A 72,089-nucleotide genomic window follows, 5' to 3' on the forward strand; every position below is an offset into this window, starting at 1 on the left:
CATTGTAAGCAAGACAAATGTATCCAATTTAGGCAGCATCATATTCTCACGACCATTAGAATCATTACCAAGAAACGGAAGTACCTCATAATTTAATTGGCGTGCGCGAGCTCTAGTAATTGGTCTTGTATATGTATCAGTAGGGGTTGTGGGTGTAACTTTTTTAGTGATGTCCTCATCAGGCGAGTCTAAAAAAATGGGCACGATCGTGTATTCCCACCCCTCTTCACAAATCTCGTTGCAAAGCTGCTATCGCCGCCCTCGATCATGTCGAAGAATCCAGGCCTCTCTCCCAGCCAGACCTCCTCACTCGCAAGATCATCGTCTCCCTCCTTAGATGCACATTCCAAGAAAAATGTTTTATTAGAAATGGCGTGCTAAAGTTTCACGAGCAATCCACGGCGGTGAGAACTCAAAGTTCTTGCACATGTCTGCCTCACAGTGGTTTAGAAAGAACAAAATCTTTCTCTCACACACGATGGCACGAAATTCACCTCCCACCACCACAAAGCAGAAATTCTAAGGGATTTATTCATCTCCCTCATTGGCTCTCCTGCCATGATGGCTTGGGCGTTTGACCTCAATACTATTAATCCACACCCCATAGCCGGCCTCCATGCCCTCGACGAGCAGTTTTCCGAAGAGGAAATCAAGCTGGCCTTCTTCCAAATGAACCCCAAGCTAGTCCTAGGCCAGATGGTTTCGGCACCTCATTCTATAGATCATTCTGGCCCACAATCAAGCATGCAATTCTACCCTTATTCTCACAATTTCACCAAGGTGTGGCAGACACAGAATGGCTAAATCGTGCTCACATCGTCCTCCTCCCCAAGAATGCCACGCCAACATCACCCAATGCCTTCAGACCAATATCCCTGCAAAACTTCCCAGTAAAAGCTATTGCTAAAGTCCTCACTTCGCGGCTAAAACCTCTCATTCCTAGTTTAGTTCATGGTAATCAGACTGGGTTCATCACTGGCAGAAATATTGCCAAAAACTATGTCTTTGCAGCCGACCTCATCATCTCTTGCCACACTCGCAAGCGACCAACCATGGTTTTTAAGCTTGACTTCAGGAAGGCCTTTGATTCTGTTGCGTGGCCCGCTCTAGACAAAATCATGGCTATTCACGACTTCTCCCAAACTTTCCGTAACTGGATCTAAAACATTCTCCACACGGGCAAAACTGCCATCCTCCTAAATGGCACCCCAGTTCATTGGATACAATACAAGAATGGCCTGCGGCAGGGCGACCCGGCCTCCCCCTACCTTTTCCTCATCATCGCCGATCTACTCCAACAACTCATCTTCCAAAACTCCGAGCCCGCTCTCCACCACCCCATCTTCTCCCACCTGCCCCCACCATTCTCCAATACGCCGATGACACGCTTATCATCGCAGCCGCCTCCCCCATCGCCGCCGCAGCCCTCAAAGCAATCTCGAATAACTTTGCACAAGATACCGGCCTCACCATCAACTTCTCCAAAATCACCCTGGCTACCCTACACACAGATGATACCTTGGCTGCTGCCACTACTCTTGCCATGGGCTACACACGCACCCCTTTCCCTCAAACTTACCTTGGACCCCCTTGCCCCAACTAAGCCCCCCCCACCAATGCCTTTGCTCCTTTGATAGAACGATCTCGCAAATTACTAACTGGCTGGCGTGCCAAACTAATGGATAGAGGTGATCGGCTCATTCTTGTCTCCGTAGTCTTAGACTCCCTCCTGACCTACTTTATGTCCGTTTTCCGCATCCCTAAGAAAACCCTCAAAATCATTGACTCATAAGAAGGTCCTTTTTCTAGGCAGGAGATGATGCTTGCTTGGGTGCTCAATGCCTGATTGCGTGGAAAAATGTTTGTCTACCAAAAAAATTTGGTGGTTTAGGGCTAAAAAACCTGCATGTGCAAAATAATTGCCTCCTAATGAAGTTTGCTACCAAAGCCATCTCCTCCGCACAATCACCTTGAATAGATTGTCTAGATCTCCAACACCCCAACGCCCTAGTCTCCTCGGCCCCTCAAACCTCTTTCTTATGCCGCACCATATCCCAACAAATCCCAACCCTCCAAACAATATCTTTTGTGCTAACAAACAGTGGAACACATACATACTTCTGGCTGGATACCTGGCTCACCCTAAAACCCCTAGCTACCACTTTCCCGCACCTCTTCTCGCACACCAACTTAGAGCTGGTAAAAGTGGCTAACATTTTGCGTTTCGGTATCGAAGCTAACCTCCATAATCGTCTCTCTCTTACAGCAAAGCAAGAGCATATCTCGCTTTCGGCTATTTTGCAGGACTTCACGCCTTCGTCAGAAGAAGATCAAAGGTTCCTACTCAGGGGTCATGACTTCTCCACCAAGCAAGCATACGACACCCTCATGACTAGGCCAGACATGGATCTCATTGCCCCCCTCATTTGGGGCACCAAGGCTCCTCGCAATTTTTTTTGCTTGGCTTCTCTTCAAAGACCGCCTCAACACTATAGTGAATCTTGCCCACAAGAATATAATCTCCTCTGATATATGCCCCTAATGTGCTACGTTACCTGAAGACTCCATTCATCTCTTCATCACATGTCCACTTGCCAACAGGATATGGTAACACATGGGGCTCTTGCCTTCGGCCGACGATATCACTAAGCTCTGGGACACTCCACTGCCTCAACACCTCCCCAAGAAAGCCTGGTCCTTCGTCCTCATGGAACTACTATGGAAAATTTGGGCATCACGTAATGATATGCTGTTTAGGAATATTGATCAATGGTCTGTAATAACCCTCAGGAACCTTATCTCTAAGCTAGACCTTTGGTCACACCGTCTTGTCGAGACGTGTGACAAGGAGGACGTCTTTTCGTGGTGCTTCTACCTCTCTGCATGCTGCGCCGTGCCTCTGTAATCCTGTACCCGCTGCTTTTGCGGCCGTTTGAGTAATATATTCAGGTGGGGGAGCTCCCCCCGGCGATTCTCAAAAAAAAACCTATGCCGTTCGAGGATGGTATACTTGACCCCTCTCTTGTATGCCTGCATAGATGTGACCGGAGCTACACATTCATCGAGGAGGCCAAGCTCAAGAGTAAGCCTACACCATCTGCGAGGGAAGCTTGGAAGAGAAGGAAGAAGAAGCAAGGACCATCAGCGCAGAACTTTTGGCCACACCCGAAACTTTCGACCGCGTTCGTTCGCCCTCGCGTGCAGAGTGCAAACTCTCTAAAAAGCCTGGACCTTGCCCGGAATGTCTGGCCCCCGAACATCCGGCTGCCCCCGGAACTTCCGGCCTGCCTGCGAGGAGTGAGTTGGACCGCAGCCCATGTATCCATTTCGCCCCTCACTCACCCCTTCGCAGCTAGCACTATATATACTCCACACCTCCTCCATTCTAGGGATAGCTAAGAATATATCTCATATCATAGAGCTTAGCTCATGTATCTCCCCTTGTGCGATTCCTCTTGAGAGAGAACACTCCATTGAAGTCCAAGACCTTCATTGGAGAAGGATCCCTAAAGATTATCAAGACCTGCACTTTGTCACGCCCAATATGCGACCCTATCTGAGAGGAACTCGAAGGTCCCACCAAGGATAGAAGCACATATTGAAAACGCTTTGCAAGGTAGATATCATTACATCGTACCATTACATAATAGATGGAGATACATACAAAGGCATACAATGCCACGTGAATACATCAAACATCATACAGAAGAGAGGCATCCAACTACGGATGAAATCAAACGGAAAACACAAACGACATCCACCCTGCTAGCCCAGGCTGCCGACCAGGAACCTATCCCCTGATCGAAGAAGAAGAAGTAGAAGCAGAAGAACTCCAAAACAACAAAATGTCGCTCTGACATCAGATCATCACATTACCTGTACCTGCAACTATTGTTGTAGTAATCTGTGAGCCACGAGGACTCAGGAATCCTTACCATGGGTATCAAGACTAGCAAAGCTTAATGGGTATGGAAAGGATAAGTGGTGAGGTTGCAGCAACACTAAGCATTGTATGGTGGCTAACTTATGAGTACAAGAGTAAGATGAGAAGCTACGCAAACGGCCGCAAACTAGTAATGATCAAGAAGTGATCCTGAACTATTTACTTTCAAATATAACCCCATCGTGTTCTCTTCTCGAACTCACTCGAAAAGAGATGGTCACGGTTACACACGTGGTTGGTGTATTTTAATTCGGATCTGGTGTCAAGTTCTCTACAGCCAGATATTAAAAATTCCCATCTGTCACATAACCGCGGGCACGACTTCCGGAAAAATTAAACCCTACAGGGGTTGAAGGAAATATGCCCTAGAGGCAATAACAAAGTTGTCATTTTATATTTCCTTATTCATGATAAATGTTTATTATTCTTGCTAGAATTATATTAAATGGAAACTTGATACATGTGTGTATACATAGACAAAACACCGTGTCCCTAGTAAGCCTCGACTAGACTAGCTCGTTAATCAAAGATGGTTAAGTTTCCTAACCATAGACATGTGTTGTCATTTGATGAACGGGATCACATCATTAGGAGAATGATGTGATGGACAAGACCCATCCATTAGCTTAGCATGTTGATCGTTCAGTTTTATTGCTATTGCTTTCTTCATGTCAAATACATATTCCTTCGACTATGAGATTATGCAACTCCCGGATACCGGAGGAATACCTTGTGTGGTATAAAACATCACAATGTAACTGGGTGATTATAAAGATTCTCTATAGGTATCTCCGAAGGTGTTTGTTGGGTTGGCATAGATCAAGAATAGGATTTGTCACTCCGAGTATCAGAGAGGTATCTCCGGGCCCTCTCGGTAATACACATCATAAGAAGCCTTGCAAGCAATGTGACTAATGAGTTAGTTGCGGGATGATGTATTACGGAACGAGTAAAGAGACTTGCCGATACGATATTGAGCTAGGTATGAAGATACCGACGATCGAATCTCGAGCAAGTAACATACCGATGACAAAGGGAATAACGTATGTTGTCATAACGGTTTGACCGATAAAGATCTTCGTAGAATATGTAGGAGCCAATATGAACATCCAGGTTCCACTATCGGTTATTGACCGGAGAGGTGTCTCAGTCATGTCTACATAGTTCCTGAACCCATAGGGTCTGCAGGCTTAACGTTCGATGACGATTTTGTATTATATGGGTTATGTGATTTGGTGACCGAATGTTGTTCTTAGTCCCGGATGAGATCACAAACAGGGTGAAGAGTCTCGAAATGGTCGAGAGGTAAAGATTGATATATGATGTCGCTTGAAGCTACGTCGGTATTTCCCCAAAGAGGAAGGGATGATGCAGCATAGTGGCGATAGGTATTTCCCTCAGATACGAAACCAAGGTTATCGAACCAGTAGGAGAACCAAGCAACACAACGTAAACAACCCCTACACACAGATAACAACCACTCGCAACCCGACGTGTTAAAGGGGTTATCAATCCCTTTCGTGTAACGGCGCCAGAAATTGGTGCGTGGACGGGAGAGAGGTGTAAATATTGATAGATCGAATGCCAAATAAACTAAGTAAGAATAAAACACAATGAGGTATTTTTGTATTTTGGTTTAATAGATCTGAAAATAAAAGGCAAATAAAAGTAGATCGCAAAGGCAAACATATGAGAAAGAGACCCGGGGGCCGTAGGTTTCACTAGTGGCTTCTCTCGAGAAAAATAGAAAACGGTGGGTGAACAAATTACTGTTGGTCAATTGATAGAACTTCAAATACTCATGATGATATCTGGGAAATGATCATTACATAGGCATCACGTCCAAGATTAGTAGACCGACTCCTGCCTGCATCTACTACTATTACTCCACACATCGACCGCTATCCAGCATGCATCTAGTGTATTAAGTTCATGGAGAAACGGAGTAATGCAATAAGAACGATGACATGATGTAGACAAGACCTATCTATGTAGAGATACACACCATCGTTTTATCCTTAGTAGCAAACATACATACGTGTCGGTTCCCCTTCGGTCATTGGGATCAAGCACCGTAAGATCGAGCCCACTACAAAGTACCTCTTCCCATTGCAAGATAAATAGATCAAGTTGGCCAAACAAAACCCAAATATCGGAGAAGAAGTACAAGGCTATACGCAATCATGCATAAAAGAGATCAAAGAAACTCAAGTACTTTCATGGATATAAAAAGATAGATCTGATCATAAACTCAAAGTTCATCGATCCCAACAAACACACCACAAAAAGAGTTACATCTTATGGATCTCCAAGAGACCATTGTATTGAGAATCAAGAGAGAAAGAGAGAGAGGAAGCCATCTAGCTACTAACTACGGGCCCGAAGGTCTACAAAGAACTACTCACGCATCATCGGAGAGGCACCAATGGAGGTGTTGAACCCCATCCGAGATGGTGTCTAGATTGGATTTGGTGGTTCTGGACTCTGCGGCGGTTGTATGAATATTTTGTCGACTCCCCTAGGGTTTTGGGAATATTGGGTTATTTATAGAGCAAAGAGGTGGTCCGGGGGCACCCGAGGTGGGCACAACCCACCAGGGCACGCCTGGGCCTCCTAGCGGACCCTGGTGGGTTGTGCTCTCCTCGGAGCATCCCCAGGCGTAGCCAGGGCCCATTATGTTCCTTCTGGTCCAAAAAAATCTCCGTAAAGTTTCTTTGCGTTTGGACTCCGTTTGATGTTGATTTTCTGCGATGCAAAAAACATGGAAAAAACAGCAACTGGCACTTGGCACTATGTCAATAGGTCAGTACCAAAAAATGATATAAAATGATTATAAAACATAAAAGATTGATAATATAACAACATGGAACAATAAAAAAATTATAGATACGTTGGAGACGTATCAATATATAGGACGATAGTATTTGGACGCCTGAAGTGTTCCGGAGAGTATCGGGTACATATCAGGTCACCGGAAGGGGTTCCGGGCACCCCCGGCAAAGATATGGGCTAATGGGCCAATAGGGGAAACGCAGCAGCCAGCAGGGGCTGGTGCGCCCCCATATGGGCCGCACCAGAGGAGAAAGGACATAGGGGAAGAGAGAAGGAAGGGGAGGGATTCGGCCTCCCCCTTCCTTCCCTCCTCCCTCCTCCTTCCTTTCCCCTCCGGAAAACATGGTAAGGGGGGGGGGGTTGTCGGTGTCAAAACCGGCCGATCTCGGGTAGGGGGTCCTGAACTATGAGTCTGAGGATCGACGGTAACAGGAGACAAGGGAGACACGATGTTTACCCAGGTTCATGCCCTCTTAATGGATGTAAAGCCCTACGTCCTGCTTGATTGTATTTGATGACTATAGGGGTTACAAGAGTTGATCTACCTCGAGATCGTAATGGCTAAACCCTAGATGTCTAGCCTATATGAATTCTGATAGCCTCTACGGACTAAACCCTCCAGTTTATATTGACACCGGAGGGGCCTAGGGTTGTACAAAGTCGGTTTATAGAGAAAGGAAACTACACATCCGGATGCTCAAGCTTGTCATCCATGCAAAGGAGAGTATCATCCAGACACGGGGGAAGGTCTTGTACCTTATGTCTTCACGGCCCATTAGTCCGGCTCACAGCACATGGGCCGGACTCTTGAGGACCCCTTAGTCAAGGACTCCCTCAGTAGCCCCTGAACCAGTCTTGAATGACGAGGTGTTCGACTTGTAGATTGTCTTCGGCATTGCAAGGCGGCTTCCACCTCTGTATACACAACAGTCTTTTGGACAAGAGAACTGTATCCGACTCTGTATAATAGTTACAACCCTCAACCACAAGGGTACAATACTTAATAAGGCATATCTACTGACAGCTTTTTCGGCGAAATGTGACGTCTGGCCTTTTTATTATTTTGAACCGTTTTTGTCCTCCCGCTTCGTGTTTCAAGGCGCAGTCTCCATTGACACGTCTTGTCAAAGCGGAGATCGTGTCCCCTTATTACGGGATTTTCATCAATACAGGTTTGGGTAATCCAATCGTGCCATTCGCACGATCCCTTGGTAACAGGCGAGATTTAAGGCTGGTGTGGGGCATTTGATATTCACTGCCTATATAAGCGGATAAAGATCCATCTTTTTACCCCATGCCTTCTTCCTTCCTCAGCCTTCCCATCCTCGAGCTCCAGTGCCGAAGCTTGAATCTTTCCCACTGCCCAACCTTTCCAGCCATGACCGGCTCCGGCTCGCAGGGCAAGTGGATGAGTTCCTCCGTCGCGGAGAAGAACGTCAAGGAACTCCGGGAAGCAGGGTACCTGGCCGCGAATATCGCACACCGGCTCCCTGCCAAAAAGCAGATCATCCCCACTCCGGAGCCCGGTGAGAGAGTGGTGTTTATCCCCCACTTCCTCCGCGGACAAGGGTTGTCTCTCCACCCTTTTGTCCGCGGCCCCATGTTCTATTACGGGCTAGATTTCCATGATCTAGCCCCCAATTCCTTCCTCCACATTTTGGCGTTCATCGTCGTGTGCGAGGCACTCCTCCGCACCCCCACTTAAGCCTATGGCTTAAGGTCTTCAACGTGAAGCCGAAAGTGGTCGACAGGCAACATGCAGACTGCGGCGGCGCCATGGTGAGCAGTCTCCCCAACGTCACCTGGCCCAAAGGGGCCTTCGTGGAGACCATGAAGGGATGGCAACAGGAGTGGTTCTACGTCACCGAACCTCGCGGCGCCACATGGGCAGCCACTCCTGAGTTTAAATCCGGACCCCCAATGTGGCTCATGTCATGGATTAACAAGGGCCTGGATTGGGTGTCGTCCGATGAGGTGATGATGCTGCAAAAGCGCATAAAAAATATGATGGAGAAGAACACCAGTCTCGCTGATGTGATTCTGGTGATGCTTTTCTGCCGGATTCTCCCCTGCCAGCACCGGCCTCTCCACATGTGGGAGTTCAATCCGGATGGTCCGCGGACCCTGAAGTGATTCTTCAGCACGACGCACGAAGAGATCTGGAAGCTTCTTTTCAAGGCCCAGAAGTCGTGGCCGGAGACGACCGAAGACATCGGCCTCGACTGCGCTCATCCGGCCACCCCAATAAGTTTTCTAATTTCCGAACACAACTTCAGTTCGTAAATCAAAGGGTATGCTGAGCCTTCCATCCTTCCATCAGGGCTGGACAAAGAAGGTGGAGCGGATCCTGTGTCCGGCTCCACTACCCGAAGACCCAGCCATTCCTCTGCTAACGAGGATGCTGGTCCCGGCGCCGGAGAAGAAGGCCAAGAAGAAGGGCAAGGAGGCCAAAAGTGGCCTTCGCTGAAAAGGTACTTCAGATGCTGCGTCCGGAGATAATGAAGCTCCCTCCTCCCATGAGGGAAATGAAGATGAGAAGGAGGAGGAGGAGAGCAATTCTCCCCTTAAGGGGGGGGAGAAGAAAAGGGCGGCCTTCGTGGACCTAGAGGCGAAGGCGTGCAAGAAGCGGAAGATTTCCCTTTCAGACGACTCAGACTCGGATGCCGAAGCCATTCCCGAGTGGCACCCCAGGTCGAAGCCCCTGGACGCATCGTAAGTGTCCAAGGATACTGTATGTATATCCGGTTTTTATGATTGCAGTTTTAACAGATTTAAATTGCGTGCTGCAGTCCGGCCCGCTATCTCCCCCAACTATCATCATCTTTTGGGAACTCACTGGGGCCGAAGATGGTGGAGAGAGAGAGACGCCTCTGCGAGCCTCCCCACCAACTGCCACAGACAACACCGAAGTGTTGTTCCGAAGAGCCTCTCCGAGCCATGGAGAGGTGCGGGAGGCCGTCCAGACGGTGCCAGAGGGTAACACCTCGGCTGCCGAGAACATGGGGGAACCGACCCCCATGGAGACCAGTAACGGGGGCCATGACCAATCTGGCCCCCAGCCGAATATTATTCCGGAGACCCGTATGGCTCCGGAATCAAGCGAGCAACCTCCTTTGATGGAGGGGGAGCGTCGACTCCACCAGCGACCTCTATCAATCCTGAGGCGCCAGACACTTTGGTGGAAGCACTACGATTGTGGAGGAGCACCGTACCCTCATGGGTACGGTGGTTGAGAAGGTTCAGTCCGCCAAAAGCGGGCTGAATGAAGCTTTTACCAGCCTATTAACAGGCTTTGAGGTACGTGATGCAATATTCTTATCTGCTTTGCATATGCAAAAAATATGCTTGTGTATACATAGTAGCCCCTGAGACTCTGTTCGGCTTTTGCAAAGCACGGCCGAACAGAGGATCAAGTAATATTCGCAGGAGATAACATACTTGTCTATTTTGATAAACATGCTTCACTGTTAGCGGCAACCGCCAGGCCGCCGAAGTGTCCGAACTCAAGCGGAAGCTGGAGCGGGCCGATGAGGACCTCGTCTTCATCGACAAGCGGTTTGATGAGGCGCAAGGTATGTTTTGAAAAAAAATGTTTACACACCTAAAGTAATATGCCAATGCGGGGTCAAATCTTCTGTGTTATCATGATCATATTTGCAGGTAGTGCGACCGATGTCAAGGCCCTAAAGAGCGCCCTTGCCCAAGCCAAGGAGCAGGCGCGGGTGAGCCAAGCGGCCGCTATTAAGGCGGTTGTGGATTTAGAGGCCAAGCCGGTCACCCACCGAAAGTATGAGGAGCGGGTGACCGAAGTGGAGCAAGAGTTCAAAGACGCCGCCAGCAAGTGCGAGACCTTGGAGGAGAAGAATAAGGCTCAAGTGGTCGATCCTACCAAGGCTCTTCAGGAGGCCAAGGAGGCGCGGACCTAGTCCGGGTGGCTTGCGAGGAGGTCAAGCAAGCCAGACAGATAGCGGCTGGTAATCCCTTTCTTTTACACAGTATATTTGGCGGTCGGAGATATGCCTTGCTTAATCGACTATGGAGTTCTCCAGACGCTTTTGCGGATCTCCCAAGGAGTGCGGCCGACGCCGCACAATTCTTCCTATCTCAGGAGGGAAACACCACAGAGAAGCTCTTCTGGTCCTAGTACCTGGCGCCATAAAGGCCAGCGCTGCTGAACAACCAGATGATGTAGTTGGCGGAGCTGCATAGGATGTCCGGTTTGGCCATGAAGGATATTATAGTCCGGCTATGGCCAACCAGACCCATTCCGAGCAGCTACTTCAGCTTGGTCAAGGGACTCGGCGACGCCCTGCCCCGAGTTGAAGCTGTGAAGCGCTCGTCGTGCATAGAGGGTGTGCGAATGGCCTTTGCCCGCGTCAAGATGCACTGGGCGAAGATGAAGGCCACCGCCGTGGCAGTTGAGGGTCCACCCGAGGGCGAGGACTACAACAAGATGGAGCGATACTTTGAGGACGTCCTGGAGGGTGCCCATTTGATAGAGGGCCAATGCTCCAAGGATATCATGTTTGAATGAATGTATCAGGCTGCTCAGACTTTATGTTATGAAACAAGGCTTTTGTAATATACTTGTGTTTTTTACTTGTGTTTTTATCTTAAATTATTCCCCTCCCGTGAGGCCGTTTTTATTTCTGAAAGTTTGCCAGTCGTCGGCTTCAGCCCCCACGTAGATACTACGAGGGTGTTCGGAGTAGCACATGAGCACACTTGACCCAACGTCTTGGTCCGTAAAGGAGGTGTTAGTGTAGCAAACCAGGCAATCAGACTATGCGGCTTTATCACTCTCACTTTGCCATAGGAGTTTGACAATGGGACTGTAGGCTAGCCCCTGGTGCTTGTTCGAATATCCGAACTTGGATGCCTTAGGCGCATGACTGGGTGGAGGCCAGTCCTTCGTATAATACAGAAGAAATAGCAAAAGATTTAGTAAGTCGCCGAATCGCTGACCAGCTCTCGCTATATCATAGTTTTTGGCTTTCTCTACTGAGGTGTTTGACCGAATGAACCAGAAACACAATCGCAGTAGTTCTCCCTTTACTACCTTAGCCGAACAAGCGGAACGTAAGGCGGTAAGCATAGGAGCCGGGCAACCCAACTATTGACCGAAGACATGATTCAGAGCCGATGCATATAATGTAGTATTCGGGACGCCGAAGTATACTATAAAGTGTTCGGACTTTTTGTTTTTGACAAATATATGTGGCTGAATAGAGCCCCTAGAAATTTATGCCGAGGTGTGTATGTCAATCTGTCTTGAAGACAGAATACAGATTATGTAATAAGCCAATACCGAATAAGGTTGGACAAAACAGTTTCCGCTATAGTCTGGTCAATACGTCAAATTGGTTCTTACAGAGAATGCCATAATCATCAAGGCTATTTTACATGCTAAGAATTTGAGAACAAGGGAAAGCTGTATATAGGTCCTAAAAAAGAAGGTGGTCTTGAAGATCCTTTGGACACCCTGCCGCACATCTGCGCCGCTTTTCACCTTGGTGAAGGATCCTTTGATAGGATCAACGATCGAGTATACAGAAGGGGTGATGAGGACATGACTACCTTGGCTACAACCAAAAATATTGCATACATGCATATTTTTCAGGTGATTTCTAATGCAAACTATTCAATAATCTATTTATGTTATCGAGAACAAAAATACTTCACACACTTTTGTGTTTTGTCTAATTGCAGGTGTATGGGACATTTGTACAATCCACATATGAAGATAAGGGAAAAGGAGAAGTTTAGGTTCTGTTCAAAAAGTCCTCTCACGTCACGTCACTTTTGGGCCAAGAGAAGATAGAGTCCAAGTCTCTCACGTTCTGGATTCAGATTCGGACTGCACAGACATACCTGACTCAAAACGGCAACAACTTTTTCATACGGACTCCGAATTAGGTGATTCTTTTTTGTTGGAAACTAGATTTCGTGCTCTTTCCAACCCAATTGGATTCACCTTCAAATTCTTCTAGAGCGTTGAGTTATGGGCGAAACAATCTGACGTTGCAGCAGAATCCGAGTCAAACTACAAGCCCAAAGGTGTTGCATCACCTCCACTTGGGCCCATGAGCCTTGTACGACCTAGGGTTAGTTTTAGGCTGCCTTGGGACATCCTCCACCTCCTTGGCCGCCACCCCTTGCTCCTATATAAGTAGATCCATCTAGTAGCTTTTTCCTTGGGATTTGTTTAGTTAAAAGTTAGCCATTGCAACTTCGTGTACTTCGTTTGTGTCCAACGACCAGACCAAGACCGCTTATGGATCCCCACCATTATCAATACTTCATATATATTTACAATATTCAGATTGCTTTATCATATTCTTGCTCGTTCTTCGATTGCTTGCAGGAATAGACCTTCGTGGTCAGGCTGACCGTGCTTCCGGCATCATCAGTAACCTCAGAAGATTGGTTTAGCGATTGCTAAGGCGCAACGTAGTGCACGTTTGTAGTCGGATCGTCAAAGTCGTCTCCACCAAATCGATAGTTATCATCTCATCGAAAGATCGGGACACCCTCACCTCTATCAAGTGGTATCAGTTTTCAGGTTGCTCGGTGAGAATTTCCAGTTTTTCCTAGATTAGAATTATTTTCTTACCTATTGTCCAAGAAAAAGCCACAAAAAAAAGTTAGATCTATTCATCCTTTGTCCAAGCCAGTCTGAGCCTTTGCAATTTTCTTTTCATTGCTTGCATAGTTGAATTATCGGTTGCATCGTCGTGTCAAGTTGCTGGTCTTAGTGTCTAGGTCGTTTAGAGTTTCGAGTTCTGTTCACATTAGTCATGTCGCCGCTGCATCGTTATCCCTTCCGCTGTCCACCACCCATCCATCAATTTCCTCCACATGCTACCCACCGTTCATTGTCATAATCATAGTTGAGATCGTTCCCATCTTCGCTTGATCCAATCTACATCTTATCTAGTTTGTTTTGGAAAGAGGGACAGAGAAAAAAAGACAGAGAAAAAAAACGAGAAAAAAGTAAAAAAAGTCAGAGAAAAAAAAGAAGAAAAAGGAAAAAAAGTGTGAGGAGAAAAAAAAATAAAATTCGGATCTATCTAGACTCAATCTCATAGTTGAATTCGGATTGGAATCTGTTTTGTGCACTGTTCAGTAAATATGCATAACTTCCTCATAGGAAGTCCGTTTTGGCACCGCGAGTACTCTAATGAAATCTAGTGACGAGCTGCATCTAAATAGTTGCAGAAGCTTGTTCAATATTTGGCACCTCAAAATCGGCTTCTAAATAGGTCTTTTTGCCCTCCGAAGTTCACGAACATAGCTTCCAGTTTTTCACGCTAGTTTTAGAATTTTTTGACTCCTCATATCATCCCGGAATTGAGTGATTCCTTTTGTGTTTGAAAGCATGAGTCAATACCATTCTTGAAAAAAAAGTAATCAGAAAATTGTCTCAAACTTTTCAAGAGGAAAGTTGGAGAGAGAGAGAGTTGTTGTATATCCTGCTTGGCAGTTGTTTTTCATTAATATCTTTACTACCGTTGTGATCTTCACTTATATCTTGCTGACCAAAGCTACTTAGTATCCTTCATTGATGCTAGTTGTGCTACGATGTGACCTCATTAGTGTTCTAGGCTCGCGTCTCTAGTTCGGTCTAGCCTAGGACCAGCACAGTAGTGTCGTTGAGCGTTTATTCAACATTGCATCTCTGAATTGATTATTGCTAATCTCTGGCTACCATATATAGCCAACCCAGCTCCACATATTTCTACACCGTGTATACCTACGTTCCCCTGGCAATCGCTTTACACAATCTTCGGAGTTATTTGACACCGTTGGTTGCCTGTCACCACCTGCCACATGGTAAGAACTTGTAAGATATTGATATTTGCTTTACTGTGAGCACTTCACAACCACATCCTAGTAGTTCATAGGAACATTATTCTCGAATTTTGGTTCTTGTTTCTACTAATCATGACAGGTTCCAGAGATAGAAGTTCTTGGAGGATGGACACATCTTCACCATCACGAGAGTTGGGACAACACACACAAGCATATGGTCAGGTTATCTCTTTACCATCATTTGAGGGTAGATTTAATCCTGCTATTTATCTAGCTTGGGAGCTTGAAGTAGAACAAGTTTTTAGTCACCATGATTTTTCTGAACTTGAGAGAGTACGAGCTACCACTAGAGCATTTACTGGTTTTGCTTCTGTTTGGTGGAGTGTACATTGTAAGAAAAACATTGATAACCAACCCACAACTTGGAAAGTTTTGAAAGCTGTAATGAGACAACAATTTTTTCCTCCTTACTATCATCGTGAATTGCGTCGCAAATTGGAGCAATTAAAACAAGGCAATAACACTGTTCATGCTTACTACCAAGAGTTCAAATCTTATATGCATCATTGTGACATAGAAGAATCTGAGGATGATACAATGAATAGATTTTTTTTGGTGCTTTGAACCATGATATTCAGGCAATATTTCAGTATATTCCTCATTGCATTACTGGTATGTATGTTCGTGCTTGTACCTTTGAGAGACAGATACAAGAGGATGCATTGGGTGACTACAACAACTACTATTCCAGTTCATGCTCACCACCGTCGGTTGGTTACTCCACCGTTGCACCTACTAGAGCAGCCCCACCTCGGATTGTGAGCGCGATATCATCTCAAGAGTATGGTACATTGTCAACGCCCGTACCTACATCAGCTACATCTCTGCGACAAGGTAACATTAAATGTATTGATGATATAACTTCACATGAGAATGATGCATGCCTAGTTAACTTGAATGCATCATGTGTTGAGTTACCTGTTGATTTGAGCACACCACCTATTTTAGATACTCTTGTTAGTGTCATGAATGCATCATGTGATCAAACAACTGAAATATCAACAATTTTGAGTGCACCCATTGAATTAACTGTTGATGCAAAAGAACCAATGTTTAATCATTTTGATATGACCTCCAATCTTGGTGATGATTCTGTGTTCAATGACATATTGCATGTTTGCTTATTTAAGCATGTTGTAGCATGTAAATTTGATGCAAGTAATGTTTATTCACCAAAGTTGGGATGGTTTAATGATGAACATTGCCAATCTTTTGAAATGAATAAGAGCTTCACTTATATGTGCAAACTGAGTTGCAATATTTTCATGCCTTCTACTTCTCGTGATAATTTTTTGGCTTTAGATTTTATGAACTACGAAAGTTACTCATGTATACATGTGTCATATGTGCAAAAATCAAGGGAAGTTAAAATGGATGACATATACATATACAACATGTACACCTTGTCTCTTTTGTTAGCCACATTTCAGATTAAGCAACGCCGAGGACGGCTTTGTTTTCAAAAAGTGGAGGATGATGGGGACATGACTACCTTGGATACGACCAAAAATATTGCATACATGCATATTTGTCAGGTGATTTCTAATGCAAACTATTCAATAATCTATTTATGTTATCCAGAACAAAAATACTTCACACACTTTTGTGTTTTGTCTAATTGCAGGTGTATGGGACATTTGTACAATCCACATATAAAGATAAGGGAAAATGAGAAGTTTAGGTTCTGTTCAAAAAGTCCTCTCACGTCACTTTTGGGCCAAGAGAAGATAGAGTCCAAGTCTCTCACGTTCTGGATTCAGATTCGGACTGCACAGACATACCTGACTCAAAACGGCAACAACTTTTTCATACGGACTCCGAATTGGGTGATTCTTTTTTTGTTGGAAACTAGATTTCATGCTATTTCCAACCCAATTAGATTCACCTTCAAATTCTTCCGGAGCGTTGAGTTCTGGACGAAACAATCTGACGTTGCAGCAGAATCTGAGTCAAACTACAACCCCAAAGATGTTGCATCACCTCCACTTGGGCCCATGAGCCTTGTACGACCTAGGGTTAGTTTTAGGCTGCCTTGGGACATCCTCCCACCTCCTTGGCCGCCACCCCTTGCTCCTATATAAGTAGATCCATTTAGTAGCTTTTTCCTTGGGATTTTTTTAGTTAAAAGTTAGCCATTGCAACTTCGTGTACTTCGTTTGTGTCCAACGACCAGACCAAGACCGCTTACGGATCCCCACCATTATCAATACTTCATATATATTTACAATATTCAGATTGCTTTATCATATTCTTGCTCGTTCTTCGATTGCTTGCAGGTATAGACCTTCGTGGTCAGGCTGACCGTGCTTCCGGCATCGTCAGTAACCTCAGAAGATTGGTTTAGCGATTGCTAAGGCGCAACATCGTGCACGTTTGTAGTCGGATCGTCAAAGTCGTCTCCACCAAACCGATAGTTATCATCTCATCGAAAGATCGGGACACCCTCGCCTCTATCAAGGGGCCTGGGAAAGGGCCCTTGGTACCACCGAAAAGTGATTTGGGTTTTAAAGAACCTGAAAAATAAAAAAGAGAAAAAAGAGAAAAAGGGAAGAATATTAAGGTCCGAATAGGGTCGAGCCGTATTGTGGACTTTGTCCTTAGTGTGCCTCCGTCCTTCCCCATGGTATTTTTAGTGATGTACGTGTGGTACGTATGTCACGATTAGGTGGGGGTTTTGACGGAGTCTGAATTGCTAATCAAGTTCTGGATGAACCGAATTGTCATTCTGCAGGGTAGACCTGACTCGTTTGACAGTGTCCGGGGGGCTTGATGGCCGATGAAGTATTCGGCTTGATAAGGCCACCCTGTACCTCAGCTACGAGAGCCGTGGTATGCTCCTCAGTATGGAGGGAGCGCTCCATGTTTCCATTGACTGTTATGACACCGCGTGGTCCGGACATCTTAAGCTTTAGATAGGCATAGTGCGGGGCTGCATTGAAATGGGTGAAAGCGGTTCGTCCGAGTAGTGCATGATAACCACTATGGAAGGGGACGATGTCGAAGATCAAATCTTTGCTTCAGAAGTTATCCGGTGAGCCGAAGACTACCTCCAGCGTTATTGACCCTGTGCAGCAGGCCCCTACGCCAGGTATTACTCCTTTAAAGGTGGTTTTGGTGGGCTTCATTCTTGAGGGATCAATACCCATTTTGCAGGCAGTGTCCTGATAAAGCAGGTTAAGACTGCTGCCGCCGTCCACGAGGACTCACTTGAGATGGAATCCGTTGATGATTGGATCGAGGACCAATGCTGCCGAACCTCCATGACGGATACTGGTCGGATGGTCTCTGCGGTCAAAAGTGATCGGACAGGCCGACCATGGGTTGAATTTTGGGGCGACTGGCTCTATGGCGTAAACGCCCCTTAGTGCGCGCGTGCGCTCCCGCTTAGGGATATGAGTGACGTGGATCATATTCATTGTTTTTACCTCGGGGGGGGGGGGGATTTCTTTTGCCCCCTGTGTTTGTTGGGCGAGGTTCATCATCATCCTCGCTAGGCGGCCCTTTCCCCTTATGTTCGGTGTTTAGCTTACCGGCCTGTTTAAAGACCCAACAATTTCTATTGGTATGATTGGGGCAGGCTTGTCCGGGGTGCCATGGATCTGGCAAGGCCGATCTAGTATTCTATCCAAACTGGACGGACCATGTTTGTTTCCTTTGAATGGCTTCTTTCGTTGACTGGGTTTAGAGCCACTGAATCCGGTGTTGACCGCCATGTCTTTGATATCTTCATTGTTGCTTCGACGCTTGTGTTTGTTGCGTCGTGGCCTACCATCGCCATCTCTGGCTTCGGAGGTGCCAGGGTCACTGGTGCTGTTGCTTCTACGAGCTAGCCAGCTATCTTCTCCCGCGCAAAAGCGGTCATGAGTGTGGTAAGAGTTGCCATGGACTTCGGATTTTCTTGGCCGAGGTGTCGGACGAGCCACTCGTCACGGACAATGTGTTTAAAGGTCACGAGGGCTTCGGCGTCCGGACAATCAACAATTTGGTTCTTTTTAATTAAGAACCTGGTCCAGAGCTTTCAGGCTGACTCTCCGGGTTGCTGGACTATATGATTGAGGTCATCGGCGCCTGGAGGCCAGTCATAGGTACCTTGGAAGTTGTCTCTAAAGGCATCTTCAAAATCTTCCCAGCTACCAATAGAGTTCTCTGGGAGGCTATTTAGCTAGTGTCGTGTTGGTCCTTTCAGCTTTAAGGGGAGGTATTTGATGGCGTGGAGATTGTCCCCGCGGGCCATGTGGATATGGAGAAGGAAATCTTCAATCCATACCATAGGATATGTCGTGCCGTCGTATGATTCAATGTTTACGGGTTTAAACCCTTCTGGGAACTGGTGCTGCATTACCTTGTCGGTAAAGCATAAGGGGTGTGCGACGCCTCTATACTGGGCAACATCACGGCAGAGTTCGGATGACATCCATATGCGGGTTTCGGCCCTGGTGAGGTTGTGCCTATCGCGCCAGGCTTGACCGTCGTCTTCTCGCGTTGGGGCGCCCCCCTTGATCCATAGATTGATCTGGCTTGGCCTGTTCTATTGCTCAGGTCCTACCGTAGGTCGTAGGTGTATCCTGGAGCTGTTGTGTCTCTGCCCCTACGGTGAGGTGGTGCGGGTTGGTGTTCAGCATAGGTGCCCGCTTTATCTCGCCCACGTGGTGGCCGGTCTGGTTCATCAGCGTGGTCATGTTTCGACGGTATTGGCTCGAAGGCCTCGTCGTCAAATTGTGGTAGTAGCCGACGCTTCAGATAACTCTTTGTTGGGTGTTGGGGGCCGTATTCTTCGGCAGCTAGGACCTGGGTCCATCTGTCATTGAGTGTATCCTATTCGGCTTGGAGCCGTTGCTGCTACTTTTTTAGGCTTCTTGCAGTGGCGATTAGTTGGCGCTTAAAGCGCTCCTGCTCGAGGGGTTCATCTGGCATGATGAAATCTTTGTTGTCGAGGCTAACATCATCCTTGGAGAGCGGTAGATAGTTGCTATCTTCCGAATCCTCGTTCCCGACTGGATCGTCGGGGTTAACTTGCCCCTCCTCCACATCATCCTGTTCGGATGTGGGCTCGACGGAGGCTTCGGGGTCTTCGGCATTCTGTGGAGTGTTATTGTCTCCGGTGCCAGTATTACTGCCTTTTTCACGACGCGATTTTGAGCGGCGGCGCTCACGTCGACGCTTCGGTGGTGCCTCAGCAGGTTTGTCCTCAACCGTATCCTTCCTGTCTTCGTCGTCATTCTGTTTGGTTGTATCCACCATATAAACGTCGTATGTGGAGGTGGCTATCCAATGTCCGATAAACGGCGGGTCTTAGCCTTGTTCATCTCCGACATCGCTGTCCATGCCATTGATGTCTTCAGAGGTGCAATCCAGCATGTCGGTTAAGTCCTCGATGGTGGCTATGAAGTGGGTGGTGGGTGGGACGTAAAATTCCCTGCTCTCAGTGATAGAGGCAAAGGTGTCCCGTCTTTCGATGAGATGGTGGCTATCGTTTTAGAGGAAGTCGACTTTGACGATCCGACTACGAACGTGTGAGGACGTCGTGCCATAGCAATCGCTAAACCAACTCCAAGGGGTTATTGACCACGCCGGAGCACGATCAACCTGACAAACGAGGGCCTGTTTCCTGCGAGCAAACGAAGAACAAGCAAGAAACTGAGATTGTAATCTGGATATTGCGAATATAAGATGAAAGCTTTATTGATCAAGGTGGGGTTCTGTGACGTCTTGGTCTGGTCGTTGGACACAAACGAAGTACGCGAAGTTGCAGCTATGGTGAACTTTTAATCTAAACAAAACCCAAAGTCTAAACGATGCCCTAAGGGCTGTATATATGGAGGAGAGAGGGGGAATTTCGTGGCCCTTGGTGGAGGGGTCCGAAACCAACCCTAACTCTTGTTTCCCCACACATACAGACTCTAAAAACAGCCTATACTTGAGTATTTCGAAAATACATGGGCCTGGCCCAATAATAAGGTGACGCAGCACCTAGAATAGCCTCTGGACGAAATTTATGAAGTGGCATCTTGTATATTTTGTCCCATGCTTCATACACTCATTATGGTGGCTTCAGAGTCCTGGAATCATCACTTGTAACTCCGTTCTTGTTCCCCTTGCGCATGCCATCATCTCCATGCTTGAACTTGGTCCAAGGTTCATCTTTCTTGTCCAAGCTAGGCCCTTCATTTGTAAGCAAAACAAATGTATCCAACTTAGGCAGCATCATATTCACATGAACATTAGAATCATTACCAAGAAACGAAAGTACCTGATAATTCAATTAGTGTGCGCGAGCGCTAGTAATTGGTCCAGTATGTACAACAGCAGGGGCTATGGGTGTAACAATGGTATTGACGTCCTCATCATCCTCCCCTTCTTGAAATGAAGTCGTCCTCGACGAAAGTTAATCGTCCTCACCCAAATAAGGCTTCAAATCTGCAATGTTAAAAGTGGGACTAACCCCAAAATCTGCAGGCAGCTCAAGTGTATATGCATTATCATTTATTTTCTCTAACACCTTAAAAGGACCATCAGCACGTGGCATTAGCTTTGGTTTGTGCAAATTAGGAAATCTATCCTTACGCAAATGTAACCAAACAAGATCTCCAGGTGCAAACACAACATGTTTTCTACCCTTATCTCCAGCAAGTTTATATTTAGCATTCATACACTCAATGTTTTCCTTAGTTAACTCATGCATTTTTAAAATCAATTTAGCACGTTCTTTAGCATCAAAAGTAACCTTCTCCGAAGATGGAAGAGGCAACAAATCAATAGGTGCATGAGGTAGGAAACCATACACAATTTCAAAAGGGCACATCTTAGTAGTAGAATGCAATGAACGATTATAAGTAAATTCAATATGAGGCAAGCATTCTTCCCACATTTTCTTGTTATTCTTCAAAACAGCCCTAAGCATAGTAGACAATGTTCTATTGACTACTTCAGTTTGTCCATCAGTTTGGGGGTGACAAGTAGTACTAAAAAGCAGTTTAGTCCCCAACTTAGCCCATAAACATCTCCAAAAGTGGCTAAGAAATTTAGTATCACGATCTGAAACAATAGTATTTGGCACACCATGCAAGCGAATAATTTCATGAAAGAACAAATCAACAACATTAACAGCATCATCACTTTTATGACATGGTATAAAGTGTGCCATTTTCGAGAACCTATCCACGACAACAAATATGCTATCCCTCCCCTTCTTTGTTCGAGGTAAGCCTAAAACAAAGTCCATAGATATATCCTCCCAAGGAACACTAGGTACAGGAAAAGGCATATATAAACCATGAGGATTGAGTCGTGACTTAGCTTTTTGACATGTAGTGCAGCGAGCAACAAAACGCTCAACATCCCGTCTCATCTTCGGCCAAAAGAAATGTGTAGCAAGTATATCCTCTGTCTTTTTGACGCCAAAGTGTCCCATTAATCCTCCTCCATGCGCCTCCTGCAATAACAAAAGACGAACGGAGCTAGCTGGAATGCATAGCTTGTTAGCACGAAACACAAATCCATCGTTAAGAACGAACTTGTTCCAAGTTCTCCGTTCCTTACAATTCTGCAATACATCTTTAAATTCAACATCATGCACATATTGATCTTTGATAGTCTCCAAACCAAATATTTTAAAGTCAAGTTGTGAAAGCATATATAACGACGAGACAATGCATCAGCAGTAACATTTTCTTTACCCTTCTTGTGTTTAATGACATAAGGAAAAGTCTCAATGAATTCAACCCATTTAGCATGTCTACGGTTCAGTTTTGCTTGACTTTTAATGTGTTTCAAAGATTCATGATCAGAATGTATAACAAATTCCTTGGGCCATAAATAATGTTGCCATGTTTCTAAGGTCCGAACAAAAGCATATAATTCTTTGTCATAAGTAGAATAGTTCAGACTAGGCCCACTCAATTTTTCAGAGAAGTATGCAACAGGTTTGCCATCTTGTAATAACACACCTCCTAATCCAATTCCACTAGCATCACATTCAAGCTCAAAAGTCTTATTAAAATCAGGAAGTTGGAGTAAAGGAGCATGTGTCAACTTATCTTTCAATACCGTGAAGGCTTCTTCCTGTGCGGTACCCCAAACAAAAGGCACATCCTTCTTTGTAAGCTCGTTCAGAGGTGCAGCAATGGTGCTGAAATCTCTCACAAAACGCCTATAGAAACCAGCGAGGCCAAGGAAACTCCTCACTTGTGTGACCGTTTTGGGCTGCGGCCAACTGTCAATAGCTTCAATCTTGGCTTTATCAACTTCAATTCCCTGTGGAGTAACAACATAGCCAAGAAAAGATACTCGGTCAGTGCAAAAGGTGCACTTTCCAAGGTTACCAAACAAACAAGCATCATGTAGAGCAGTAAAAACAGCACGTAAATGTTCCAAATGTTCCCCCAAAGATTTGTTATAAATCAATATGTCATCAAAGTAAACTACCACAAATCTTCCAACGAAAGCACATAAAACTTTGTTCATTAACCTCATGAAAGTACTAGGTGCATTAGTTAACCCAAAAGGCATGACTAACCACTCATATAATCCAAACTTAGTTTTAAATGTTGTTTTCCATTCATCTCCCAATTTCATACGAATTTGATGGTATCCACTACGCAAATCAACTTTGGAGAATATTGTAGAGCCACTCAATTCATCAAGCATATCATCTAGCCTAGGAATAGGATGACGATAATGAATAGTAATATTATTAATGCCTCTACAATCAACGCACATACGCGACGTACCATCCTTTTTCGGCACTAAAATGATAGGAACAACACAAGGACTAAGGGATTCGCGTATATAACCTTTGTCGAGCAGTTCTTGTACTTAACGCATAATCTCCTTCGTCTCCGCTGGATTGGGACGGTATGGTGCACGGTTGGGTAATGATGCACCGGGAATTAAGTCAATTTGATGCTCAATCCCTCAAATAGGTGGTAATCCCAGTGGCACGTCTTTTGGAAACACGTCAGCGAACTCCTGAAAAATGTTAGTGACAGCAGGAGGCAAAGAGGAAGGCACGTCCTTGAATGAAAATAATGCCTCTTTGCACACAAAAGCATAGCAAACAGATTTGCTGAAATCTAGATCATCAATATCAGATTTTGTGGCAAGTAAACATGCACTTTTCAATTTAATTTCAGAAGCAACACTAGATGGTTTATTATTAGGTTCCATTTGTTGCTCAAATTCTTTTGCCACAATCTGATTTTCACTCTTATTTTTCTCCTGTTTTGCTTTATTAGCTCTATTAATATCATCTTTCAAAATGGATTCAGGAGTCATAGGAAGCAAAGTAATATTTTTATCCTTATGAACAAGAGTATACTGATTGTTTCTACCATGGTGTACAGAATTTTTATCAAATTGCCATGGTCTACCAAGTAATAAGGAACATGCTTGCATAGGTACCACATCACAATCAACATAATCAGCATATGTAGAGATACTATAATGCACACGAACAGTACGTGTTACCTTAACCTTGCCGCTGTTGTTGAACCATTGGATGTAGTAAGGATGTGGATGTGGTCTTGTGGTGAGAGATAGCTTCTCCACCATCTCCATGCAAGCCAAATTATTGCAGCTCCCTCCATCTATGATGACGCGAACAGAACGTTCCTTCACAACTCCCTTTGTACGGAACAAATTATGCCTCTGATTTTGCTCAGCTTGTGTGACCTGCACACTCAAAATACGTTGAGCAACTAAACATTCATACCTGTCAACATCTTCAGGAGCCATGTATTGCGTCTCATGATCAGAATCATCTCCATCGTGTTCTTCACGTGTAATAAGAGCCAAAGTCTCCTCATCATAGTCACTAGCGGACTCATACCCACCATCCTCAGTAGCAATCATCACACACTGAGATTGACATTCTCTCGCAAAATGTCCTCTTCCCTTACAACGACGACAAATAATATCACTTGTGTGCCATGTTGATGCCATGGAAGAAGAAGAGCTCTGCGCAGGTCCGGCAGGTGTGCTCTTGGCAGATAGTGGTGGTTGTGCCTGCTTTCTTGTATCACGGCTGGAGGTGGCACCTGATGGAGGTGCTGGTGGAGTGGAAGTAGAGGATGCACGTGGTGTCCATGATGAAGATCGGCCTGCAGAAAAGTTAGTTCGCGCCAATGCCTGTCGATTCTGCACTTCACGTTCAACTTTACAAGCAAGATGGAATAAATGAGTGATATTAGTATACTCCTTATACTCTAGAATGGTCTGAATCTCTCTATTTAATCCACCCATAAAACGTGCAAGCATAGCTTCATTCTCCTCAACAATACCACATCTAATCATGCCAGTTTGTAATTCCTGATAATATTCTTCTACAGAATTTTTTCCTTGTCTTAAGCGCTGCAATTTTTGAAGTAATTCACGTTGATAATATGGTGGAACCCAACGAGTACGCATAGCAGTTTTCAAAGCAACCCAAGTAGCTGGAATAGGATATAATCTACAATGTTCAGACCACCAAACACATGCAAAGCTAGTGAAAGCACAAACAACAGCAGGGACACGTCTCTCCTCAGGATATTGTAAACATGTAAGTTGTTGTTCAGTTTCTAACTCCCAAGTAAGATATATATCAGGAACATATCTACCCTCAAATGGCGGAATATTCAATTTTAGTTTAGGGAGATGGTCATGATCTCGTACCTGAGGGTGAGCCCTACCATTGCCATTATTTGCATGTGGACGACCTGGTGGTTGCGGTGTTGGTGGTGGCACGTAGTTCTGATTTTGATCAACCTCATCCTCGTAATCTCCCGCAAAATCATCCTCCTCGGCATCAGCAGCAGGAGCCACAGAAGTATCAATAGCAGCACCAACAGTTTGGCCAGGTGCAAGAGGGAGACGGCTCGGTCGGCGGAGGACTGTTTCGCGATGTGGAGATAGTCGTTGTTGTTGTTGTGAGGTGCATTAGGTGCAGCCGGTGGTGGTGGTGGAAGACGCGCGAGCAATTCATTATACCTGTTATCGAGCTTTGTTTCGAACATGTTCTCCATGCCATCTATCTTCTCCATGGCCTCTTCAAATCTGTTTAGCACATCTTGCACCTGTCCACTCATCATTTGCTGAAATTTATCGTGCAACTCCTTATTCGTCATGTTGTCCTAGTCAGTCTCGTCGGCTTGTGATCCTGCCATGGTTAGCAACAATAGAAACACACAAGAATATGATCCTACAGAATACTAACAAGAGGTGGTGGTGGTGTCACAAATCCGTCAAGCAAATCTCAAATTCTTACCAGTTCTTACCCAGCAGCAGGTGGCGATTGGCAACCGTCGTAGTCAAAACTCTCAAAGCTTGGATAGAGCGATTACCAGGGAGAGTCAAACGCACGACGTAGATGTATGTGGAGCTGGGAAGGCTTATAATATGGTAGCAAAAAGGGTCAGCAATAATCAATTCAGAGATGCAAAGTTGAATAAACGCTCAACGACGGTACTGTGCTGGTCCTAGGCTAGACCGTGCTAGAGACGCGAGCCTAGAACACTAACAAAATCACGGCGCTGCACGTAAACAAGGGAGGAGCACGCGCTGATTTTTTTTCTTTTTTTCACTTTTTTTCTTTTTTTCCTCTTTTTTTTTGCTCCGCAAATTTTTTTTTCGAAAAAGTCTACAAAAGGTCTAAAAACTGCCTAGCCAGAATTTTCCAGACTTAGTTTTTTTTGAGTTTGGAACTATTTTTCTTCTGCGGGTGGCTCGAAAGTTGGGGAGTCCTACTCTGTCACGACTCGGAGTATCGCGTGATCTGGAACTCGAAAACAAAGCAACAAATACTAGACTCCGACTAGGACTGGTGGCGGAGATGAATCTGGTGGAATCTCGGATTGGTGGCGGCGATGAATCTGGTGGAAATCGGACTGGTGGCGGATTTATGTTGCAGGTGGACTCGGATTGGCGTGATGGCGTCGGATATGTGGTGGCGTATATGGCACAACAATGATGATGATGCGGTGGTGATATATGGCAGCGGCGATGTGACAACCTATGAACAGAACTCGAAACTCTAAAGGACTAGACGCTAAGACCAGCAACTTGACATGACGATGCAACCGCAAATTCAACAAAGCAAATACAGAAAAGATTATGCAAAGGCTCAGATTGGTTCGGATAGGATGAACTAACCTAATTTTTTTGGCTTTTTCGTGGACTATAGGTACGAAGAACAGACTCGATCTAAACTACGAAAAACTGTAAAATCTCACCGAGCAACCTGGAAATCTGATACCACTTGATAGAGGCAAAGGTGTCCCGTCTTTCGATGAGATGGTGGCTATCGTTTTAGAGGAAGTCGACTTTGACGATCCGACTACGAACGTGCGAGGACGTCGCGACTTAGCAATCGCTAAACCAACTCCGAGGGGTTATTGACCACGCCGGAGCACGATCAACCTGACCACGAGGGCCTGTTTCCTGCGAGCAAACGAATAACAAGCAAGAAACTGAGATTGCAATCTGGATATTGCGAATATAAGATGAAAGCTTTATTGATCAAGGTGGGGTTCTGTGACGTCTTGGTCTGGTTGTTGGACACAAACGAAGTACGCGAAGTTGCAGCTATGGCGAACTTTTAATCTAAACAAAACCGAAAGTCTAAACGATGCCCTAAGGGCTGTATATATGGAGGAGAGAGGGGGAATTTTGTGGCCCTTGGTGGAGGGGTCCAAAACCAACCCTAACTCTTGTTTCCCCACACATACAGACTCTAAAAACAACCTATACTTAAGTATTTCGAAAATACATGGGCCTGGCCCAATAATAAGGTGACGCAGCACCTAGAATAGCCTCTGGACGAAATTTATGAGGTGGTATCTTGTATATTTCGTCCCATGCTTCATGCACTCATTATGGTGGCTTCAGAGTCCTGGAATCATCACTTGTAACTCCGTTCTTGTTCCCCTTGCACATGCCATCATCTCCATGCTTGAACTTGCTCCAAGGTTCATCTTTCTTGTCCAAGCTAGGCCCTTCATTTGTAAGCAAAACAAATGTATCCAACTTAGGCAGCATCATATTCACATGAACATTAGAATCGTTACCAAGAAACGAAAGTACCTCATAATTCAATTGGCGTGCGCGAGCTCTAGTAATTGGTCCAGTATGTACAACAGCAGGGGCTGTGGGTGTAACAATGGTATTGATGTCCTCATCACTCAGCCCTTGATCTGGGTTGGGCATAGTTCGGAGGTGATTCCTCTGTAATGGCAGGGGACCACATTAAGTCTAGAGCCTCGTTTAAGAGCGAGGATTGGACGGGGAAACGAGAGTCCGCGGGGCTAGCCAGGGCAAAGGCCTCCTGGCCATGCTCGCTTGGCGTGGTCTTCGAGTGTTTGGAGCTAGAGTCCGAGGGAGAGTCCGGCCTTTCAATGATAGGGGGAACCCAGCAAGATTCCGAGCTTGCCAAGGACACAATGGCCTCCGGATCTTCGGTAGTGTTCTTCGTAGGAGAGAGTCCGGCGAGTTCCAAACTCCCATCTTCGGACCTGGCAATTTGCTCCAGATCTAAGGCCAGAGCGGTAGTTGGGGCCGCGTACCCTTGGAAGATCAAATCTCCTCGGACATCAGCGACATAATTTAGGTTCCTGAAACTGATCTGATGACCAGGGGCGTAGCTGTCAATCTATTCGAGGTGGCCAATTGAGTTGGCATGCGGAACAAAGCCACCGAACACAAAAATTTGACCAGGGAGGAAAGTTGTTTCCCCGCAAACTTCATCATTGTTGGTGACCGAACGAGCCATCGAACCTTCTATCGACGGCACAGTGGAACTCTCAATGAAAGCACCAATGTCGGTGTCAAAATCAGCCAATCTCGGGTAGGGGGTCCTGAACTGTGCGTCTGAGGATCGAAGGTAACAGGAGACAAGGGAGACACGATGTTTACCCAGGTTCGGGCCCTCTTAATGGAGGTAAAACCCTACGTCCTGCTTGATTGTATTTGATGAGTATAGGGGTTACAAGAGTTGATCTACCTCGAGATCGTAATGGCTAAATCCTAGATGTCTAGCCTATATGAATTCTGATAGCACTGGTGCGCGTCGGTCCTAAACAAACGGTTTAAGATCCCTTTCCGCGATGGCATCTGGAACCGTCGCCAAGTGAGTGTGGGCGATAGGGGGGGGTCCTTCCCACACGGCCCAGAAACCATCGGGGATATGCCCTCCTGGCACACACGTTTGGCAAAATGAGGTTGTGTGCGACCGACGAGTGCGCAAATACGGAAATACGTAAAGTATAGCTAAAAAATACAATTATACGACGAAATTGTTTCTGGTCACAAGTACATCCCACACAGTCAGTCCCAGCTAAACGTTTCCGTTCGTATGTACATCCCACACAGTCGCTCCAAGGAAAACGTTTGCGCAAGGTGGCGTAATGCAAATAGTTTTGAAGAGAATGTCGTGTGTGATTGTTCATTGATCCAACACGGTTTATTCCTAGAAACTGTGTGCGTTGCCTGAGGTCATCACCCACGGTGGTTTCTCATTAACCGTTTGCAATAGGAAAACCCAATTAGCAAGCTAATTGGCCAATTAGCAGGCTAATTGCCCTATTATTAATAATCCATTTACTAATCTAATTGACATTCATATTAAGCACATAATATATTCAATTTCCATATTAAGGAAGCAGGATTTCATAATTGAAATACATTAGAGTACAACATGATATAGCTTCAGCACTCAACTACCCCATTACACAACTGCATCAGCAGCAAGTTTCACATGCAACATCTAGAACCTTTCAAAATTAGCATCTTAGACGGTACATAGAGAGACACATCTCATCTGGAAAACTGCTGAAGCGGAAGGCGAATATTGATCCTTCATTCATGTTGAAGGTATTTGCAACTTTAGGTCAGTGCCTGTGGATGATTGACCGTCCATCCTTCGACCTCTTCAGGAACACTTCAATATTGAACCGTGGGTGTTGTATGAAAACTTTCCTCGCCTCCTGACCACAGAGGTGGTTTGAGAGGTAATCATCAGTGAAGCCTGAAAACAAGGATGTGCATAAATATCTTCTCTATATTGGAAATGGGGCAAAGGAATACAAAAAGGCAAGGTATAATAGTTAGTACCATCTTGTAAACCTCAGTGCTTCCCATTGTTTCCCTGCAACACATATAAGGTAGTTAGTCATCAGGTTAAGTAAGGGTTCGCATGCTATCAGTAAAATATGTTGATGATAAATAAGCACATTGCAGATTCATCAGATTAATTCAAGCCACATGGAAAACCCATTTATCCAAACCAAGCATGATTAAAGAACTAGGAAATATAGCACTTGTATATGTTTCTCATGTATTAAGTGCAGCGAAATTCGATTTATTCCTCACATGGTATACAATAACAGAATGCAATCACATAAATTGAACATCACATTGCAGAATTGAACCAAGCAGTTAACTAAACACCACAACAAATGAACCAAACGTTAACTGAGCACCACATTGCACAATATAACATACTCCTAATAGAAGATCAGACAGTTAACCAAACCAAGCATGCTTAACAACTTGGAAATATTGCACCCTGAAGAATTGAACATCACATTTGCAGAACTGAACCAAGCAGTTAATTGAACAACACATTGCACGACATATAGAACATATACACTATAGCAGAAGATTGCATGGTAAAGTAGATAACACAATTCACTAGAATTTGTTTAGGAAATGAAGTAGCTAGCAAACTAAACATGGGTCCTTATATGGAGCTAGTAAGACAAGCTACTCCTCATTGTCGGAGATATCGATGACGATTGGCTCCTTGGACATGGAAGAGGGCGAGGCCTCCGCATCATGGGTGCCCTCGTTGTAGTGGTGAGTTTCTTGAGCCACTTCGGGCACCAACCTGCTGGCTCTCGAGATGAGGTAAGCACGTGCACACCGAGAAAACACCTCGTAGTCTTTGTTGAAGGCACCGACGGTGGCCTTGAGAAAACGCCACGAACTATCATTTAAAGCAGCCAACCGCGTCGCGGCATTGGCGCGCGAGGCGTCAACGGTGACCTCGACGGCGAGGTGCTCCTCCAAGATCTGAGGTTCGGCACGAATGGCAGCCATCACGACCTCATCCACGCGTGCGACCGCGATTTGCTTCTCCGCTGCCAAATGCTCCTTGAGGTCCTGGCTATACTGCGTGCACCATGGTTTAGGCCAGCGCTTATTTGGTGGAGGGGTTGGTGATTTGGGTGGAAGGTGTCGTGCTCGCGCCGGCGGTCGGGCCATGTGGGATGTGGAAGGAGGAGGAGGATGGGGGTCGGGTTTGGATTACCTGCCCGGATAGGCGAGGCCGAGCAGGGTGAAGGAGGGTCACCAGCGAGGAGGCGGCGGCGCTGCAAGCAAGGAGTGAAGGTTTCAACTTGGAAAGGAAGCCGAAACGGGGGGAAATGTGGCTTTTGGTAAGGGGAGGGGGCGGGGAGGTAGATATTTCCGCGAAAGCCGAAAATTTGGAATCGCTTCAGCCAAAAAACTGGCGCGCAAAGTGTCATCAGACACGTGCTACCTCTTGAGCACTGCGTTGGTTTTCCCTTGAAGAGGAAAGGGTGATGCAGCAGAGCAACGCAAGTATTTCCCTCAGTTTTTGAGAACCAAGGTATCAATCCAATAGGAGGCCATGCACGAGTCCCTCGCACTTACACAAACAAATAAACTCCTCGCAACCAACGCGATAAAGGGGTTGTCAATCCCTTCACGGTCACCTACGAGAGTGAGATCTGATAGATATGATAAGATAACATTTTTGGTATTTTTATGGTAAAGAGAAATAAAGATGCAAGTAAAAAAATGGCAAAGGAAATAACTAAGTACTGGAAGATTAATATGATGGAGAATAGACCCGGGGGCCATAGGTTTCACTAGAGGCTTCTCTCGAGAGCATAAGTATTACGGTGGGTGAACAAATTACTGTTGACACTACAAAAAAAGTACACTTCCGTGATGATACGTGTTTGTCACAGTAGGTCGCATTTTCTGTCATGCATGTACATCCATGACGATTTTATGATAGAATCAAGATAGCCATACCTGTGCTGCCGTAGAAGTGTTCCATGACATTACCAAAATTATCATCACGGAAGTGTCCACTTCCATGATGATAAATCCCGCGTCATAGAAGTGCTTTCGTCAAGGGTGACCGACACATGGCATCCACCGTAACGGAACGCCGTTAAGCTATCGGGTCGGGTTTTGGATCCGATAACCCGTTAACAGCCCCGACCAATGGGGATTTTCCACGTGTAAAATCATCATTGGCTGGAGGAAACACGTGTCGGCTCATCGTTGCGACAGATGTCATCCACTCATTGGACAGAAGGTGCCTATGATACGTCGACATGTGGCATGGCCCAACAGAGGCCCATTCCTATGAAAAGGCCAGCCCGTTTGACTTGGTCAAAAGGTGGCGGGTCGGCCCATGTAAAGCCTGTTAACGGCCTGTTCGCATATAGCCCATTTACAGCCCGCTAACCCAAGACCCGTTACGCCCTATCCGAATTAGGCCCAGTAGCGTCATCTGGGCCACCTAATATGATTCCAGCCCATTTTCACTTCTGGCCCATGTATGGCCCATGACGTCTTTCGGCCCATCTGAGGCCCTATGTAACTCTTGGCCTATTAACGGCCCGTGGTGAAACTGGCCCGTAATGAACAGTGTATCACTTTACACCCATTAACGACCCGTGGTGAAACTGGCCCGTAATGAACATTGTATCACTTTATACCCATTAACGGCCCGTTATTCCGTTGGGCCGTTTCCAGCCCATGTTATCTTTCAGCCTTCTCAGAGACGATTTATTCTTGGGCTCATTTCCAGCATTTGTTTACTTACGGACCGTTACTGTCATTTTCTGCTTGTGGGCCAAATTCAGCCCGTGGTTATAGTCGGCCCGTTTGTGGTCCGTTAATATGTTGGGCCATTTTCATAGCGTCATCAAATACGGCCTATTAACGATGGCCCGTTATGGTCGGCCCATGAACGGACGATTCCAACTCTAGCCCGTTTACGGACATAATGCGGTATGTTTGGCCCATGTTTGGCCAATCGATCATACGGCCCGTATAAGGCCCATTGATGATATGGCCCGCAGAAGGCCCATTGTTTCTATGGCCCGTAGAAGGCCCACTATTTCTACGGCCAGTAGGAGGCCCAGTGTCACTACAGTAAATATTAGCCCATGGTTATTGTGGCCTAGTTAAAAAAATAGGTTATTGCAGCCACTAGCTAACCCCGGAAAAAGAACTGCAATGACTACAAGCAAACAAATAAACAAGACAACGAGGAAATAAATAAGCAAGCAACTAACGCTAGGCTATCATGGCTATTACACATATTACATCCACTGGGCATCAAAGTTCGCCACCAGTGCAAATATAGGGAACAAAGCAGCATATCATATACACTAGTTGTCAAAGTTGGCGACCAGCGCAAATAAACGCCACAGCAAAACAAATCCAGAACTGAAACCACTTCAGAAGATCTCAAGAAACAATATCCTGGGTACCCATAATGTTGGCAAGATGCTTAGCAAGCTTATTAACTTTCTCTTGTTTGGCGCTTAAATCCTCCAACGCTTGCTATTGCACCAGAAAATATGCATCTAAATTCTGCAGGGACTTCCTCAGTCCTTCAGCTTCCTGTCGCAGCACATCTGATCGATGTCTTTCTACTTGAAGTTGAGACTCAAGAAGACGAACTGATTCAGGCAGCGAGTTCGAAGATCTTGTGCCAGCAGTAGCGGCCAGTAACTCGAACACTACATCAAGAAAGGACTTTTGGGTTCCCTCACTGTCATTAAGATAGTTTTTATCAGCTTTCTTGGAGACCAACAGGGATGTCTCACTATCTTGAACCTTATTTGCATTACTTCCTTTAACATTGGATAACGCGGTATTGTTCTCCAATATTTTGTCTGCATTCTAAAAGAGAAACAAGCAGACACATCACATGTTTACCATGTTGTATATGAAACTTATTTTGGTAAATGAGTTTAGTAGTAAAGTGGACAGGATAACAACATGAAACAAACATATATCTATGTACCATGGTCACTTTATGGTCTATATCATTCTAGTTTTTGTTGCCAAATCAAGATAGAGACACAGTTCAAATAATATTTGTTCAAGACAAAGCAGAATAGATAGAATATAAGTGTGGGTAACTATAGAGCAATAACAACACTTGTAATGTGCATGACATGAGAACATAACTGTTTATTCAATTGAAACTGAAATCAACATAGAGCAGGTTACAACAGCAAACCAGTTAAAGAAACAGGTTTAAAACATACCTATTGCGCCATTGGAGTTTCAATTCCATCCTTCAAATTTGAAAATAGTTGGTATGAGTAAATACAGTAATGAAAGAGAAAAGGAGTATGAACCATAGCTACAGAACCTGACCTGAGAACAAATCTTCTTCTCCTTTAAGCGTTGAGTTGGGATTCGGAGTGGTGGTCCTCGTGCTTTGGGCATTGCAGTCCCCTTACTAACTGCTCGTGTTTGGGTGCTCTGTGGTGGAGACGGTGCTATGTCAACTGGAACCGGGTTACTATCTGCCGGGGTTGGGGTTAGAAGGGGTGTAGCTGGTTCTCTGTCCAACTAGGTAGGGGTACAATCTGCGAGAGTCTGGGTTATGTGTGGTGGATCTGGTCCTTGGGCAAGTACAACCGTGGTTCTATCTGCATCAACTGGTAGCACTATCTTTTCTGAAGACCGTGTTGTTACTCCCTTAGATACTGCCATCACGCTCTCCAATTCAAATGACTGATAAACAAGAAAAGTAATTGAAAGTATAGACATTGTATGATAGACAGGTGCAATGGATAGTGGGGAATAAAAGAGGGCATGAAATAATTCATATTTATGTTGTCTAACCAAACAGGATGCATGACACAATTTCACATATATGATGGCTAACTAAACAGGATAGCATGACACAATTTCACATTATGATGGCTAACTAAAAAAGATGGAAAGACATAGTTCAAAATATGAGACTATGTAAACAGAATGACGTGACATAACTATATAATGTGTTTATTAAATAGGTTGAAATGCCATAATTCACATACATTCACGGATAGAATGCCATAATTCAAAATATGATGACTATAAACACTAAACAGGATGAGATGATATAACTATATGATGTTTTTATTAAATGGGTTGCCATGCCATAATTCAGATAGATGATGTGTATGTACTATGTAAACATGATGGCATGATATAATTCAAATATATGATTTATATAGTAAGCAAGTAAGCAGATGGCAATCTATATATGATGTAAAAACTAAGCAATGCAAGACAACATGCATGACATGGGTAATATAACCCTGCCAAGTTTGAGCATATACCTCAGGGGGGAAATAGGACTGGTCATCAGTCTCTGAATCCTCCTCTGAGGAGCTCTCTGTAACCAGCAAGATGTCTGCTTCAGCAGGTAGCATTGTCTGCTCTGAATACCTTGTTTCCACTCCAGATACTTCCATCACCGCTTCAAATGGCTAATGCACAGGAAGAGTAGTTGAATATACAAACATTGTCGACAAATGGAACACGTAATACAAAAAAATGATAGCATGATATAATTCACATACATGATGATTGGCTAAACAGCATGGCATTGCATAATTCACATATATAATGCCTTTGCAACAAGATAGCATTGTATAATTCACATATATAATGTCTTGCAACAAGATGGCAATGCATAATTCACATATATGGTAATTAGACACTGAACAGGTGGCATTCACACAAAGCATGTCTAAACTAATCAAATGACATAGCAATGCGAGACACCATACGCACGATATGAGCAACAGAACCCTGCCAAGTTAGAGCATACACCTCGGGGGGGGGGATAGGACTGGTCATCTGTCTCTGAATCCTCCTCTGAGGAGCTATCCGTAACCAACGAGATATGCGCTTCATCAGATTGCATAGTCTGCTCTGAAGACCTTGTTTTCACTCCAGAATTTGCCATCACCGTGTCAAATGGCTGATGCACACGAAGAGCAGTTGAATGTACTAACATTGTTGACAAATGTAATATGTAATGAAAAAAAAGGATGGCCTAATCTAATTTACATATAAGATGACTGGCTAAGCAGGATGGCATTGCAAAATTCACATATATGATGCCTGGCTAAACAAGATGGCGTTGCATAATTCACATAAACAATGAATAAACTAAACAGATGGCATTCGCACAAAGGATGTCTAAACTAAGTAGATGACATATTTGATGTATAAAGTAAGCAATGCAAGACACCATATGCATGATATAACCAACATCAGCATGCCAAGTTAGAGCGAACACCCCAGGGGGTAAATAGGAGTTGTCTTCTCCTTTTGAATCCCCCTCAGAACAGATATCTTCCTCTCGATTACAATCCGAAATGCGTGGAGGGGGGTTGCCTTTGCGCCTACCATGGAGCGACGTCTGCATGAAATTTTATTGCCATGCAAGGCTCGCCTCTTTTGCTCTACATGTTCAGTTCCATTGTTTACAATAACTGTCATGCATAGGAATAAAACATAGTGATATTATGTAAGGAGTGCATGCAGAAATCTAGAGTGATGGTAGCAACCTGTGGATAGACCCAAAACCAATAATAGTAGGCAGATAATGGCTTCAGTTATAAAATACAGATAATGGCTTCTTTACTGTTTGTTTCCCACCCAACATGAAACTCATAGTAGACACCAGAGATTTACCAGATAGTAGATAGATACTATTGATAGCGGCCCCGATATGTACCCCACAACCATTTAAAAACTCAAGTTTGACCATTAGTTTGGAGCTGACTCAGAGTCTAATCGGTGAACAGGACGATAAAGTAGCATGTAATATTAAGTGATGCATAATGTAAACAGACACGAAACAGTGCGACCTCTCTTGCGGACCCGTGTAGTCCTCGAGGTCATCTGCTTGGTTGATGATGGTAATGTAGTTTTCATGGCTGCCAGCGGCGGGGAAGAAGATCTGAGGCGGCGAAAGATAGTTTGGAGGCCGGATCCCTGCTGTGCTGGACCCTTCTGTCATTGGAGTAGCTAAGCTGGGGTGGACGACGGTGCAGCAGGAGCGGGACAAACCACACAAGGTTTTCTTTAACAACTATCTGTAAGAGAAGTAATTCTGTAAGGTCTCGTTTGAATTGGAGGATTCCAACAATGCAGGGATAGGAAATAGACAGGAATAGGATAGGAATGCACGTGCAAAATAGAGAATTTAAAAACACAGGATTTCTGCCAATCTGGGTGTTTGATTCACAACAATTGGAAGATCACATGTTGCAAAGAAGCATGGTGAGATTAAGTCAAACCACAAGAAAATGTACGGTTATAATGCTATTATGCTACTATCTCTTAATATTGTGCTTCATGAATAGGAATTTGAAAAGGAGGACAGGTGAAAATTAAAATTCCTACGTTTTTTCTTTCAAGGAGACACTAAAGGAACAAATCCGTGTGCTCAGTGGACAATATATATAACATGTAGAGTAAAAAAGAGATGCAACAAGTGTACAACCTCTTTGGCAAAGCCTTGTCGATCTCAGCATGATTGGGTTGGCCGGTGAGGATGCTCTGACTGACTTTGCTGTCGGAGGATGGGAAGAAGATCTTAGGTGTCTGGAGATGGAGCCCGAGGTACTGCTCCGCTGTGATGGAGGGTTTCGTCGTTGGAGCAGTTCCGGTGAGTTTTACGACGCCAAGGCTGAAGCAGGACAAGAGAGACAACAAACAACGTTAACCTGAGTGGAATTCTAATAGCATCTCCAATACATGACGTAAAACACATAACCACAAAGTGCTAGATGTAAAATACATCAGCCGCTCATCTCTGAACTTAACTGTCAAAACTGAACTTAACTGTCGAAACTGAATTTTGCTGTCGAAACTGAACGCACTAGCAAGGTGAGGCTACATGTCGGTCGACTGACTTTTTCATCTCTGGTCAGTCGATTTTGCAGCCGTTGGATACGAAATCAAGGGCATGCAGTTCATCTTCAACCTCCACCCCCCTGAGCCGCCAGCCACCACCGGCCAAACAGCAGCCCCCCGCCGCCCACCGCCGGCGGTGCGCCGCCCCGCCCGCCCCAAAACACTCCCCACCGCCGGTCCGCCGCCGCCCCGGCCATCCCTCTAGGCCCCCCCTGTGCCGGGCTTTTTCTCTGGCGATCCCCACGCCACCGCCCCGCCAACGCCCCGCCACCGCCGCGACCACCGCCCCCATCTTGAACCCTAAGATAGATAGTGGGGTACCTGTCCGGCGAGCCCCCCTCCCCGCTGCGGCTGGTTCTTCCTTCACCCCGACCAGCCCCCCACCCCCTGAAAATCGACTGACCCAAAAGTCGATTCAGTCGACTGAAGTGTAGCTAAATCAGAGCAGCATCGCAAGAAAGAGCAAGAGCGAGAGCAGCAGCGCGAGCAAGAGCAATAGCAATAGCAGACCAGGCAGGGGACCGAGAGCAAGAGCAGAGCAGCAGCAGCTCCTACTGATGTGGACGTCGCCGCCGAGGGAGCGACGCCATGGAGGAAGTGGCCGGCGCCGCCGCCGTGGATGGAGCCGCGCCGTGTCGGCTCGGTACTGAGCGCGGGCAGCACCGTGAGATCGAATCAAGAAGAAAATGCGGCGATTATTGTACAACCTCTTTGGTGGCGCCGATTAGGCCGCAGCTTCATCCGAGGAAAAGGTGATGATGATGCTCTGTCGGTGGTGCAGGTGAAGATGGCGGTGTGGGAATGGAGGTGGCGCGAAAGACGAGGGGAACATCGGTGCAGCTCCTTGGAGGTGGAGGACGGGGTGGCTGAACCGGTGGGACGATGAGATCGATGACGGATCCTCATCCGGTACGGTGGATGAGGGACGTCGAGGTGTTGCTGTGGACGACGTCGTCGGGGAAGAGGCTCCAGCTGGGTGGCGGACGGAGCAGGGTGTGGGGTTTCGTCGCGGGTTTTCGTGGCCTCGGTGTATGAATGGGTGGGCGGATGGGATGGCAGTGGGGAACCATGGCTTAGAGACGCGCTTGTATGAAATGTGGGGTAAGTAACTAAAGTAACCCCACCGATTTGAGGCGGTTCTTTCAGTTCAGGGGTACCACGGGCATTCCGCGTGTCGGGATTTCACAGGAGGTGGGAGTTTTTGCACGCGTTGTAATTTCGGAATAGCAAGGCGCGCGTTGAGATGGAGGGAGTTGTCGGAGCACAACGAGACAAACATATATCTTAAATATTTCGGGCTAACAAGGCGTGGGTTGAAATTTCCGGACAAGCCTAACGTGTACTGTACCAAATCAATGCGCACTACAAATGTCATTCAAAACTTTGAATTCATGTTATGTTCAATTAAAATATTTCGCTACGTGTATAATGCATGCAACCTACTACTCAAATGAGCGTTTTAGTGCATTCCAAACGTATATACTACCTCTTCAATATGAACTAAATTTGAATTCATTTCTCTATTTGAATAAGAGCTACAATAATGATTGTTGTGAAGTCAAAGCATTTGAATTCGTTTCTCTGTTTTAATAAGATCTACAATCATCATTATTGTCAAGTTAAACCATCGTTTGTGTATTATCTTCACAGCACACCACATGATTAGTCTCGAGTTACATATGAACTATGTGTACTATATGAACTCGAACTAGATTTTTTGAATCCACTTTATTTTGATTTCAAATCATATTACATTTCTAGGTCTAGCTAGATCTTCATAATCTTAACCATGTCTCATATGTATAATGTGTTTATCACATTATGTATGGTGCCCCTCCCCCTACGCCTACAAGTATTTAGATGTGAGTTGCAAACACCACACATTCCCACAAATTCAAATAAAATGTGAGAATGTTCAATATATAGTATTGTTTAGATTGTTTGATATTTAGTTTTAAGCTGCAAACGCCACACATTATCACAAATTCAAATAAAATATGAGATTGTTTGATGTATAGTATGGTTTAGATTGTTCGGCATTTAGCTGTGAGTTGCAAACGCCATGCATTATCACATTATGGTATAACATGTGCACAACACGTGTATCACCGCTATATTCATGCATGCAATGTTTAAAACACCATGATCTCCTATTCAAATATATGAATCCGCTTTCATATCAAATTATGATCTTTGTTAGTCTCTTACACCCACACAATCCTCTAACCTTTGTAGCTACCACTAACTTTCTCTCGTGCATGCACACGCCCTCCTCGCCCCCCTCCCTCGGCATTCTATCCATCGGGCACATTCATTTTTTTCTTTAGGTCATTCTCCCAGAGTCTCCACAACTCCTTTCTGTCACACACCGATCGATAAACCTCTCCAACGATGCCTACCTACAACATACACACGGACCTTCAATCTCCTCCTTTATGTGTCCTTGACTCGTGTCTCTCATACGGTCAGACACACGTGTAAACTCTCGCCCCTCTTTTCATCGATCTCACAACCGCACACTCCTCCCCCTATCTAGCTAGTAGTTGGGCCTCTCGCACCACCTCCTAGCTCCATTCTCTCTGTCTATCCGTCTCGCTGGGCCTTATTTGCCTCTAACAAATGGACGTGCACCGACCGATCTCTCGCTATACATATAGCTTGCTAGGTCCTTATAACTCGTTTTTACCGACACGTCAATCAATCTACCTCATTAGTTGTGTCTCTCCCTTCACTACAAAAAAAGACACATCCGTGACATTTTGGGCCGAACGATTTTTTTTTCTGTCATACATATGACACTTTTATGACGATAATTGTGACAAAACCCGGTATCATCATAGATGTGGTGGGCTCCTACTTCTATGACAAAAAATCATGACAGAAAATGGGCTTTTCGTCCTGGGCGGGCCGGAGACGCAGCTACATGACATTCTTTGGGCTGTCCATGACGGAAAAAACCGTGGTAGAAGCGAGGGGGAGGAAAATTTCGAGGAGTTCCCGGTTACGGTGGGAGGTCAGGGCCGAGCGATGCGCGTTTCTCTCATACACGTACGCGCGTGTGTGCGAGGCGTTGGCTCTAACTGAACCTGAGCGAGGTGTTGGGCTGTACCTGAACCCGAGCAGTTGCACTGCAGGCTACGCGTTACTGAACCCGAGCGATCGAGCGATGGTTGTTAACTGAACCCGATCGAGCGATTCCTTTGCTACTGTTGCTAACTGAAGCCGATCGATGCTGCCTCTGGGATGAACAGTGAGTGTTGCGGGGGGGGGGGGGGGGGGGGGGGGGGGGGGGGGGGGGGGGGGGGGGGGGGGTGGATGAACAGTGAGCAGTGGCGTTGCCTCTAGATGAGTAGGACCCCGTGGTGTGGTGGAGGGCTGGATGAACAGTAGACGGTGGAGGGGTGCCCGTGGAGGGGTGGTTGAACAGTAGCCGGTGGAGTAGCGCGCGGTGGAGGCTGGATGAACAGGAGCCCGTGGAGGCTGGAGGAGGTCGACGGTAGCCCGTGGAGGCTGGAGGAGGTCGACGGTGGAGATGAACAGTATCACGTGGAGTCCCGTTTTGCGGTACGCCAGACCCCTCCCGATGAACAGGACCCCCGTTTCGACCGTAGCGCTCCAACACAAGTCCGTTTTGTCCGTTTTGTGGTACGCCACACCCCTCCCGATCAACAGGACCCCCGTTTCGACCGTAGGAGGTCCGTTTCCTCCGTTTTGCGGTACGCCAGACCCCGCCCGATCAACAGGACCCCGTTCCGAACGTAGGAGGTCTGTTTCCTCCGTTGTGCAGTACGCCAGGCCTCGTTTCCATCGCATGTTCCGTCCAAGCCCTCCCGATGAACATGACCACGCATTCTGTTCCGACCCAGCCGGTTGGCTCCCACGCATTCCGTTGCCTCCCGATGAACACGACGCATTCCTTTGCCTCCCGATGAACACGACGCATTCCGTTGCCTCCCCATGAACACGACGCATTCCGTTGCCTCCCCATGAACACGACAACGACGCTGTTTCTTCGTTCCGACCCAGCCATGTACACGAGCCCTGGCCGTACATATGCGCGAGTAGGCATTTGAAACCCTGCCCGTATGTACACATACACGACCGTATTTTCTCTCTTGCACCCTGGCCGCTGTATGTACGTGTACATGCTAGTGTGCGCCTCTACTACGACACGTACGCGCCTCTACTACAACACGTGCGCGCCTCTACATCCACCAGTATATATGTACGTACACGTTCACGACCGGAATGACAACGCTACGTATGCTTTGACCAGGTGGGTCCCGATGTCAGGCACTTCCTTGCCTGCGAAGATGTAGCTGGTGGGTCCCAGCAGTCAGGGGGGGCGAATCGTTTTTTTTGCCCGGACGCACTTCCTTGCGTGCGAAGATGTAGCTGGTGGGTCCCAGCAGTTAGGGGGAAACATTTTTTTCGTGAAATACAGTGGCCCGTCCGGTGGGTCCCAGCTGTCTGGTGGAGGAATCATTATTTTCCGCGTAATAAGGAGGCACTTCCTTGCTGCGGCCGTGGACCCAGCTGTCAGCCTCTCCATGTACAATCCACGTCCGATGGAAGTCGTTCCTTGACCACGTTGACCACACCGAGCCGAGAGCACCAGGGCGGTGGATGACAGCGAGGCCTAGGAAGGGGACGATGGGGAGCCGGGGAAGACGCGATAGTGGAAGCCCGCGCGGAGAGGAGTACGAGGGTTCACTGGTGCTGCGGTGTGAGGCTGCCATCACCGCAGGGCCTGGCCATCCGTGGGAATAGTAGGGGGCGGTGAGGCCTCCGTGGCAGCACAGCCGGCCACGGGAGGCAGGGGCATGCGACACGACCGGTGCTGCTTTGGGCGGCTGGAGCAAGAAGACCAGAGGTTGAAGAAGCACTACGGCCGTTGGATGGACATCGTACGGTCACTGGAGCTAGAATCGTTTATATTGACTAAGTTGACAAAGCCCTCCATCCCCGTCAACTTAGTAGGCCCACAAGTCAGCCTCCCACCAAGGTGGGTCCCAGGTAGCAGGGGGGTATTCATTTTTTTGTGCGTAATAACGAGGCACATCCGGTGGGTCCGAGCTGACAGCAGGGGGAACGTTTTTTTTCGCGAAATACGGTGGCCCTCGGGTGGGTCCCAGCAGTCAGGGGCAAACATTTTTTTTCGCGAAATACTGGTGGGCGTCTGGTGGGTCCCTGCTGTTAGGTGGAGGAATAATTATTTTCCGCGTAATAAGGAGGCACTTCCTTTCGGCTGCCATGGACCCACTTGTCAGCCTCTCCACGTACAGTATTCTTCCGATGGAATTCAGTCGTTGACCACATTGACCATGCCGCGCCGAGAGCACCACGGCGAGGCCTAGGAAGGGGACGACGCAGAGCCGGGGAAGACGCGGCAATGGATGCCCACGTGGAGAGGAGTACGAGGGTTCACTGGTTCGGCTGCGCTGCCGTCGCCGTAGAATAACAGGGGGTGTGGGTGAGTGGAGTGGAGGGATGGCCTGGCCAGCGGTGGGAGTGGTATGGGGGTGGTGAGGCCTCCGTGGTAGCACAGCCGGCCACGGGAGGCAGGAGCAGGCGGCATGACCGGCGCTGCTTTGGGCGGCTGGAGCAAGAAGCCCAGGGGTTGAAGAAGCACTACGGTCGTTGGATGGACATCATACGGTCAGTCGAGCTAGAATCATGCATATTGACTAAGTTGACAAAGCCCTTCGTCCCCGTCAACTTAGTAGGCCCACTATACTGGATCCCAGCTAGCAGGGGGAGTATTCATTTTTTGTGCGTAATAAGGAGGCACTTCCTTGTGTGCGAAGATATAGCTGGTGGGTCCGAGCTGTCAGCAGCGGTAACGTTTTTTCGCGAAATACAGAGGCCCTTTCGGTGGGTCCCAGATGTCAGGTGGAGGAATCATTATTTTGCACGTAATAAGGAGGCATTTCCTTGCATGCGGCCGTGGACCCAGCTGTCAGCCTCTCCACATACAGTCCACTTCAGATGCATGTCGGTCGTTGACCACGTTGACCATGCCACACCGAGAGCACTAGGGTGGAGGACGACGGCGAGGCCTAGGAAGGAACGACATGGAGGCAGGGAAGACTGGACAGTTGTTTTTGTTTCCCACGCAGAGGGGAGTACGACTGTACGAGGGTTTACTGGTTCATCTGCCGTCGCCGGAGAATAACAGCAGGTGTGGGTGAGTAGAGGGATGGCTAGGCCAGCGATGGGAGTACGGTGGGGCGGTGAGGCCTGTGCGTCAGCACAGCCGACCGCAGGGTGGAGGGAGCAGACAGTCCCGCCGGCGCTTGTTTGAGCGGCTGGAGCAGGAAGAGCAGAGATTGAAGAAGCACGACGGCCGTTGGATGGACATCCAACAGTATACATGCCATCTGTGGAAAGCCTCAAATCTGTGGAAAACAGCATACATCCCATCTGCCATTATTTCAAATAATTTACAGCCCATTTGCTAATTCTTACTGGTTTTTTGGAGCCCATATTCTTTTTATTAGCATTACAACCCATATTGTAGCCACGGTTAAAAAATTATATGAAAATTTGCATATGTCGGTGCGGTCTGAACTGTTTTTAATACCGAAATTTCGAGTCACATTCAGACTGATTTTAAAAATAAATTTATATAAATATAAAATCCAATAAATTGTCCACGCATAAAAATCAATGCAATTTAAAATCTCGAAATGAAAAAAAGATATTTGAAACTAATTGCCAGTTTGATGTGTTTTAAAAATGTACAGTCCATTTCTCTTTACTGATAAGCCATTTTCTCGGCCAGCCGAATGAAGCTCTCCTCGTCTTGAAAGATTTGCAGCCCAACAGGCCTGATAAAGCGACTTACTTGACAAATCACAAAAAAATGGGCTAGCCATTTTTAGAAAGAAAAAAAAACTACTGGGCTGGTCTGTGGTAAACATAAAAGAAAAGGCTGTCTAGACAAGCCAGAGTGTCCTACACAGCCCAGTTGACACCCTGCTTCCGTCTCAAAAACAAATTAGATAAATGCCACTCCAATTATGGCGATTCATAAAAATGCCACTGCAATTTCCAAACTTTGAAAAATGCCACTGCAATTTTTGCAAACTTTGAAAAACGCCACTGCAGTTTGCAAACTTTGAAAAACGCCACTCTAGACTTCGAAAAATGCCACTAGAAATGGCATTTTTCAAAGTTTGGAAATTGCAGTGGCATTTCTCGGATACACCCGATTTGGAGTGGCATTTACCAAATTAACCCAAAACAAAAATAACTGGGCGAGCTGCTGGGTCCCTGGTGTCAGCCGCTCGTTGTGCAATTCTCTCATTTATTGACTATGTTGACAATGGCATGGGACCTAGATGTCAGAAATCCACTAGGAGGAGCCATTTTATTGGCTTGAAATAAGGAGGCACTTGCTTGCGTGCTGCCATGACCTTGGCGGGTCCCTGCTGTCATCCTCTCCACATACAATCATCTCCTGATTGTGTACGCGTCAACTTGCTAGGCCCACAAGTCAGCCTCTAAACCCGTAGTGGACAAATACAACCCATTTAAAAAAATAACGGCCCATTCCATACGTTCAAACGGAAAGTTCAACATTCAGAGCAAAGTAACAGGTCTGATCCACATATAGAGTACTGAACTTCCACGCTGACAACCATCATACCCAAGTTGATGAGGACATGACTACCTTGGATACGACCAAAAATATTGCATACATGCATATTTGTCAGGTGATTTCTAATGCAAACTATTCAATAATCTATTTATGTTATCCAGAACAAAAATACTTCACACACTTTTGTGTTTTGTCTAATTGCAGGTGTATGGGACATTTGTACAACCCACATATGAAGATAAGGGAAAAGGAGAAGTTTATGTTGTGTTCAAAAAGTCCTCTCACGTCACTTTTGGGCCAAGAGAAGATAGAGTCCAAGTCCGCTAGTTGCCTCTCACCACCTGCTGCATGGTAAGAACTTGTAAGATATTGATATTTGCTTTACTGTGAGCACTTTACAACCACATCCTAGTAGTTCATAGGAACATTATTCTCGAATTTTGGTTCTTGTGTCTACTAATCATGACAGGTTCCAGAGATAGAAGTTCATGGACGACGGACACATCTTCACCATCATGAGAGTTGGGACAACACACACAAGCATATGGTCAGGTTATCTCTTTACCATCATTTGAGGGTAGATTTAATCCTGCTATTTATCTAGCTTGGGAGCTTGAAGTAGAACAAGTTTTTAGTCACCATGATTTTTCTGAACTTGAGAGAGTACGAGCTACCATTAGAGCATTTACTGGTTTTGCTTCTGTTTGGTGGAGTGTACATTGTAAGAAAAACATTGATAACCAACCCACAACTTGGAAAGTTTTGAAAGCTGTAATGAGACAACAATTTTTTCCTCCTTACTATCGTCGTGAATTGCGTTGCAAACTGGAGCAATTAAAACAAGGCAGTAACAATGTTCATGCTTACTACCAAGAGTTCAAATCTTATATGCATCATTGTGACATAGAAGAATCTGAGGATGATACAATGAATAGATTTTTTGGTGGTTTGAACCATGATATTCAGGCAAGATTTCGGTATATTCCTCGTTGCATTACTGGTATGTATGTCCGTGCTTGTACCTTTGAGAGACAGATACAGGAGGATGCATTGGGTGACTACAACAACTACTATTCCAGTTCATGCTCACCATCGCCGGTTGGTTACTCCACTATTGCACCTACTAGAGCAGCCCCACCTCGGATTGTGAGCGCAACATCATCTCAAGGGTATGGTACATTGTCAACGTCCGTACCTACATCAGCTACATCTTTGCCACAAGGTAACAGTAAAGGTATTGATGATATAACTTCACATGAGAATGATGCATGCCTAGTTAACTTGAATGCGTCATGTATTGAGTTACCTGTTGATTTGAGCACACAACCTATTTTAGAGAATCTTGTTACTGTCATGAATGCGTCATGTGATCAAACAACTGAAATATCAATAATTTTGAGTGCACCCATTGAATTAACTGTTGATGCAAAAGAACTAATGTTTAATCATTTTGATATGGCCTCCAATCTTGGTGATGATTCTGTGTCCAATGACTTATTGCATGTTTGCTTATTTAAGCATGTTGTAGCATGTAAATTTGATGCAAGTAAGGTTTATTCACCAAAGTTGGGATGGTTTAATGATGAACATTGCGAATCTTTTGAAATGAATAAGAGCTTCACTTATATGTGCAAACTGAGTTCTAATATTTTCATGCCTTCTACTTCTTGTGATAATTTTTTGGCTTTAGTTTTTATGAACTATGAAAGTTACTCATGTATACATGTGTCATACGTGCAAAAATCAAGGGAAGTTAAACTGGATGACATATACATATACAACATGTACACCTTGTCTCTTTTGTTAGCCACATTTCAGATTAAGCAACGCCGAGGACGGCTTTGTTTTCAAAAAGGGGAGGATGATGAGGACATGACTACCTTGGATACGACCAAAAATATTGCATACATGCATATTTGTCAGGTGATTTCTAATGCAAACTATTCAATAATCTATTTATGTTATCCAGAACAAAAATACTTCACACACTTTTGTGTTTTGTCTAATTGCAGGTGTATGGGACATTTGTACAACCCACATATGAAGATAAGGGAAAAGGAGAAGTTTATGTTGTGTTCAAAAAGTCCTCTCACGTCACTTTTGGGCCAAGAGAAGATAGAGTCCAAGTCTTTCACGTTCTGAATTCAGATTCGGACTGCACATACATACCTGACTCAAAACGCCAACAACTTTTTCATACGGACTCCGAATTGGGTGATTTTTTTTGTTGGAAACTAGATTTCGTGCTCTTTCCAACCCAATTGGATTCACCTTCAAATTCGTCCGGAGCGTTGAGTTACGGACGAAACAATCTGACGTTGCAGCAGAATCCGAGTCAAACTACAAGCCCAAAGGTGTTGCATCACCTCCACTTGGGCCCATGAGCCTTGTACGACCTAGGGTTAGTTTTAGGCTGCCTTGGGACGTCCTCCCACCTCCTTGGCCGCCACCCCTTGCCCCTATATAAGTAGATCCATCTAGTAGCTTTTTCCTTGGGATTTGTTTAGTTAAAAGTTAGCCATTGCAACTTCGTGTACTTCGTTTGTGTCCAACGACCAGACCAAGACCGCTTACGGATCCCCACCATTATCAATACCTCATATATATTTGCAATATTCAGATTGCTTTATCATATTCTTGCTCGTTCTTCGATTGCTTGCAGGAATAGACCTTCGTGGTCAGGCTGACCGTGCTTCCGGCATCGTCAGTAACCTCAGGAGATTGGTTTAGCGATTGCTAAGGCGCAACGTCGTGCACGTTTGTAGTCGGATCGTCAAAGTCGTCTCCACCAAATCGATAGTTATCATCTCATCGAAAGATCGGGACCCTCGCCTGTATTACAAGTTAACTATCTACTCCCACTAATACTCTAGTAGCGTACAAGTACTAACTTACTCTTAGCTAACTAGACGATGCCGACCGCCATCTGTGGTACACGCTAAACGCCGGCACCAGCGTCGTGCGCCTCGCCTCGGACTTGCAAGAGGTGCGTAGGGCGTGTTGCTCGCGCGCGTTGTCCCTTTCCATGCCGGCGTGGTCCATCGAAGCTTCGCTTCCAAGTGGGAAACCCACTTGACGAGCTGGTAGTAAAAATCGGTGTCGCGAACGTGTGCGTGCCCGACAGCCTCCAGGGCTATTTGCTGGGCGCCGGCCTCCACGTAGTCAGCCCAGTTGCGGGCGCTCTGCCCGCGACTCAGGGCGTCGGTACGCTGCTGCTCCATGTCCCGCTGGCGGCGCAAATCGGCGATATGCTGCTCCTTCGCCAGGCGGTCGCGCTCCAAAAACTCCTGCTCCTCCGCCATGCGGTCGCGCTCCAACAACTCCTCGATCTCTGCATTGCCATCTAAAGACAGATAGAATGCCTCCTCCCTCCGTGTGCCTTCCGGTGAAAACCCGAACACTAGTTCCGGCGGTGACCGTCTCCGGTGTCGCCTACCGTGGACGGGCGGGGGCATGGCGGACGTGGCGAGCGACGTCGGGCCGGTGGGGGCTTATGAGGATATGGTGAGTTGGGTCACGGTGGCACCGGAGAAGGCCGGGAAGCAGTACTTATAGGCGGAAGGTAGCGCGACGGTCATCGGAATTCAATGCATAATGATTTAGCGCGCCAGCTTGTCGTGGAAAGCTAGAGAAACCGAAATTATGACTGTGCTGTCTCGTCCCGTCTGGGTCGCACGCCGGCATGGCGGTCAAACGAGTGCACTCGAATCATCTCCCTCCTTGTCAATAATGATTCCACGGATTTAAAAAGCCCGCAACAATTAAAGCGTATCTTTTTTCGCATCAGTTAGCTGCCTTAATTACGCCGGTTGCATGCAAGCACTCAGAATCGCTCGCAAGCAGTACACGAAGCAGCATGCAACGAGTCACAGCCGAGGGCACGCATGTAGCCACTTAAATCACTTGAATTAATTAGGCTTAAACTTCTGCATGCCATTAATTATTGTCATGCCTTGGTCTTGCTGCTTTGCTCACGGAATTAATTAGGCTTAAACTTCTTCAGAGGTAGGCATTTTTATCCGTGTAGGATCGATAGTGTAGCTTGTCAGTTTCTTTAGAGGTAGGCATTTTTATTCAATTGCCACTTCGCATCTTGCGTCGCAAATAAAACTGCCAGGAGCGCATTTGTAGGCTAGCTAATGATCGATCAGTAACTTGTAAAAACTGAGCGAAAAGAAATAAGTAACTGTTAATGCATCTCAATGATTCACAGATCATATACAAATATGTAGCTCCAAAAGCAAAGATCAGCCACTTCGGATCTTGCATCGCAACTAAAACTAACTAGTACGATTCCCATACATAAGATCAACATGTTAATGCATCTCAATGATTCACAGATCATATACAAATATGTAGCTCCAAAAGCAGAGATATAGAAAAAACATTTGTTCTTCCTACTAACATGGATGCTTCTCTTGGCCAACATTCAGTACAGACTGAAAGAAAAATTTGTTTGTGAAGTCTACAATTCCTCTTGCAAACGTAAGTGGTTTCACCAACAGCCAGAACCATGAGAATGAACCACACATGATGGAGGAACATCCACTGCAATATGATTTGGTCTTCTCTCGATCACACCACGAGACTATTTTTGGAATACAAACTTTAACTTAGGCAAAATGATGCCCATTGTATAATCAGACCAAAGCAATGAAGCACCTAGTGTTGGCCAATAAATAGTACAATACTACTTTTCTGCAGTCCATGAAGTGACTATCCAATCTTTCTGTGTCTATTTTCAAATGGCACTGCATGCAGTGAATATACTATTCTCTTGTGCAGTTCAACCAAAATTGTGGACACTTTGTTTATTTGCCAAATAACAATGGCAGACATCTCTATCTGCACAAATATCAAGCAGCTAGTAAACATATACCACACCTTGTATTTTCGGTTTAAACATGTCTCTTCTGCTTAGCATCTATCATGTTCTGCACTGGACAATCTGATACAGTTATGTTTTGCCCTGGACAATTTCATACTGAATTGATTTGCTGGTTCAGAGCAGAAATATAGCACCTATTCTTCATCAGACCAAGGATATCCATGTTCGCAGTGACGGAAGAGGTGAAATCGATACAACCGAAATTGAGCATCCAATCATTGAATCCTGTCCTGCACCTCCAATGTAGGTCCACCCTGCCAATAAATTCACATGCAAACCACTAGTATTACTATCTAATGACAGTACTAAAAGAGTAGCAAGATAGTAGCAAACCATGTACCTTCGTAATGAACAGCTCATAGTGCCACCAATTGGATATAAAGGTTTGGAAAAAAACATGCTCCTAATGTTGAACCAGTTGGACTTTTTGTGCAGTTCCACTAAAATCGAGCATCCCTATTTGCATAGATATTGAAAGTGTGATTACTCTAAAAGTGGCGCTAGTTGAAGCATAGACTCACAAATATAAGCATTCCAATTTCTTAATGGGAAAAGGTAGCAAGACTGTTTCTAACCACCTGTTTGAAGGAATAAATAAAGCAACAACGGCTGATGTCAGGAAGGCATACATAGTTTTTTCTGAAAAACTGAACCATTCCTGACCTTTCCTCTTCTTTTAAGCAAATTTTGTGCAGTTCTACTAAAATAAAATGCCATCACCGCCTTGACAATTTAGTGACACTGTACAAAAGGGAATGACTTAACATTACATCATGATGTCAGGTATGTAGTCGACAGGCATTAGAGACAAACAAACAGACCTCCTCCAATAACATAATGAACATTAATTTTAAGAAAGGTGTGACTAGCTTTACCGGGATAATTTGAGTGAACTCTACACCCTTTGTTCCTTAATATAAGACGTTTTCGCGGTTCAATTTAAAGTACCCAAACGTCTAGTATTTAGAAAAACAGGTAGTAGTTTTCTTGAGCACATATCTGGGAAAGCTTGCCACACTTTATTTATGTCCATATGCTAATGCAACACCATTCGAATACTACAAATATACACTAATCCAGTGGTTGGTGCAACATTAGAGTAGTTAGTTTATTACAGGGTACAGTACAATGGTTTTACTGAACAGATTTCAATAAACTCTAGCACTTGAAGGTTTCTATAAGAATTAACAATACAAAATGTAAAGGTAACAAGTTTCAGCATTGGTATACTAGCTGTGCATGAGCATTAAACCAAATACAAAAATCTGAAGGTAACTAGCATTATTAACTAATGACAGTATAAAAAAATTGCAAACCATGTACCTCCAAGGTAAATATCATTTCAAACTCGGGGGGACCTTAAAAATTGCTATCCCAATCTTGATAATCGATCAAACATAAAAACTTGATCGAACGAATCAAGAGAACAACCGGAGGAGTAGGTGCCCACTCTTGACCTTTCCTCTTGTCTTCATAATTGTCTGTGCAGTTTAACCAAAATAAAATGACATTAGCGCCTTGGCATTTTTGGTGACACTGTACAAAAAAATTAACTTATCTCATGAAATTGAGGTATGTAATCTATAAGCATTAACAGTGCAAAAATCTGAAGGTAGTAACAAGTTTCATTGTTGGTATACTGGCTATGCAACAGCATTAGAATGCCTTAGCTGAAAAATATTTAATACATCCACAATCAACCACTAACCCTGAAATAATCCAGTGACATTAAATGGCATTGCTTAAATTTATCGGTGGCATTAGACTGAGAGCGACATTAGTTAAATGTGGCATCACTTTAGCAGTAGCATTGCTTGACTTGACTGTTGGCGTTATACTAACAGCAAAAAGTGGCAATAAGAGCATGGGAGGCCCATTCGGACAGTGGGCGCACCAGTACGATGTACCTCCACGGACGCAGAGTGGCGAGGGAGGTATGGTTTCCCAGAGCAACAAATATCCAGGCGGCATATGTGGATTACGTCCCATTTTTGCTCTCTTTAGCCACCTTTTTCCTATGCGAGGACAACAAACCGATCGACCTGGTCATTCTCTATTGCGTTGTCATGCCTTTCTACCGTTCTTCAACCAAGAGACACGAGACTCATTCCTTAGCTACTGATTTCCCCCTTTTCAACCTAGATGCGGGTTCGATGCCTACTCTCTTGGACAGTAAAGTCTCCCTTCCTTTCCTTATTCAACCCAGACATGGATTAGTCTGCATGAAGTAGGGTTTCCTTTAATAGTGCAAATTATGGTTTTCATCTGCGTGGCTAGCAGAGCAGAGGATAGCAAATTGGGAAGATGGTGGGGTGGAAAAAGATCCACACGCAACGACGTGGAAGATGGGCAATAGAACAAGGTTATGGTTCGAAAAGAGGTAGCATACCCGAGGGTCGGCGGGAAGTGGCTTCGCTCGTGGTCGTTGTCCTCCGCACACACTACAACAGCGAGCTTGGGGACGAAGGCCATCCCGCGCGGGTGCTAGGTCTGAGAGGACGGCCTTGTCGTCAGTGCGTGACCTCGCTCGCCGACGACGAGTGCGTCAACGCTGCACGTCCTTTTCTTCCCCGGCGGATCTATGACCACCGGTGAGGAGGGAGAGAGGGGCCGTCTTTTTTAGATCTGGAGAGAGGGTGGTAGTGTGAGAAGCAAGTGGGCAGCCCTTAGCAAGAAAGCGCTCAAGCTCCAGCCTATATATCTTTTTTATACTACTAGTACTGGAGGTGGAGTAGTGGTAGAGTAGTTTATATTTTCTCTGCGTACAGTACCAGTTAGTCGTGCTTCAAAACTGATCGGCATGCCATTAACAAAGTAAAGATCGATAACTAATGCGGCACCTCGGGCCAACTCGGCCAGATCGCATTTTGCACGAGAAATTACACACCATGTTTCGTTGACTTGTGGTCCCGTTCCAACATATCAGTGAGATGATGGCGAGTAGTAGGAGTATTTCCGAACGGACGTGTAGGCTGGGGCACCTCTTCGTGAACCGTGGCAAACTCGCAACTGTCCACCGACTCTTCGCCTTTCCCTCTCGATTTGGAACTGTTGTCGCACGTTCTTCCTCTCCCTCCTCCATTTTCCTTCAGCCCTTCACCCTTTCTTCTGCCATTGTTCGATCGTCTTCTCCATGGAGGGAACAGGCCGGAAACGACCCCGTTATTCTTGCCCCGATCTGAAAGATGACGTGGTGGAGGAACTCCTTGATCAGTGCGACGTCATCACCTCGGCTAGCATGTCAGGTTCGTTCAAGCCCATTCTCGACTCAACTAATAACATCATTACAAAGAACCCAAGATTCAAGGAGTGGTTTGATCTCCCCTATCTTCTTCGTCGTGACCCCGATGACTGGCGCCGGCATGACGGAGGCCTCGCCCTGTGCCAGTTGATGCCGCTTGATAATGATACGTATGATGTTAAGATGCCATCACTTGAGGGCAAGGCTTGGGCGGGCGCAAATGGAGATTGGGTTGTTTACATTGGGTCCAACTGCGAGTGAGAACTTGTGAATGTCTACACTCGTGACCGGGTTCCACTTCCAAAAATCTCAGCACACTGCCCAGAGGTTGAGCACACCGGTGTTGTACGCACATTCAAATACGATCATGGTGACTGTCTTCTACGGAAGATAGAAATTTGTCGAGTTCCCAACCGCTCTTGGAATTACAACAACTATCAAGTTGTTTCTATCTTCGACAAGCTTGTTGCCGTCCTTTGTGGTTCGACTCGATGGACATTGCTCAAAAATCAGTTTCTGTACATGGATGAGTACTGTGATGCAATTCAATACGAGGGCCTTGTGTTTGCCGCCACCACTAGTGGCACTGTTTTTGCATGGGATCCTCATAGTTTCGGTACGTTTGTCTTCCACCGTAATTATAATTGTTTCATCCACATGCATGCGGGTTAGCAAGTTTCCCTTTACTAATTAACCTTCTTCTTGTGTTTCCAAGGTCCTGTGAACATCCCACCACCTATACTTGAAAATTTTTATAACCAAGGGGGAGATGACGATGGTGATGATCACGATCATGAGGACGAGCAACGCCCATATACTTTGTGGCGCCTGGCAACTAATTCCAATGGATCACCTCTTCTTGTGTGTATACAGCCCACTGATGATGTTACTGCTAAGGAAGCAGGTGTAGTCTCCCATGGTCGCACTCTCTAGACCTATTCCAACACCCGTTGCATGGTATTCGGGATGGATACTAGTGTGCTAGCGCCAACTCCTTCTCCCTGGTATAGAATTGATAGTCTTGGAGAAAACTCGCTCTTCCTTGGACAAAACTATCCGATGATGGTGAAAGGCGATCCAACTGCTGTTGACACAACGTTAACAGTACCATTTATGAGAAGCAACTGTGTCTATACCTCGGACATTTGGGTGGTTCCCTACCCTGGTACTGATATAGTAGGCCGCTTCAGCCTGCATGATCAGTCCTGCGTTGGTTTCCAGATCGAAAATCGATGGCCCGTCCCAGAGAATCACTTGTGGTTCAAAGCAAGCGTTTCCAACGCCGAGAAATGGTTGAGTTGAAGTTCATTTCATTGCTTGTTATTTGTTGTGTGGTGAAAACTTTAGTATTTATAATGTATCCTCGTTGTCGATGTGGGTTGATGACCTATTGTATGTAATAAAATGATATGCCTGTGATACACTTACTAAATTTATGAATGGCTTTCGAGTCGCTTCTCTAAATTTGTACTAGCTTCACATGCTTCGCGCGTCGGGCGGGTGTTTTTACTGTAGCCATATGTTAACGTGTTCGCTATACGTAACCAGCACCTCGAATCCTCGATACTAGTACTATATAGTAGGAGTAAGTAGTAGGAGTAGTAGGGTGGCATGGGCCAGAACAAGCATTCATGTCTAGGAGTACGGCACACGCCACCACCACGACATCCATCTGACACCATATTATTTCTTGGAGTCCGTGCTAGAGCAATCTCTTCAACCTCATCGTTTCTCTAACTTCAGCCATCACACGGCTGGCGAGGTGGGGGTTTGCCGATAGTCGGTTTCCTTAACTACGGTCCCACTTGTAAGGCCAACTCCAACGCACGACCCCAAACGGACCTCCATTTTGCACGAACTCCAACGATAATTTTGACTAGAAAAGCAAGACCAAAGAAAACAAGAACCACAAGAATACATTTTACTACTCCTGTAAGTTGGATTGGTGCCTTCTTGATGCATTCATTGTTGATCTGCGGAGGCTCGATCTTGCGTGCTTCTTTCTTCTTCGAGTGTAAAGAAGTAGACGTTGCTTCCTCGCATCTAGTCTCATGTCTAGCCTCTATTCTAGTAGGAGTATCAACAAGTGCACTAATCTCATCTCTAGCCTCTGTGCTAGCTAAAAGTGATAGAACATCTACTCAATTGCGCTCTATCAATATATGGATGTACTCTTCTTCCCAATACAAAACTTGCATCCATTCTACTCCCTCCGTTGCACAATACATGCCTTCTATTTGTCAAAATATATATGTATCTAGACATGTTTTAGTATATAGGTACATCCATTTTTGGACAAATGGAAGTCAAGTATTTTGGAACGGAGGGAGTACACAATAAATTTTTTAAGTTAGCACAACTAGTCTAATCCGGGAGCACAACCGAAGATTTGGTCGGGTTCTTCCTCCTTTTGCTGACACATGGGACATCCAACATCCAGGTCGTGCCATGAAAGAAAATAGAGTAGTAGTTGAAGCCACGAGATGTGCATCTTGGGTTAAACTATAAATAGAATCTTACTACTCTTAAGTAACTCCAAAAGCGGCCACCGAAGATCTTTATTGGATTTGTTTTTCGTCACGAGCATGTCGAGGTGAAAGATGTGCAGGTTCAGTGGGTCCTCTTGCGTTTTCACTGACATGTGGGGCCGCATGTGAGCAAACAAACGATGGGCTCCGCGCGTCCGCTGGCTGGCTGAGAAGAGAGATAGAGGAGGGCTGAGCATGAACTGCAGGTTTTTTTGAGGGAGCAGGAAATTTGTTCTACGTACCTCGATATAGGATCGATATAGTGGGGTGGCATGGGCAGCATTCACGTCTAGCAGTACGGCACACACCACCCACACGAGTCCCATCCGACACCAATTTTCTTGGAGTCCGTGCTACAACCATCTCTTCTCCCTCCTGTTTTCTCAGCCATCGCGCGGTGGGCGGGGTGGGGGTTTGCGGATAGTCGGTTTGCTCAACTGTGGTCCCACTTGTAAGTGAAAATGCAACACCGCACGCATTCCCGCTTGAGCGGCGTGCCGGACCAACCGTGTTGGGGTGCGACGCGAACACAACAGGCTTTTTCTTTTGAACTCCTAACTTGTAAAATTTGGTTCTGCTCCATGGCGCGACCGGTAGATAGAAAATAACGATTTTGCCTAGAGTAATGAGAAGTTTGGTTCTGGCGCCGTTCATGCATGGAGTACGTATGAAAAATATGAAGTTGATGCGAAAGGTAAGATAATTACTGTAGTATCATATACTACTACATGGATTTGACGGAAAGATAAAAATAGATACGGACCCATCAACGACATCCTCACGCCCTAGTGCGCCGGGTCACCAACCGACGTGTGAGGAGCAGCGGCGTTGGCGGCGAGCTCAACGTGCTTCTGAACAGTGCCGTCCAAGGTTGCCCTGCGGTCCAAGAAGGCCAGCGTTCTATCGTCCTCCTCTTGCATGTAGTAGTCCTTGTGGACGATTTGCGTGTAGACGTGGGTGATTATGTCGATGGTGTCTTGCTGCGCCAGGCGCTGCACGGCGAGCACGACCTCGAGGTGGACATTCTCCGGCGCAACGGCGGGCAGTCGCAGGGCCACCAGTGCGTCGAAGAGGTTGTCACCATAGTGTCCGTTGAGGGCGGCTGGCATCGCAGAGCCTGGGCGTGTCGACTGGAGGCTTACGTCTTGTCCGCAAGCTTGTTGACGACGGTGAACTTGTCAAGGAAACCAACGAGGACCTCGTCGAACAAGGAGACGAAGCTGTCGTCCAGGCGGCCCCTCACCCTGGCGGCCTCAAGCGATACTACCTGGAGACGTTCCTCGGTGCTGGGCCGCAGGCCGGCGTCATGGACCATCTGGCATAGCTGGCTAATGCTCGCGCTCATCACCTCCATGGGTCTAGCTTAGCTTCTAGTCAACAGATCTTGTGATTCGAGTGATCACTCTTGCCCTTGGTTAGCGTGCGTAGGTGCGTAGGATTTCGTACTACTCCTCGGCCCTCTACTGCACCTGCCTTTGGCTGTATGATAGGTGGGCCAGCCACCCCCTGGGCCCATGTGTCATTCACCCAAAGGCAGTTGCCGTAAGTCAATGAAGTTGCATCCCCCTCCGTGCCGGTGCAGCATAGTCATCTCACCGGACCTCTAGTTGGGGCCAAATGAGAGAAGTTTGATGTTTATTGGTTTATTGGTCCCCTTTGCATTTTGCGCCAAGTTTTGACCTTTGATTTAACTAATAAAATGTTAATGCATGTAAACAAAAATGTTGTGTATGTCACCTTATGAAAACCAAATAATCCCAAAATACTTAGGCACGGTGCATTAACTCCCTGCTTGTTTCTTATTTCGTGACATATCAACCAATGAGAGATGTGGGCCATGCATGCTTTCAATGACTTGAGACTACCAAACATGACATGCAGTGTTTAGTTCATTGCATGTAATCCTATTGGTACTCTAGTTAGCAAAAAACATTAAGTTCTCTCGCTGATAGGAATAAAACACCATGTATTTATTTACAGAGGGAGTAGTACATTTTTTGTGACATGCATTACTAGATACTAGATGATACCCCGCACGTTGTTGCGGGAATATTTTGCAACATATTTCAATGTGATTCGTTGTATGAATAATGAATAACTAAAGTAATAATATAAAAAGTTAAAACTGAAAATACATATAATTTATTATGTTTGATTACTATATAATTGTAACTTTTTTTATTAAATCTAAATAGCATAGTAGAATGAAAATTCTCTTGGATGTTTGCATGTGGAGATGAGTCTTTTTTCATGCATGTTTAATGATGAAGTGACATGCTTGCATGTTGAGAAACATATGATAGTGGAGGTGGGTCTTTTCTCATGCATGCTATGAGATGATGTGGCATGCTTGCATGTTGAGAGAAATAGTTAGTGGGGGCTAGCTATTTAGATATAGAAGATTCCTAGTCAAATACTAAAATCCAGATGGACGTGGTAGTACTCCTAAATCCAGACGGTGGTGCTACTAGTACTAGTAGTAGTACTACCAATGTAGTAGTAGGAGTACTAGCACTGTACTACCCGTTGGTCAAATTATTACGTGTTGCTCCTCACAGTGAAGTGACAAGACCCTGCACCGGAGATGACACCCGAGTATAGGCGCCGTGTTCGGCATACCATAGTCAGCCTCACCGTCTGCAGTCACTATTATCATGGCTGTAGAGCTAGCCTGCTTACAACTAGCCCTATTCGACATAATTTCTTATGCGTAGATGCCCGTGCATTGCACGGAACACCAAAGATTGGGGGTGGACGGCCCCGGCAGCGGCCATCGCGCCAGATTTTTCCACGGCCTTCTAGATGTGGTGGGGAGGAGATAAGGCTGATTGTGAGAGACAAGGAGTTGTTTGTAAATAGGGAACAAGTGTGGGCATCTTTTTGCAAAAATGGAGAAGCTTGGTTTGTATGCGTTAGATCTAGATCCGACGGCTATTGGTGAAACATGGGAGGCACAACATCATCACCAACTCAGGACCTGTTTGATTCGCAGGATTTTGAAAATGCAGGTGATGAGGACATCAATACCATTGTTACACCCACAGCCCCTACTGTTACATATACTAGACCAATTACTAGAGCTCGCGCACGCCAATTAAATTACCAGGTACTTTCGTTTCTTGGTAATGATTCTAATGTTCATGAGATTATGATGCTGCCTAAATTGGATACATTTGTTTTGCTTTCAAATGAAGGGCCTAGCTTGGAGAAGGATGAACATTGGAGCAAGAACACGCATGACGTTGATGGCATGCGCAAGGGGATCAAGAACGGAGTTACAAGTGATGATTTCAGGACTTTGAAGCTGCCATAAGGAGTGCATGAAGCCATGGACGAAATATACAAGATGCCACTTCATAATATTCGTCCATAGGCTATTCTAGGTGCTGCGTCACCTTATTAATGGGCCAGGCCCATGTAATTTCGAAATACTGAAGTATAGGCTATTTTTAGAGTCCGTATGTGTGGGGAAACAAGAGTTAGGGTTGGTTTCGGACCCCACCCTCAAGGGCCACGAAATTCCCCTCTCTTCCTCCATATATACACCCCTTAGGGCGTCGTTTAGACTTTGGGTTTTGTTTAGATTAAAAGTTCGCCATAGCTGCAACTTCGGCGTACTTCGTTTGTGTCCAACGACCAGACCAAGACGTCACAGAACCCCACCTTGATCAATAAATCTTTCATCTTATATTCGCAATATCCAGATTGCAATCTCAGTTTCTTGCTTGTTCTTCGTTTGCTCGCAGGAAACAGGCCCTCGTGGTCAGGTTGATCGTGCTCCGGCGTGGTCAATAACCCCTCGAAAGTTGGTTTAGCGATTGCTAAGGCGCGACGTCTCGCACGTTCGTAGTCGGATCGTCAAGGTCGACTCCCACAGAAAACGATAGCCACCATCTCATCGAAACATCGGGACACCTTTGCCTCTATCAAGTGGTATCAGATTTCCAGGTTGCTCGGTGAGATTTTACAGTTTTTCGTAGATTAGATCGAGTCTGTTCTTCATACCTACAGTCCACGAAAAAGCCACACAAAAAAATCAGGGTTAGTTCATCATATCCGAACCAATCTGAGCCTTTGCATATTCTTTTTAGGGTTTTTGCTTTGTTGAATTTGCGGTTGCATCGTCGTGTCAAGTTGCTGGTCTTAGAGTCTAGTCTTTTAGAGTTTCGAGTTCTGGTCATAAGTTGTCACGGCGCCGCCGCACCATCATCATCGCCCATCTACCACTTTTGCTTATCCGCCACCGCTCTGAATCTTATCCATATACCACTACCAATCCGTATCCATATACCACCATCAATTTCTATCCATATACCACCACCGCTACCATATACCACCACCGCTGCCATATACCACAACCATATATCCACCACCAATCCGAGTTCTTCTCATATTAGGTTTGTTCTTGAGATCAATCTCAATTCCGATTCGTGTTCCCTTGCCTGCGTAGGTCTCGGAAAAAAAAATCTGGAGACCCCCGGGCAGTTTTTAGGCCAAAATTTTCACGGGCAAAAATATTTTTTCCCTATCCTATTTTTAGGCTTTTCTGAGTCTTTTGAGCCACGTGCCATCATAGTGATTTTTTGTCGCACTTTTTCGACGTCGCTGCCTTGATTTCCGAAAAAAAGTGAATTTTTTTTTCGTGCCCATCCTATCAGTTTGACGAGGGAAGAGTTTTGAGACACTCGCCATTATAGTAATTTTTCGCAAAAAAAAAGAGGAGCGCAAAAAAAAAGAGGAGCGCAAAAAAAAGTTCCAGAGTGTGCTTTTCCCTTATTTACGTGCAGCGCCGTGATTTTGTTAGTGTTCTAGGCTCGCGTCTCTAGCACGGTCTAGCCTAGGACCAGCACAGTACCGTCGTTGAGCGTTTATTCAACTTTGCATCTCTGAATTGATTATTGCTGACCCTTTTTGCTACCATACTATAAGCCTTCCCAGCTCCACATACCTCTACGTCGTGCGTTTGACTCTCCCTGGCAATCGATCTATCCAAGCTTTTGAGAGTTTTGACTACAACGGTTGCCGATCACCGCCTGCTGCTGGGTAAGAACTGGTAAGAATTTGAGATTTGCTTGACGGATTTGTGACACCCGCCACCACCACCTCTTGTTAGTATTCTGTAGGATCATATTCTTGTGTGTTTTCTATTGTTGCTAACCATGGCAGGATCACATGCCGACGAGACTGACTGGGAGAACATGACGAATCAGGAGTTGCATGATAAATTTCAGCAAATGATGAATGGACAGGTGCAGGATGTGCTAAACAGATTTGAAGAGGCCATGGAGAAGATAGATGACATGGAGAAGACGTTCGAAACAAAGCTCGATGACAGGTTTAATGAATTGCTCGCGCGTCTTCCACCACCACCACCGGCTGCACCTAACGCCCTCTACAACAACAACAACGACGACTACCTACACATCGTGAAACAGCCCTCCGCCGAGCGAGCCGTCTCCCTCTTGCACCTGGCCAAACTGTTGGTGCTGCTGTTGCTACTTCTGTGGCTCCTGCTGCTGATGCGGAGGAGGATGATTTTGCTGGCGATTACGAGGATGAGGTTGATCAAAATCAGAACTACGTGCCACCACCAGCACAGCAACCATCAGGTCGTCCACATGCAAATAATGGCAATGGTAGGGCTCACCCTCAGGTACGAGATCATGACCATCTCCCTAAACTAAAATTGAATATTCCACCATTTGAGGGTAGATATGTTCCTGATATATATCTTACTTGGGAGTTAGAAATGAACAACGATTTACATGTTTACAATATCCCGAGGAGAGACGTGTTCCTGCTGCTGTTTGTGCATTCACTAGTTTTGCATGTGTTTGGTGGTCTGAGCATTGTAGATTATATCCTATTCCAGCTACTTGGGCTGCTTTGAAAACTGCTATGCGTACTCGTTGGAATCCACCATATTATCAGCGTGAATTACTTCAAAAATTGCAGCGATTAAGACAAGGAAAAAATTCTGTAGAAGAATATTATCAAGAATTGCAAACTGGCATGATTAGATGTGGTATTGTTGAGGAGAATGAAGCTATGCTTGCACGTTTTATGGGTGGATTAAATAGAGAGGTTCAGACCATTCTAGAGTATAAGGAGTATACTAATATCACTCGTTTATTCCATCTTGCTTGTAAAGCTGAACGTGAAATGCAGGATCGACAGGCATTGGCGCGTACTAACTTTTCTGCAGGTCGACCTTCATTCTGGACACCACATGCATCATCTACTTCCACATGTTCTACTACATCGGCACCTCCGTCTGCTGCCACCTCCAACCGTGATAAAGCAGGCACAATCACCACTATCTGCCAAGAGCACACCTTCTGGGCCTGCAAAGAGCTCTTCTTCATCCATGGCATCAACAGGGCAAACACATGATATTATTTGTCGACGTTGCAAGGGTGGAGGTCATTATGCGAGAGAATGCCCATCTAAGCGTGTGATGATTGTTACTGAGGATGGTGGGTATGAGTCCGCTAGTGACTATGATGAGGAGACTTTGGCTCTTATTACACGTGACGAACACGGTGGAGACGATTCTGATCATGAGACGCAATACATGCCTCCTGAAGATGCTGACAGGTATGAATGTTTAGTTGCTCAACGTGTTTTGAGTGTGCAGGTTACACAAGCTGAGCAAAATCAGAGGCATAATTTGTTCCATACAAAGGGAGTTGTGAAGGAACGTTCTGTTCGCGTGATCATAGATGGAGGGAGTTGCAACAACTTGGCTAGCATCGAGATGGTGGAGAAGCTATCTCTCACCACAAGACCACATCCACATCCTTACTACATCCAATGGTTCAACAACAGCGGCAAGGTTAAGGTAACACGTACTGTTCGTGTGCATTTTAGTATCTCTACATATGCTGATTATGTTGATTGTGATGTGGTACCGATGCAAGCATGTTCCTTATTACTTGGTAGACCATGGCAATTTGATAAAAATTCTATTCACCATGGTAGAAACAATCAGTATACTCTTGTTCATAAGGATAAAAATATTACTTTGCTTCCTATGACTCCTGATTCCATTTTGAAAGATGATATTAATAGAGCTAATAAAGCAAAACAGGAGAAAACTAAGAGTGAAAATCAGATTGTGGCAAAAGAATTTGAGCAACAAATGCAGCCTAATAATAATAAACAATCTAGTGTTGCTTCTGAAATTAAATTGAAAAGTGCATGTTTACTTGCCACCAAATCTGATATTGATGATCTAGATTTTAGCAAATCTGTTTGCTATGCTTTTGTGTGCAAAGAGGCATTATTTTCATTCGAGGACGTGCCTTCCTCTTTGCCTCCTGCTGTCACTAACATTTTGCAGGAGTTCGCCGACGTCTTTCCACAAGACGTGCCACCGGGATTACCACCTATTCGCGGGATTGAGCATCAAATTGACTTAATTCCCGGTGCATCATTACCCAACCGGGCACCATACCGTACCAATCCAGAGGAGACGAAGGAGATTATGCGTCAAGTACAAGAACTGCTCGACAAAGGTTATATACGCGAATCCCTTAGTCCTTGTGCTGTTCCTATCATTTTAGTGCCGAAAAAGGATGGTACGTCGCGTATGTGCGTTGGATGCTAAAGAATGTTCTGAATTGATGTTAAAAATGCATGAGTTAACTAAGGAAAATATTGAGCGTATGAATGCTAAATATAAACTTGCTGGAGATAAGGGTACAAAACTTGTTGTGTTTGCACCTGGAGATCTTGTTTGGTTACATTTGTGTGAGGATAGATTTCCTGATTTGCGCAAATGAAAGATAATGCCACGTGCTGATGGTCCATTTAAGGTGTTAGATAAAATAAATGATTAATGCATATAAACTTGAGCTACCTGCAGATTTTGGGGTTAGTCCCACTTTTAACATTGCAGATTTGAAGCCTTATTTGGGTGAGGAAGATGAGCTTCCGTCGAGGACGACTTCATTTCAAGAAGGGGAGGATGATGAGGACATCAATACCATTGTTACACCCACAGCCCCTACTGTTACATATACTGGACCAATTACTAGAGCTCGCGCACGCCAATTAAATTACCAGGTACTTTCGTTTCTTGGTAATGATTCTAATGTTCATGAGATTATGATGCTGCCTAAATTGGATACATTTGTTTTGCTTACAAATGAAGGTCCTAGCTTGGAGAAGGATGAACATTGGAGCAAGAATACGAATGGAGTTGATGGTATGCGCAAGGGGATCAAGAACGGAGTTACAAGTGATGATTTCAGGACTTTGAAGCCGCCATAAGGAGTGCATGAAGCCATGGACGAAATATACAAGATGCCACTTCATAATATTCGTCCATAGGCTATTCTAGGTGCTGCGTCACCTTATTAATGGGCCAGGCCCATGTAATTTCGAAATACTTAAGTATAGGCTATTTTTAGAGTCCGTATGTGTGGGGAAACAAGAGTTAGGGTTGGTTTCGGACCCCACCCTCAAGGGCCACGAAATTCCCCTCTCTTCCTCCATATATACAGCCCTTAGGGCGTCGTTTAGACTTTGGGTTTTGTTTAGATTAAAAGTTCGCCATAGCTGCAACTTCGCGTACTTCGTTTGTGTCCAACGACCAGACCAAGACGTCACAGAACCCCACCTTGATCAATAAAGCTTTCATCTTATATTCGCAATATCCAGATTGCAATCTCAGTTTCTTGCTTGTTCTTCGTTTGCTTGCAGGAAACAGGCCCTCGTGGTCAGGTTGATCGTGCTCCGGCGTGGTCAATAACCCCTCGGAAGTTGGTTTAGCGATTGCTAAGGCGCGACGTCTCGCACGTTCGTAGTCGGATCGTCAAGGTCGACTCCCACAGAAAACGATAGCCACCATCTCATCGAAACATCGGGACACCTTCGCCTCTATCACTCCCCTGCTGTCACAACATTTTGCAGGAGTTCGCCACGTCTTTCCACAAGACGTGCCACCGGGATTACCACCTATTCGAGGGATTGAGCATCAAATTGACTTAATTCCCGGTGCATCATTACCCAACCGTGCACCATACCGTACCAATCCAGAGGAGACGAAGGAGATTATGCGTCAAGTACAAGAACTGCTCGACAAAGGTTATATACGCGAATCCTTAGTCCTTGTGCTGTTCCTATCATTTTAGTGCCGAAAAAGGATGGTACGTCGCGTATGTGCGTTGATTGTAGAGGCATTAATAATATTACTATTCGTTATCGTCATCCTATTCCTAGGCTAGATGATATGCTTGATGAATTGAGTGGCTCTACAATATTCTCCAAAGTTGATTTGCGTAGTGGATACCATCAAATTCGTATGAAATTGGGAGATGAATGGAAAACAGCATTTAAAACTAAGTTTGGATTATATGAGTGGTTAGTCATGCCTTTTGGGTTAACTAATGCACCTAGTACTTTCATGAGGTTAATGAACGAAGTTTTACGTGCTTTCATTGGACGATTTGTGGTAGTTTACTTTGATGACATATTGATTTATAGCAAATCTTTGGAGGAACATTTGGAACATTTACGTGCTGTTTTTATTGCTCTACGTGATGCACGTTTGTTTGGTAACCTTGGAAAGTGCACCTTTTGCACCGACCGAGTATCTTTTCTTGGCTATGTTGTTACTCCACAGGGAATTGAAGTTGATAAAGCCAAGATTGAAGCTATTGAGAGTTGGCCGCAGCCCAAAACGGTCACACAAGTGAGGAGTTTCCTTGGCCTCGCTGGTTTCTATAGGCGTTTTGTGAGAGATTTCAGCACCATTGCTGCACCTCTCAACGAGCTTACAAAGAAGGATGTACCTTTTGTTTGGGGTACCGCACAGGAAGAAGCCTTCACGGTATTGAAAGATAAGTTGACACATGCTCCTTTACTCCAACTTCCTAATTTCAATAAGACTTTTGAGCTTGAATGTGATGCTAGTGGAATTGGATTAGGAGGTGTGTTATTACAAGATGGAAAACCTGTTGCATACTTTTCTAAAAATTGAGTGGGCCTAGTCTGAACTATTCTACTTATGATAAAGAATTATATGCTCTTGTTCGGACCTTAGAAACATGGCAACATTATTTATGGCCCAAGGAATTTGTTATACATTCTGATCATGAATCTTTGAAACACATTAAAAGTCAAGCAAAACTGAACCGTAGACATGCTAAATGGGTTGAATTCATTGAGACTTTCCCTTATGTCATTAAACACAAGAAGGGTAAAGAAAATGTTATTGCTGATGCCTTGTCTCGTCGTTATACTATGCTTTCACAACTTGACTTTAAAATATTTGGTTTGGAGACCATCAAAGATCAATATGTTCATGATGCTGAATTTAAAGATGTATTGCAGAATTGTAAGGAAGGGAGAACTTGAACAAGTTCGTTCTTAACGATGGATTTGTGTTTCGTGCTAACAAGCTATGCATTCCAGCTAGCTCCGTTCGTCTTTTGTTGTTGCAGGAGGCGCATGGAGGAGGATTAATGGGACACTTTGGCGTCAAGAAGACGGAGGATATACTTGCTACACATTTCTTTTGGCCAAAGATGAGACGGGATGTTGAGCGTTTTGTTGCTCGCTGCACTACATGTCAAAGAGCTAAGTCACGACTCAATCCTCATGGTTTATATATGCCTTTGCCTGTACCTAGTGTTCCTTGGGAGGATATATCTATGGACTTTGTTTTAGGTTTACCTAGAACAAAGAAGGGGAGGGATAGCATATTTGTTGTCGTGGATAGGTTCTCGAAAATGGCACACTTTATACCATGTCATAAAAGCGATGATGCTGTTAATGTTGCTGATTTGTTCTTTCGTGAAATTATTCGCTTACATGGTGTGCCAAATACTATTGTTTCAGATCGTGATACTAAATTTCTTAGCCACTTTTGAGATGTTTATGGGCTAAGTTGGGGACTAAGCTGCTTTTTAGTACTACTTGTCACCCCCAAACTGATGGACAAACTGAAGTAGTCAATAGAACATTGTCTACTATGCTTAGGGCTGTTTTGAAGAATAACAAGAAATGTGGGAAGAATGCTTGCCTCATATTGAATTTGCTTATAATCGTTCATTGCATTCTACTACTAAGATGTGCCCTTTTGAAATTGTGTATGGTTTCCTACCTCGTGCACCTATTGATTTGTTGCCTCTTCCATCTTCGGAGAAGGTTAATTTTGATGCTAAAGAACGTTCTGAATTGATTTTAAAAATGCATGAGTTAACTAAGGAAAACATTGAGCGTATGAATGCTAAATATAAACTTGCTGGAGATAAGGGTAGAAAACATGTTGTGTTTGCACCTGGAGATCTTGTTTGGTTACATTTGCGTAAAGATAGATTTCCTAATCTGCGCAAATCAAAGCTAATGCCACGTGCTGATGGTCCTTTTAAGGTTTTAGAGAAAATAAATGATAATGCATATAAACTTGAGCTACCTGCAGATTTTGGGGTTAGTCCCACTTTTAACATTGCAGATTTGAAGCCTTATTTGGGTGAGGAAGATGAGCTTCCGTCGAGGACGACTTCATTTCAAGAAGGGGAGGATGATGAGGACATCAATACCATTGTTACACCCACAGCCCCTACTGTTACATATACTGGACCAATTACTAGAGCTCGCGCACGCCAAATTACCAGGTACTTTCGTTTCTTGGTAATGATTCTAATGTTCATGAGATTATGATGCTGCCTAAATTGGATACATTTGTTTTGCTTTCAAATGAAGGGCCTAGCTTGGAGAAGGATGAACATTGGAGCAAGAACACGCATGAAGTTGATGGCATGCGCAAGGGGATCAAGAACGGAGTTACAAGTGATGATTTCAGGACTTTGAAGCCGCCATAAGGAGTGCATGAAGCCATGGATGAAATATACAAGATGCCACTTCATAATATTCGTCCATAGGCTATTCTAGGTGCTGCGTCACCTTATTAATGGGCCAGGCCCATGTAATTTCGAAATACTTAAGTATAGGCTATTTTTAGAGTCCGTATGTGTGGGGAAAAAAGAGTTAGGGTTGGTTTCGGACCCCACCCTCAAGGGCCACGAAATTCCCCTCTCTTCCTCCATATATACAGCCCTAAGGGCGTCGTTTAGACTTTGGGTTTTGTTTAGATTAAAAGTTCGCCATAGCTGCAACTTCGCGTACTTCGTTTGTGTCCAACGACCAGACCAAAACGTCACAGAACCCCACCTTGATCAATAAAGCTTTCATCTTATATTCGCAATATCCAGATTGCAATCTCAGTTTCTTGCTTGTTCTTCGTTTGCTCGCAGGAAACAGGCCCTCGTGGTCAGGTTGATCGTGCTCCGGCGTGGTCAATAACCCCTCGGAAGTTGGTTTAGCGATTGCTGAGGCGCGACGTCTCACACGTTCGTAGTCGGATCGTCAAGGTCGACTCCCACAGAAAACGATAGCCACCATCTCATCGAAACATCGGGACACCTTTGCCTCTATCAGCAGGAATACGACACGGCAATATTACAAGTTTCAAACTGATATTACAAATGTTAGGAGTAATGCTGCACCTACAAAGAGGGAATTACTAGGAAGTTTACGTAAGAACTTTCGTTACTTTAGGTTGATGCAACATTATCGTACAAACTAAAATCCACCACCCTGATAAGTCACTAATGGGCAAATAAGTTTTCGAGTCTCTGGCCACTTGATGTTTCAAAAACAAATTCAGCTTCTGCGGAGACTTTGTCATTTAGGCTTAGACGCTTGCGGTGATCAGCACGCCATTCATTGTTGCGCCAGAGAACACCAACCTCATTACCTTGAGCACACTTGCCTCCAGAACAAAGAACCCGGCCAATTTAATCTCAGATGTGCTGCGTCGGTAGTCGATCAAATCAATTTCTGTAAGATGGAGATCAAGGCATTCGATGAGATTGTTATAGTGCATCACATTTTTCATTTTCGGGTCTTTTTTTATCTGCAAAAGAAGAGAACATATTAGAGTAGCTGGCTGCATAAGATTGCCGTGTCATCAAGAGGTGCCAATATCATTCGCTGATACGATAGGGTTGGCTGGCTAGTGATATTTTTTCACTACAAAATTGGAAGAGTAAACCAGAACGGAGGTAGTACTTGCTCTTAGGGTAACCATAGAGTTACTAGAGTAGTCTAAGTTACTTTCCACTATGACTAGCCTAGGCTACTATAGTAGTACAGCATAAAAACGATGCAGGTGATCACATGAGAAAAAATACTAAAAACATTTCTTTTGGTGCAGTGCGTAGATGCAGTTTTGAACACTACACTTGTCATTGTAATTTGGGAAAATTACATAAAAATTGAGCTACGTTGTGATTACCATTTACTTATAGGAAAGAAGTTTCACCTCGATGAGTAGCTTCTCCGTGCACGGAAAGCATGTAAGGAATCCAACAACTTGATCCAGATTGGGGCCGATAGATTTTAGTGCTAAGATCTTCACTGTGCGCATGGACTGGGTCAAGCTTGTGGGAATCATTTTCTGGAAGACGGTCGTAAATACATCAAGAAGAAATTAAAAAATTGTGAATTTCAAGAAGACGGAGAAGAAGATGAGTGTTGTACCTGAACGATTACGGATCCAGCACACGAAGATACAGAACACGAGCTGACAAGGCAGCATGTGGATTGGTTGACCGGTCAACTAAACAATATACGGAGCTATACGCTGACACAATGAGCGTATAATCCGTCGGTATAGAGAGTTCGAGTGAGAGGGGATGCCCGTGAGAGATAGCAGAGAGAGAGAGAAAGAGCTACTCCCTCCATTCGATAATGTAGTTCCAACATTTTTTTAAGTCAAACTTTTGAAACTTTGACCAAGTTTATAAATAAAGAAATTACTTATATCTACAATACCAAAGATAAATGATAGTATGAAGTAAGTACATGTTGTGATGAATTTAATGATCGTTCCAGATGTAAATGTTTTTCTCCACATATACCTAGTCAAACTTTTCTGAGGTTTGACTTTTCGAAACATCCATATGCTTATGGACGTGACAGAGTCCCTAACTAGAGAGAGAGAGAAGTGTGTGTGCGTGTGTGAAAGAGACATGGACAAACACGATAAAAGTAGAGAAAAAGCATGCGTGTCTTATGCAAACATATCACACATGCATCTTCGACAACGGAGGCAAGGTGAGGAGATAGTGTGTGGTTGTTTGGAACCGAGAGAGCAAGACCCCTAGCACGTGGCTAAGAGGGGTCTGACAAACAAGGGAGAGAGGTCGAGAGAGACGTACGGAGAAAATGCAGACATGGGGAGGAGAGAGTGTATGTTTGTCATAGAGAGATCCCCTGGAGATCGTGATGGGACTACATGGGTGGGAGATCGAGCGACAAGGTGTGTGCGCAATATAAGATGCCCCGAGAGATATCGAAATAGACGTATGGATGGAAGGAGACAATATGTGTGTTCCTGATGGCTAGTAAGAGATAATCATACTTAGGAGGGGGAGAGTGCTTGTGCCTATGATGGAGTGAGGGATTATGGTACTTAGGGGGGGTGCGTGTCACATGGAGAGAGAACAAGGGTGGAGAGTGTTGGATGGGTTTATATGTATAGCGTGAGCGAGACATGTGTATGTGTGAACCAGGGAGATATAAGGCCAGTTTGGCTTGCGTCCTGAGCATCTTTTGCCTGGCCTGGGGTTGTGGTTGGATTTCATGCACGCTTGTTTGGTTGCTACCCTGTGAAAAAGAAAGCCCGCATGGCCTGGGTTCCCTTGCACTTTAATTAGTCTGGCTGAACTCCAGACACTGCAAGTAGCTTGGCCCTGGCGACAGATTTCAAACGCCTGGACGTGCCTGGTCGTGTGGCCACGAGGCTAATAGCAACGTGGATGGATATTAGCATTAAATAATTGATGCATGGATTGATTGATGGGACGTTGATGCTTTGCCTGGACCAGGCATGAACCAAACGCTTCAGCACCACACAAGCCTGTCCAGGCAGAAATATTTTACATCTCACGTCCACACCAGGCAGTACCAGCCATCAAGGCATGAGGGTCAGGTCACGAACCAAACTGATCAATAAAGTTTGAGAGAGATTGAGGAGCCCCGATAAGGCTGAGTGGTGCGTCAGATAGCTGAGAGGGGGAAAGAGATATTCCATCCGCTCGATAATGCAGTGCATGTAAATTTTTAGAAGTCAAACTTTGGAAACTTTGATCAGGTTTATGCAAATGTTATTTATATCTACAATACCAAAGATACATCATACGGAATTACATCTCATGGTGAATCTAATGGTATATGTTTGCCGTACTAGATGTAATTCTTTTTCTACATGTACATGGTCAAACTTTGTGATGTTTGACTTTTCAATAAATCTATATGCTATGGACCGAGGAGAATGCCTCAGTCGAGACAGATCAAGTGCATGTGAAGGAGAATGAGTAAGTGTGCAAAAAGAGTATGTGTGTGAAAGAGAAAGTGACAACAAACGATAAATTAGAGAGAGAGTGTGTGTTTTTTTGTTTCTTATGCGAACATAGCACGCATGCATCTCTGAGATGGAAAAGCGAGGCGAGGAGATACACGAAGATAGCTAGTGGTGATTGTTTGCAATGGAGAGAGACACCCCTGTAGCACATGTCCAATAGAGGTCTGGCCAACAAGGAACAAAGGTCGAGAGGGACACATGGATGGCATGGACGCATGGAGAGGGAGAGAGGGTGTGTTTGCGATAGAGAGATCCCGTCGAGATCGTGAGGGGACTATATGGGTGTAAGATCGAGGGAGTGCGTGCGCGATAGAAAGATGCCTTGAGAGAAATCGAGACAGACCATGCACATGTTTGTGATGGAGACTAAGATTAGCTAGTCATGTACATATAGGGGGGACTGCATGTGCCTACAATTTAGTGAGAGACCATCATACTTGGCTAGCTGGGCATGAGATTGTGTGTGTGCGCGTGTGAGATGGAGAGAGAACGAGGGGGGAGATAGAGTTTTAGATGGTCCTATCGAGTGCGAGTGAGATATGCATGTGTATGTGTGACCCAGGTGAATGGAGAGTTTGAGAGAGGGGGGGGGAAGAGCTCCGAGACGACATAGTGGTGCGTGAGAGAGTTACGGGCAAAGAGCCAAGGAATTTGTGTGCGTACGATGAGTGCACCCAAGATATCTAGCTTGGACTAGCTAGAGTATCATACATAGTGTGCGAGAGAGACCTATAGATGGTGTATATATGCATGCGAACTAGAACGACCCCCCCACACTCACACAAAGAGAGAG

This window comes from Triticum urartu, chromosome 1 (genome assembly GCF_003073215.2).
Source record: "Triticum urartu cultivar G1812 chromosome 1, Tu2.1, whole genome shotgun sequence".
Lineage (NCBI taxonomy): Eukaryota > Viridiplantae > Streptophyta > Magnoliopsida > Poales > Poaceae > Triticum > Triticum urartu.